This window comes from Nelusetta ayraudi, unplaced genomic scaffold, assembly GCF_046127955.1.
Source record: "Nelusetta ayraudi isolate G7.1 ecotype Tasmania unplaced genomic scaffold, CSIRO-AGI_Nayr_v1 ptg000006l, whole genome shotgun sequence".
Lineage (NCBI taxonomy): Eukaryota > Metazoa > Chordata > Actinopteri > Tetraodontiformes > Monacanthidae > Nelusetta > Nelusetta ayraudi.
Genome location: NW_027466056.1, coordinates 5,382,676 through 5,436,318, shown reverse-complemented (window position 1 = coordinate 5,436,318; position 53,643 = coordinate 5,382,676). Strand labels below are relative to the sequence as shown.

Sequence of the window (53,643 nt, the reverse complement as noted above, 5' to 3'; positions counted from 1 at the left end):
TGGATTAGTGTTGTGACAATACTGGATTTCAATCTTCGATACAATATTGAGAAAAATATTGATATTCAGGACTATTTTTGATACTAGCAACCACAGAGATTTAGACTTATATCTTGAGGTAGAGCACTTTTTCAAGTAATTCTTTTCACAGGAACAGAATGCATTTTTTCATTTTTATGAACTTATTAAAAGGCCTCAGATATGATCTTTATTAATTAATCCGCTACTTTTGTCGGCACAGTTCTGTAGCATCGCTTGCACATCGACTAGCTACTGTCCTTTGGCTTTCCTGGTTCCTCCCACTCAAATCCAAAGAACCTCCAAAACAGCACTTCGGCTGGCGAGGGACTGCTGCTCATTGGCTCGCTCCGTAAGGCAGCGCTCTGAGTGTTTGTGTGTGTGTTGGCGGTAACGCACGTCTCAACCGAGGAGGTAGGTCGAGTATCTATATTCCGATACTATGGAAAATGTATATTGAACCGTTTTTAATTTTCAAATATCGATATTTAATCGATATATCAATATTTTTGACAACACTAATCCAGCTGCAATATTCTACTTGGTATGTCCATAGAGAGACGCTAGGGCTAATGTGCTAAATGCATTATGTTCATGTATTCTGTTTGTTGTTGTTTCATACTGTGACGAAGGCCCGTCACTGAGGACAGACTCATGTCAGGAACTCAGCACACACACACACTCAGCACACATTCATTGTTCCCTGTGTCTCTGTGGCGAGTGCACGCATCACAGTTTCTCCACATTCAACAGTTTATACTACTCATACTTTTCTGTACATTCTGTAGCTGTTTGCTGAGGGTCCAGTTAACTACTGTCGCTCTCTTCTCCGGTCACTACGTCTGAACAAGAGCTGCTCTGTAGCAGCGTCTTTTATAGTAGCAGGAAGTAGCCATCTGCACAGGTGTGCTAATTAGTGGAAGGTACCATGTGCGGTCCAATCATTGTCCAATTAACTGTGTGGTGGGTTAATTCTGGGGTTATTTTTCAGGAGGAGGAAGTAGCTTCCATTTGCATGTTGTTATTGAATGTGAGAGCTATGAACAGAGCCTCTGTTTTTCTTTAATACTCTTTAATTTGTCATTTTGTTGTTGACCTCTTTCTTGTGGGTGGGTCCAGGAGGAGGGGCTTGGCAGATAAAAGCCACTGGCCCACCGGAGTATGGAGAGAGAGGCTGCAGTGCAGGAGACAACCATGTGCTGCATAACTTTCCCCCCGGTGTTTCTTTTGGACGGTTGAGTTTTCGTTCATCATTTTTGTGTTAATAAATCACCTCGACCTGCTTGCGACTCCAGCCAACCTTTTGTTCTTGGAAGCTGTAAACCCACTTTGTGACACATACACTTGGCATTTACACAGTGTGACATTAGCCTATAAAGTCTGTTTACAACCAGCTTTTCGACGGATTCAGTAATTATATATGCCATATTCAAGGACGTATTGGTCTTTAATGACCGAACGAGGCAGGTTGAGTTGGCTGGGACGGGTCAAATTATTGATAACTGCGGGACACGCGGGTCGGCGCAACAACTAACGAACGGGACATGAGAGAGGGTGGGTCACATGACCTGCAGTACCGCTGTGTTGCGATAAAATGTCGGCCAAAGCCCCCCAGGGCACCAAAAGATGATTTTTGAGGATGCGTTCGGAAAGCTGTTTGCAACACGACGCGGCTTTTGAGAGCCAGCAGAATTCACACCCACATGCACACACACACACACACACACACAGACACCTGTCCGCCATTATATACTCCCACCGTCCATGGGGCAGCGCTCCAGCTTGACAGCAGCTGTACGCAGAGCAGCACCACAATTAGAACACATCGGCACCTCCCGCTCAGGCCGCAGCTGCAGCAGGGCGGGGGAGTCGGGGGTTGAGGGAGGGAGTCCGACTTTTATTCGGCGCCGGATGGGAACCGACGAGACGGTAGATGGAAGACCACCGCGAGGGTTGCGGGCCAAGCTCCTCCCGTCGTGTAGTGTTGCAGTCTAGACCGCACCAACCGAGAGCAAGACATGATCAAGACCAGAGAGTATTGAGACCAAGACGGTATACATCAAAGAAAAATAGCAAGCAGACACAAAAAATGACCAGTATCTTTTTTCAAGTTTTCAAGTTTGCTTGTAAATCTCTTTTCAGCAAGGTATCTTTTAATCATTTTCTGCATTTCTCCATTTTGCTGCTTTGCCAACTATTTTGAACCCTTTTCGAAACAACTTTGCCTCATAAAATTAAAAAATGAACTCACTAGTAATAAGGGGGCAGGGTGTCACTCTGAGTGTCACACGGCAGCAGCTGGATTCTTTTCCATTATCGTATCGTTGTAGTGTTGGCTGAGTCTTGATCAAAAATCCCCGTCAAGACCCAGAAAAATCTCCATTAATCTCAAGATCTCAAGTACGACAGCGCTACTTTGGGGGGTGAAGACCTCTTCCCTCCACCGCCGGCACCTGGTAATCAGCGCGTCAATAAACGGGTCGCTGGAGCGCCATCTCAAAAATATTGGAGTTGCTGACAGAAATGCTAAAAATACAGAGGCTGGTTGAGGTGGAGGGTGTTTTGCAGAATCAATTTTCGGGGCGATTGCTGCTGTAGCCGAACCTTTTCACCTGCTTCCACTGCGGCGGAGCACTTGGAATTTTGGGGGGGGAAATTAAATGTGTGTGACAAAGAAATATTCTGCAAGCACATGCAAAGGCGTCACGTGACCCTGTGACAGGAAGTGAAGGAAGTGCTGTTTGCCCTCGCCCCCCGCACAGCTGCAGCCCCCCCCCATCCCTCCTTCTTTGTTGTTGCAGCAGAGTTTGTAATTGATGTGATTGAAAAATACAAAATAAAAGATGGAGGGCAGACTCCATCCGATGTTTGAATGGAGAAAGGAGTGATTTCCTGTCTCATTGTGACACTCGTGCGCACACTTGTGCACACACACACAGGACAGAATTTTGAGAGACAGCTGACTCTCTGACTTCACTTCCTGCCAATCGGCGGTGGCATTCACGGAGATCCGCCGCTTCCCGAGCCCTCCGTCAAAAGCGCGGAACCCATCTGGGGTCTGTGTGGAGTGAGAGGTCACGTGACCTCTCACTCTGGCTAAACTCCCGATATCTTTTCTGGACTTTTTCAGTCCTCCGGTGACGGCGTTTCACTATTTTTTGGTTTGATGAAGCCGTCACGTTCCAGCGGATGAGAAACCTTTGCTTTCTTTTACTTTATGCATTTGATTATTATTATTATTATTCCGAGCAGTTCCTGATCAGTGCGCGTTTGTGCGTCTGCGTGTGTCTGTCTTTCAACACACTTTCAACGCACCACCTACGGAACACGACACAGGAAAAAAAAAAATGGTCTGACAGCTTCGCCTCCAGCGTCTCCGTATCACCAGCCCACTTCCCCTCCGCGCACGTACGCACACACATACACACAAACGCGCATTGATCGCACAACTCGACACTGATCTCCTCATCCTCAGCTAATCCCGCTCCATCTAAAATCAGAGAAAAACAGCCCCGCCGGGGACGCGGCGCCGTTTGTTTTTTTCAGGGGTTCGCCCGTCTAAATCCTTCCCCTCCATCACTCTCATCTCCTCCTCGCGTCGAAACAAGGAGCCTCTCCGTCAACAAAAGGCAAAAAAAAGAAAAGGGAGGAAAAATTGGAAGGAGGGAAGGAAGGAGGAGAGCGACAATCCAAAGGAGATTTAGACGCCGTCTCTCGGGGGCCTATTTCCGTGTCGCATGTCAAGACTCAAAATCCCGTCTGGCTGGACAGTCGAGAAAAAAACAAGAAAGGAAAAAAAAATTGGGAGCGCGGATCTCTGGGATAAATTCCACTTCCTGGCAGCAGCTGGATGGGGTGTCAGAGGAAGAGGAGGGGGAGGCACAAAGCGAGATGCAGAGTGGGGAAGGAGCGGAGAGATTAGAGGATATGGTGGCGATTAGAGCGAGGAGAACTAGAGGAGGCCGAGGTCGGAGAGGAGAGAAGGTTTAAGGCGAGAGATGTGTTTCAGGGGAAATAAAAAACAAACAGAAAAACAACTGAGGCTCTTGAGACGAGTGAGACCGAGTCGCTTTTCTAATTACCTGAGAACTTTGAGCTTTCAAGGACAGAGGAGACATGGGGGATAAGAAACCCAAGGACTCGCAAATTCCTCGCATCCGGATGCTCGTTTTTTAATTCGCAGACGTTCTCGAGACCAACGAGAGCACTCGAGACCGAACCAAGGACTTTTCCTCCTCCTCCTCCTCCTCCTCCTCCTCCTCCTCCTCCTCCTCCTCCTCCTCCTCGGAGGAGGAGGAGGAGGAGGCCTCCAGGTCAATTAGCCCTGTGTTTACAGCAATTTGACTTCCTGTTAAAACCGCAGCTTTGAAATCGACTCAACGAAAGAGTGACAGCATCCAGGACTTGAGCGAGTTAATAAAAAAAGAAGAGGGAATATAGTTGCTTTATTTTGAAAGAGACTCCCATGCGCTAGTAATTTTATCCTTTTTATTTCCTTTTGCATTTGCTTGTGTCAGTTCGGATGTTGCAACAAATGCAACAAAAATTCAGGTAGAGTGGGGGTGCAGAGCCAACACCTGATAAAGAGGGCGTCGCTCTTCCTCGACGCCGCAACATCACAAAAAGTTCATTACTTTTTTTTGTATGTGGACGCAATTTTTTATTATTTTTTTTAATTATTTTTTTTATTTTTTAATTGGGCGGACGTGGGCAAAGCGAATGGCGGGGGTGGGGGAGGGGACGGGGGGGAAGACGTGTGGAGGTGAAGAGAGAAAGAGGGGAGAGGGAAAACGCTTACATCCTGTCTCTCTTGCTCTCCGTTGCGCGCGCGCGCGCACACACACACACACACACACACACACACACACACACACGCGCGCACACACACGCATACGCACACTGACAGTTGCCACTTTGCTACAGCAGCATTTTAAGCCGTAATGACAGGCCAGAGAGTGATAAGAGACTCTGAGTGGAGAGGCCACTATAGCTGCTCTCCTCTCCCTGCTAACAACTGTAATTATCCAAACTCCACACTCACTACTATTGATCCCCTCGCCTCCCCCTCCACCCTTGCCTGCCTGCCTGCCTGCCTGAGTGTGCGTGCGTGTGTGTGAGTGTGAGTCAGGGTGGCGTTGGAGTGACTCCCCTCCAAAGCGCGAGAGCTGTTCACACCTGCCGCCGGCCCGGCGTGGAGAGCACAGACGAGAGGGATGTCGGGACAAATAAAACGCGAGCGAAACGCAAATATTGGTGCTCCGCTGTCCCCGCGCTGTGCGTGCGCGTGTGCGTGTGTGTTCGCAGAGCACACACCTGGTCTTTGGAGAATGCAGCCCCGGCCGGCTCAGCGACGTGGATGGTGTTTTTTTTCCATCAAGTGTCCTGACTGGCAGAGACGGGAAAGTAAAGAAGACACAAATCAGTTCAGAAAAAATGCAGAAAACTCACTCCAAAGAACAATATTGCCATCTTTAGTCAAGGTTAAGTGCACAAAGTCAGACTGTATTTTTCTTTTTCTCGATTCATTTTCATTTTTGCTTATTATTTCAATCCTTGCGATCAACGTTTTGCGCAAAAGATACATACAGTAGCTGCCTGACATCAGGCTAAATCAGGGGTGGGCAAACTTTTCGACTGGTGGGGCCACAATGGGTTCTAAAATTTGACAAGAGGGGGCTGGAGCAGCAGCAGATGGATGGAGTGTTTTGGTGACCCACCTCATAAGAGGCAAAATGTATCATGGGATACGTAGAAAACATGTGATTGAATGTCAATTGAAAAAAAAAAACAAAATCAAAGTTACAACAAAATCAGTGTCTGTGAAGCTCCAGGGCATTTCGCTCTTTATTGAAATTACTCTTAAAACAGTGAGAAAATGGATGAAATACAGATTTTTTGACTTTTTGGCAATTAATATTTATTATTAAGTTCAAAAAGCTTAACGGGCCACATATGGCCCCCAGACTGTAGTTTGCCTAAATCATCACGTCTGCTGAAACCCGCCAACGGACCCGATGCGGATGATTCGATTTCTGCCACTAGAAAACTGTTCATGAACGGATTCAGTTTTTTTTAGGCTCCTGCATTGCGGAGAAACCTCACTTTAAAACGATGCTGTGAAACGTGTCCTCAAAACTCTTGGCACTCTTCAAGGTTTGAGCTGCGACGGACGACAGCGAGTCCACCCTCTTGGTTCTCCCCACTTGAGAAAAGACTAACCTCAGGTCAAGTTAGCGCAAGCTAATTTGCCCCAGTCGAGTGGTGCGACCGCCGACCGAACGTCTCAGGAGGCGAAAAGAAAGTTTCACTCAAAAAAACCCGACTGATTGGAACGAAACGTGGCATAGAGGAGGAGACCGGCTATGAATGAAATGAACTTTTTCACGTTCTTTTTCTTGCCTGAGAGGGTGCAACGAGAAAACACGCAGCCCAATTGAAATATCAGGCGGGCCAATGCTGTAAATAGCGGTTAATAGCGGCCGACAGAATCACCTTCAGCAGACGTCAAGATAATAAAACTCTTTATTTCACTCCTGCTGCACAACACACACAAGCTGCATTTCCATTACAGTTTTTTGCAAAATAAAAGCTTTTTATTAAATATTTCAAAAAATTTAAACAAAGTACAACTGCAATTTTTAGGTGTTTCCATTGAATGGTGTGAAGCGCCTAAGCCGTAATTCTCCTAAATCTCGTCCCGCGAGGAAATTATTCCGTCTCCTCCCCCGTCCAAACATAGCGCGCCATTTTCACTGGTCACGTGACACCGCACGTCACATCCGGTGACGCGTAAATGCGAAAAAAGTGTTTCCATAACACTTTTGCAATATATCTACAGCATATCTATATCGATATGTCTTAAAAAAAAACAAACACCTCACGACAGCGTCAAAACCTTTCAGCTGTATTTGAGGGGTTTTCCGAAGTTTAGGTGTTTCCAGAACAAGTTTTTTTTTATTTGCAATATTTAGGTTTTGTGCAATTCTAGGTGTAATGGAAATGCAGCTAAAGACACACTCACACACACAAGCTATTTGGCAACACACAAGGCAAGCAGGGGATCGATGCAGAGGCCGTCTGCGTGGGACCATCTGATTAGCGCCCTTTCGCTTGTGAGGAGGTGGCGGAAGGATTTACAAGTCGCGCCCTGTAAAAGCACCGACACCCAAACAAAACCGCCCATTGTCGTCGCCGTCACACCCCGGACCCCTGATTTACGTCGTCCAATAATGAGCCGCGAGGACCGCTAACGGCATTCCCCATTAGCCTATCAAAACAAGGGTTATCTCGGCCTCTTAGCGGCTAGCGTTAGCGACTCAGAGGGGCCGGCCCAGAGAAAACCCCGTCGTTGGCAGCGAGACAATGTGAACAAAGACCTCCCTTGATTTGCTTTTTTTGTTTTTACACACCCCTCCCTCCCCCGCGCTGCTTCGTCAAGACAGGTAATTAACGGGGAAGGAGTTTGCGGTTAATTTGCGAGATAATTATCTAAATTAAACTGCCTTTTCGTTGCAGCGTCGGGGCGAGGGGGGGGGGCTCTATCTCTCTCTGTTACTTGTCTGCATTGGCCACAATATCTCTCTATCGTTTGACAAGGCGGAACGGGTGGGCCGGGGTGTGGAGAGGAGGAGGAGGAGGGTGGGGTGGGTGGGTGGGGGTAGGGGGGGTGTCAGTGTATTGTAGCGGCGGAGAAACAAAACCCGCTAATGATACGTTCTTCTTTCTTTCCCCCTTTTTGTGTCGGTCGCCGCCTTTTGTTTTTTTGTTGTTTTTTTCATCGTGTGCTTTGTTTTCATTAGCGGGGGGAGTAAATGAGGGAGGCTAAAGGAGCAGCGGGCGAGGAGATAACCATGTGTGTGTGTGTGTGTGTTTAAACCGGTGGTTCTCAAACTTTTCCCTAGACATTTTTTTCCATTCGTGGCACCACTCTAAATTGCACTCTTAATTTCACTCTCCACAGTTTATATTTATGACATTTCCTTTTCACTATCACATTTGGTCTTTTATGTAGACACCTCCCCACTATCCTACAGTGATGATTGAATTTGACTTCTATTGAGACACAGATTTTAATTGAGTAATTCCATACCATACAAATACATTCATCTCTGTCTTTTGTTGTATCTTTTAGATTTACGTTATTTTCTTTGGTAGACAATAATAATAGATTTTTAAAGAACCAGCGACAGGACAGGACAGGTGAACTCAGCCAGCAGTTTCATGGCGGGGGGGGGGGGGGGGAGGGCTCACCAATAAAAAGAAAAATTGCAGGGGTTAAAAAAAAAAACGTGATTAAAAACAAAGTTCCACGCCAAAATGGCATCCATTTGCATGAAAATGCCTGGATGGAAAACACCATCGAGAGACCCCCCTCTCCTCCTCCTCCTCACCCTATCACCCCCCTACCCCCTCGCTATAGCACCCGCATGACGGAGGGATGATTCCCTCCCCGTCACATCTGTTGGCGCGCTGCCACGAAGCCCTGACAGGAAAATAACACTCTTCGCAGGGGGAAAATAATACACTCGCTCCGCTGCCGGCGCTCGCAGACAACACGGCCCGGCGCGCGCCCGTGCGACTGAAAAGCCCCCTCGACACACAACACCGCCCCCCCCCACCACCACCACCCCTTCGTCGCCGCTGTCAACCCGAGCACAAAGGATCACTTTATATGATTAGTATGCATCTCTGAAAAACATACTGAAGAGGGGGAGAAAAAAAAATAGCCCTGCCCTGAACGCCGCTCCACACCAATTAATGGATTAAGAAATGAATTCGAGTGGCGGCTGCTCGTCTCCAGACAGCCAATGATACGCCGTTCGGCTGTTGAGGGTTGGCTATTGCAATGCATTTTGTGGTCCGGAGGTGCAAGGTACCCAACCCCTCTTTTCCTCCCTCCCGCCGCAGAACATCATCCGAAGTCCTTTGGAGGTCGGGGAGGGGGGGGGGGGGGGTGGGGGGCGGGGCGGGGCGGGGGGGCGCGTCAAGAGCCTTTATCGAAACGGGATCGCGTTGGATTCAAACTAGCAACCTCCGGAGGCCCATCAACCCATCAAGCCGCTGGGAGGACAAAAGGCGCTTTTTGACACGGCAGTTAACCCCGAGACCTTCGCCCGCCCCCCCCTCGCCTTCCCCTGGCTCTCCGCCCGCCGCGTTAAGAGTCGTTGCCTTTTATGGATTTTCAGGGGCCCGAAAAATTGAAAATCGACTCGGGGCGCCGACAATGTGCATTTGATTCCTTACTTAAGTGGCTCCTTCAATTTTAAGCGCAAGCACGCACATCAGCTGTCATGCAGGTGCGTGGCTACGGCTACACGCTAGTTAGTAAGCTCGCAGCCGAATTTGAAAATTTTCTAAAAAGTGGTTGCTTTTGATTAATTCAGTTATAAAAAACTTGCACTACGGTTCGTTAAAGGTAGGTTGTAGTGGTTTTAAATTCAACTCTGGGCCCCTGTGTTGGTGCTAGATGTAACAGATGCGTAGCTACGGCTACATGCTAGCTAATTAGCTAGCAGCTGAATCTGAAAATTTTTAAGTGGTTGGTTTGGGTTAATTGAGTGTGTTGCGGTAAGGTTAGTTACAGGTGGGTTACAGTAGTTTGAACTGTAGATCAGGGCCTTTGTGTTGGTGCTAGATGCAACATTGAGGGGGGATTGGAGGGAATTGGTGATCCCTCTGGTGGAGGCATGTCATAACACAAAGAAAGATTTCCATGCAATTGGCCTTAGCATTATTAGCCGCTATCAACTCACAAAGTAGCGACGTGTGCAAGCACAAAACTGTGTGGGACAAATTTAATGGCACAATGTTAATTTATCCAACAAATTTTGACAGCAGCACTACAAAGAATAAATAAACGGCCAGATAACGGACCTCCCACCCTAAATAAGAACACTGCATTCACCCTGGAAAACTGGGATACCCCTCCTTCTTCTTCTGTGGTTAAGCACTGACCAAAAACAAACAAAAAAAGTGATTTTCTCCCACTCCTGCCCGAGAGCCAAAAGCCCAGTCGTGCTGACTGTCGCCCTTGCGCGGAAAAAAGAAAATAAAGAGGAGCTGAGCCGCTTAAGAAATTGCAAAAATTGGGTAAAAAAAAAAACAAACACACACACAGGCAAGTGAGTCGCCTTGTGTGCGTGTGTGCGCGCGTTTGCGCGAGTGAGTGCGTTTGACATGAAATGTACTTGAACCCGTGGCTATATTTGTCGGCGCTTGAGTCGCCGAGTGTGTGTGGCTGGAGGCCCTCTCGCCCGCCAATCTGTTTGTCGGCTCCCACGTTTACGGCGTGAAGAATGAGAAGCAGAACGCCGCACATCCGTCACGTTAATGCGGTTTGATCGCCGCCTGGCACTCGGGAGGCAGTCAGCGAGTCCGCGGGGAAGGCGCCGATCCCAGCTGGTCCCCCCGCTTGCCTCTGCTGCTAGTAGTGCTCGGGAGCAACACAATGGTTTGCCGATTGTGTTTAATGCGTGTTTGTGTGTCGTATCTCTACGACTGTTTGCTTGATTCGTCTTCGCTCTGGGTTTTTGTTCAACTTTGGGGCCCACTTCCAATTCTCAAGTTTGACTACTCACAGAGGCCCAGCCGACCCCCATCAGAATGTAAATGATCTATCTTGTGATATCTGGACATGCCGTGATTAAAGTTTTGTGTTCGCCGTCTTTGGGTTTTAAAGTTTGAGGGGAATATTAACAAATATACAACATTTGCAATGAAACCTTAACACTTTTCAGTGTCAGAGGCCGTTGATGCTACAAGTTTTTCCATCTGACGGTTTGGAAAACGTTGTTCGTTAATCTTAAATTCCGCTTTTCCTCAGAAAAGCAACAAAAGCTATTTTACTACTAAATTAAAAAAAAAAAAAGAAAAAAAAAGAAAACCGCTCACTCAAACCTGAAACCAGGGCTGGGGAAACTTTTTGACCGGTGGGCCACTATGGGTTATAAAATTTGACAAAGGGTCCAAAGCAGGAGCAGATGAATGGAGTGTTTGAGTGACCCGCCTCATCGGAGAAAAAAAATACATCTAGGGATATGTAGAAAACATGTTGCTTTAATGTCAATTGAAAATGATCAAAAGCGTTACAACCACATATTCATCTTTGAAGCCCCATGGTATTTAGCTATTGATTGAAATGACTCTTAAAACACAGTTAAAATTATGAAAAACAGCTTTTCTATGACTTACTTACTATAATGATTTCTTCAAGTTTGGTGAGCCGGATAAAAATGCTTTTAACGGGCCACATATGTCCCGTGTTTTATTATATCCATTTTTGTTTCCTTGGATGGAAATAACATAAATAAAAAAATAAAAAAATAAAAATGCTGGAAGCTTATTCTTCTACAACGCATTGTCAAAGGACCTCTGCCAGAATCTGCAATTTTCGCTGCCCTTTTCGCCTCTCGATCATAAAACACATTTATTTCACACTCCTCCTCCTCCTCCTCCTCCTCTCCGGTTATTGAAAGTCTCTGCTCGGTGTGAAAAGCACGGCCTGAACCGATCAGTTTGAGGGGGAGAAGCTAATGGAGCATCAACAGGTCGAGACTCGGCGCTTGCATAATGGCAGTCTTTATAGCACTCTGGCTTGTTTGGCAATCAAGGCCTGCTTCGTCTAAATAACAGAGAGGGAAGTGGCATCGCCACTTTAGACCCGCTCAGGATTTTCTTTTTACATACCTTATGTACGGAACAGAATTTGGTTATTGTTTTGATAATGGAAATTGGGTGAATTGTCTAAAATGAAGAAAAAAAAAATAACAAGAATTTCCTTCTGTAAAAAAAAAAAAAAATTGTCAGAGTACATTTCACAAAATGTTTGTATGGTAGGAGGCACGTAATTGTAGGGTTATGCAGCTGTGACTGAAAGCAAAAGAAGCTAAAGGCTCGTAGCTCTAGATGGCAAACAGGCTGTTTGGCGGGTTGCTCCAGGAAACTTGGGACATTTTAGACAGTTTTAGTATTAAGTCTACATTGGTGGTCCTTATGGGGTCTATGTTGAGTGTTTTGCGGCAGTTTTACAGCTCCCTCCAGTGGACAGTTTAAAGATGCCTCAAGGTTTCTTTTTTTCCAGGACGATGGGGAAAAGTACCGGAGGGCCTTGATATTATATACATAAATTATGGTCAGTTAAGTGGTCAGATTTGGGGTTTTCGGCTTATTTTGACTAGCTAAAGCATATAAAGGCAATGGGAAAGAAACATACTACAGCGTATGTTTGCGTAACGGGACAAAACTCTCTGCCATAGGCTCCCTTGAGCGGGTAAAGCGGAATTAAAATGCTCGTCATCCGTTTCGCGGCCTGTGCTACCATCTAGTGGTAATTCATAGGAACTACAGCGCTGGAGCTCTTTTATTTCCCTTCTCCTGTTATCGTCACCGTGACATCACTGTGTATTTTGTTGCAACGACGAAGTGAAATGAACGTTTAATCTATGTTTTGTTTCACGGCCTGGAAAAGTGGAGGTCTGCACAGTGGAACTGCTCCGCTGCACAAAGTGGGGAGCTGGATTTTACTGCAAGAAAATTATGCAAAAGGTCAGCGGAACGTGGATTTGACCGACCACCACTTAGGTACATTGTGTTTTTGTTTTGTTTTGTTTTTTCAAAATCAAATTACGGAGAATACAAAACTAAAGATTAGAATTAGGAGCATTTTTTCATGCCACAGCTGCGCTCACTTTTCTCATCGGAACGTGAGCACCATCTAGTGGTATGAAGAGCATGCAACGCATACCAGGTGGCGAGCCTGCAAGTCCTACGAAGTGCCTTCAAAAGTTACTTGTCAAGTCTCTCGGGTCACACTATACGTACGCGCATTGCTGCCACCCTAGAAAGAAGAAGAAGAAAAAAAAACAGGGCTCAGTATAACGTGATATTTTCACGTTATAACGTGATACTTTCACGTTTTTACGTGATAATTTTCACGTTATAACGTTAAAATTAGGATGCAGTTGAGATGGTGGAACTTGTACCCATGGAGCCTTCCGTGCCGCTCCAGCTGATCAATGAGAAAACGACGCAAACTTCAATCGGGTCGGATTCATCTTCCTACGATACAATCCCATACTGTTGGATTTTGTATGTTCTCATATTATTTTGTTTTATGATTTTATTTTGAAGTTAATCAGCCAGTGGGGGTCACACGATCCATTAACGCCAATAAGGTGTATGAGCGCGTTTTGTTGTTCTCTGTTGTATTATGTGATGTTTCGATACCGTGAAAGAAGAGCTCCGTCCATGAAAGTTTCCATGTGATGTATATAATAAAGAAAAGTTATTAAAGAAAGAAACGACATTAAGTATTTCCCTCCAACTATGGACGAGCTGCGAATTCCAACACATGCATCTCAAAATCCTCTTCAAAGTACGCAAACTTATGTTAATTTCATCGATGGTGCTTAATAAATTGAAGATCTCTCCATGCCTCAAACCAAGTTTAAAATACAGTTTAATCAACTCATGCAAGACGAGACATGGTGCCTCCGTTTGACTCACTCCATTTAGTTTAGATTCATTATGAAATTATGTGAACATTATCACGTAAAAACGCAAAACTTATCACGTAAAAACGCGAAACTTATCACGTAATAACGTGAATGTATGTAGTAATGTGATACTTTTCCCTAGGGTGGGAGCAATGTGCTTCCGTAACACTAGATGCAAGAGCTTCTATTTTTCTTGCAAATATCTGATCTACATTTAAAGAACGAATGTGGTGAATTTTAACTGCCATTATGAGTTTTTACCAAAGTAACAGGTTATAAATAATACAGCAAGGAGGATTACAAAATTTGCAGGCCCGCTTAAACCCGATTAAGGCTTAATCCTGGCTTAGCTAATCAATTATCCCGTCAGTGACCTGATGTGAAGGCCTCAGCTTGTCGGTTGCGCCATGTGCTAAAGTGTCAAGTCTGTAAGCGAGTACATCATTTTTAACAACAAACAGCCACTACCGGTACGACAAGCTGGCTGAGCTAACTAGCTCACTTAGGTTCCACACGCTGAGGATTGTGGGTGAGATTCCACACTGCTCTATCGACCAACTGGTTTAAAGTTGGAGCAATCAGCTGAACATGGCAGTGATGCATCCAATCAACCAAACAACATTAGTTTGGTAACGTTAGTGAGGCCGTAAGTCCGGGGTGAAGAGGACTCTGGCTGTTGGAGCCGCTCAGCAGACTTCAAGAAAAGTTGGGAGTCCAAGCAGCCCGATGTGGTTGCGGAAGTGCAAAGCAATGCACTGAAATAAACAAGTGCCGTAATTCTGCAGCGTGAGTGGTTTGAACTCTTACTATACAGAGCTGCAAAAGAAAGTGGAAATATACCCACAGCGAGACGCTCACACAAGGTTGCGTTGATCCAAGAACATATTTCTGACAGTATCCAGCTTGCAGTTCTTCTCCAGAAAGTTGCAAAAGTCCGGTCCGGAGGGCAGAAACAAAAGCAGAAGACCATCCTGTTTAAAAGGGCCGGCTGAAGTACACGTATTTGGGGTTTACAGCCCTTTGCAAATCCACCCATTCCAAACTTTCCATCTTGTTTTTGCGTCTCCTCCTCCTTCCCAAGTTCCAAAATTCCAATTTAAAAAAAAAACAAACAACCAAAACAGCAAGAGATGGAAGCTACTCGCTCCCCCCTGAACAAAGTCCGAACATTTTCCCCAGGTGGAGTCAATGTCACACAATCCACCTGTTGGAAAGGCCGCTCCCACCCCATCAAAGTTTTTCCTTTTTCTTTTTTTTAAATAAAATCAAAACATCCTGCTGTGTCTCAGCCAGGAGAACGAATGGAGACTCTGCCTCTCTGCCTCCTTTTATACTCTCGCTTCGAGTTGCCTTTTACCCTGCACCGACGTGTGTGTGTGTGTGCCTGCCTGCCTGCCTGCCTGCCAGTCTGTGTGTGCGCACGCACAGAGAAAGACCTCTTTCAGAGCTGCAGGAATATATTATAACCCAAACAAAAGAGCCGGCGTATTGTTTATGAATTACTAGCCTTCCAAAGGCAACAAAGGCCTGTATTTTCATAGAAAACTCCACTTTCATTTCAGCTCCATTTGATTACCAGCAAAGACAATGAACAAAAAGAAAAAAAAAAAAACACTCCCTCCCTCCCCAAAGGGATTCATTCCTCCTTCGCTCGTCCATTCAGAGCCCCCCAACCCATTGAACAGGTTCCTTTTATTGCTTTCTTCTGAGGGCCGACGTCAAACGGGGCTTTTAGGCAGTAAACTGAACGGCGGAGAAATTATTGCAGTCTATTTGCTACAATAACGGTGGCGAGGAGGAGAAGAAGAGGAGCCCGCGTGCTGTCTTTCTCCTCTTTCTTCTCCCTTTTCTCTCCAGCTTCCTTTCTCTGCCGCCGCAGAGGGAAATTGCAGAGGGATGGAAAATTAACGGGGGAGGCTTTGAAGCAGCGGCGGCGGCGGTGGTGGTGGAGGGGCGACAATGGGTGTCAAAAATGATCGAAATTATCGCTCGCAGTGCAGCTGAGCGAGGAGACAGTCGGGCCCAGGAGGAGTTTTGGTGTGTGTGCGTGTGCGTGGGTGTGGAAGTACTTTTCACAACACAAAAGGACCTGTTGGTTCCTGTCGGGGTCACAAAAAAAAGAATACAAAAAAGACAAAACCTTGGTGACTGGGCTGTCGTCCGCTGCACAATGGAGTGTGTGCGAGCGCCTTTGTGCGTGCGGGTCTGTGCCGCACACCTCCAGGTGCGATGGGGACGACACCGTGTCATCGCATCCCCCCCAATAAAGAGGATTAGCCCTCTGTTTGCAGCCTCCTGCTAAGGTTCAGTGGACTCTAGGCTTTTTGCGCGATAGGTGTCGCTTCCCTCTGTGATGTCACAGAAGGTTGAGGCCATTTAAGGGTTTGAGTGTATCGGAGCCGATTCTACGTCTCGAAAAGGGATTCGATCTGATCTGATCGGCTAAAGCAGGGGTGGGCAAACTTTTTGACTGGTGGGGCCACAGTGGGTTGTAAAATGTGACACAGGGGGTCGGAGCAGCAGCAGATGGATGGAGTGTTTTGGTGAGCCACCTCATAGGAGGAAAATTATATCATGAGATATGTGGAAAACGTGTGCCTTAATGTCAATTGAAAATGAACCAAAGTGTTCCAACAAAATCAGTGTCTGTGAAGGCCCGTGGTATTCGGCTCTTTATTGAAATGACTCTTAAAACACTGGAAAGATTGATGAAACGAGGCTATTTTATGACTATAAATATGATTTCTTCAAGTTCGGCGGGGCCGGATTAGAAAGCTTAACGGGCCGCATATGGCCCCTGGGCCGTAGTTTCCCCATGCCTGGGCTAAACCCTGAGGAAACTTTATTTCCGGCACACGGACGGCACAGGAAGATGCCCTTTCGTCTTTCGTCCTCACTGCGTTTTTGTTTTGTTGGGGGTTTTTTTCCTCCCCGACGGATGAACACCGCGGCCCGAGACAAAAGGCGAGCTGATCAATTATTCCTCCGGCGGTGGCTGCTGCTGCTGCTGCTGCTGCTCTCACAGGGGGGAAAAAAAAAGAAAGCATTGACATTTGAGCTTTTCTCTGGACGACATCTGCAAAACTCGCGCTGCCGCTGCCGTCCATTGTACAGCAAATGGGGCCGTTAAAAGGGCCTTGTCAATTCGCCAAGGAGAACTCCACAAAAGACGGCTATTCTTCTCTGTTCTTCGGGTTGTGGGGGTGGGGGCGATAATGAATTTCGTCAGTGTTGTCCTGCCGATTTCCTCTAGTGGCCACTCGAGGTACTGCAGCAAAAAAGAATCCCATGGGCTGTGTCTCCGCTCGTTCCGATTGGCTGCATCCTGACGTGTCTGTAAGTGACGTTCTCCAGGATCATTCTGATTGGCCACATAGATCAAGTGAGTCGCAGAGGCTCGATGGAAAGGGACACTACAAAGGCGAGACGTCGCAGACGACTCGGACGTTCAGGTCGACTACGATCCAGAAGAAACGACGGCGAGCGACTGAGAGATCTCCAAAGAGCGGACACATCTGAGTCGTTTTGGTGATTCCACGTTTTTTTTTAATTCACAGACAAAGAGGTGAAATAAATAGGGAGGTGATGGTTGTGCTGGGGGCGTGCACACGCGCGCTCAAACACACACAGAAGCACGCACGCACACTTTGTGTGGATTGGATTGACATCGGTTGCACGGGTTCAAGGCCCAAGAGGCGCTTCTGCACCGGGGTAAAGAAAGGACTCGGCTTTCCTGGAAGTGTTGGAGGAAACTTCCAAATTTTAAATTATTGTTTATTCATTTATTTATTTATTTATTTATTCATCAATCATCATCATGGGGAAGAGGAGGACAAATGGAGCTTGTGGCAAAAGAAACAAGCAATTTGGTCTTCAAGGAAGTCTCACACTGGTCCGGCTGATCTGGCTGAGGAAATTCCTTTTTTATTATTATCATTATTATTATTATTATTATTATTATTGTTATCAATTGTAGGTACATTTTGCTTCTCGCCACCACTTTTACATGCTCTTTTTTTTTAAAAAAGGAAAAGGTTACGTGAGTTCAACATTGGGGGGAGGTGGGGCACTTTAAACCCTCCACATTCAAACATAACAGTTTTGTGTGTCAGTTCATTTAAAATTCTTGGAGCTGCCCGGTGCAAAAGCGCCTTTTTGCGGCCACAGTATGAAGGAAAAGGTTTGTCCGGCGAAGGCACGTCAGCTGACGCCCAAAGAAAACAAGCTGCTGCTGTTCGCAATGGAATCTTGCCATTGAGACCGAGTGGTTTATGGTTTAAAAAAAAAAAAAAAAAAAAAAAAAAAATGAAATAAATAAGATAAAACAGGAAAAACACAGGCAGAAATATAAAAGTAGGAAAGCACTTTACAGTCAGTTGAACATAGTGTAAAAAGTATATTATAAAAAAAAATGCATTTTCTGAATTTAGTGTTTATTGCTTGGACTTCGGTCTTGCTTCAATCAGAAAGTGCAGTGAGCTCAGTGACTGTGAGCATTCCAGCTGTTAACCTGCAGCCACTCACCCCTGGCTGGACAGCATTGCTGGTTTCTGTTAATCATTTGCTGTCATCTTCCAGCTTTTGCATCCATATTTAATTTTTTTTTTTTCTTTAGATTTTAGCATGCATATGTTAGGTACTTATGGCTACAAGGAACTCCTGACTTTAGGTTTCGTAAACGATTAATGTTCACCTTTATCAAAGCAACGTCTTGCCAATCAATCAATTTGAATTGTTTTGATTCATATTGATATTGTGATTGTGATTTTTTTTTTTTTTTTTTTAAGAATATATTTTTGTATGGAATAAACAGGACGGCGGGGCTCAAAACGTGTTCATACTGCAGAGGTTTTGTTAAAATCCTGAATTTGTCATAACTATCGGGAACAAAGTGGAGCAAAAAAAAGTTGCCGATTGCTTCTGTCAAGTAATTCCTGCCTTTTCACATATGTTTCTTCTGCAATGCAAAAGTCCAGTTAATTAAAGACTTTGTTGTCCCGAGTGGAATGTACAATATTGAGTTAATATTTGGTCACTGTTTTTGAAAAGAAGCGATATAAAGTCGGCAGCAAGTGTTTTTCTTTTTGTTTTTCTGTCCTGCCTGGCAGCTGAGTGGCCTCACAAGCCGCGGCTGCGAGCTGGGACGGCTTCCTGTCTCGCTCCGGAGCGCCAAGGCTCCGCTCAGCTGCCCTTGTCCAAAAGGTCGACGCATGAGTCTGTGGACCGGGCGCGCACGTGCAGGCGCACGCTCGCTGATCTCAGAGGTTGGTCTCGTCCCAGGTGGGGTCGTTCATGTTCTTCAGGACCCTCCTGACCGCCCGCTCCAGCTCCTTCCTCGCCCGCTGCTCCTCCTCCAGCGTCTTGCGCATCCTCTTGTTGTCCTGTTGTGCAAAAAGATGCTCGTTCATCAGTACATTCAAAAGTCACGTCCAGAGTCACGTTACGACACGACAGGCGTTGGGTTTCCATGAATGCAATCTGCACAATCAGAAGAACCTGATGGCCGACGGTGTGATTTTCTTTTTCTTCACACTCGGGAGCATTTTGAAATCACGCAGACACGCCCGCCAGCCCAGACAGGAAGCTGACGACACCAAGAGGCTCGACTTGCAAAATCAAGTCAGTCAGTAGAATTTCTTACCAATTACCAAAGGAAGCATCAAGGGGAGACGTAACGTAGACGGGAAATAATTATGTTCTTTGCTGCTGCTGCTGACTTTTCACTCTTTACTTTTTACTGAGAGGTTAATTATGCTTGGACTGTGTTGGAGTAAAGCAGGCGTGCCCAAAGTCCGGCCCGCGGGCCAAATCCAGCCCGCCAACTGATTTTAAGTGGCCTGCAACTTTACTCGGAATTCTTCAAAAATACAACGATTGCGATCTCCACCGCTGGATCTTCGCGGTGTCGGCCCACGGGTCTTTTCAGATGACCTTTTTTGGCCCACAAAGAAAAACGTTTGGGCACCCCTGGAGTAAAGTATATAAAGTGTTTCTAAGCTCTGAGAACTTGATTTGGTTTTTGCACTGTATGTACACTACCAGTCAGAAGTTTGGACAAACCTTCTCATACAATGGTTCTTCTTTATCTTGACTCCTTTCTACATTGTAGATACATACTGAAGACATCAAACATTATTGCAAAGAAAACATTGTTACATAACTCTAAATGTTTATATGAAGGGCGGCTGCTTTGAGGAAATTAAAATATGAGATGTTTTGGAGTTATGTCACTTTTTTTGTTTACAACATAATACCACATACGCTTTGTTCATTCATTCATTGTTACAATCCCTTCATTGACAATCTATGTAAATAGTCGTTAAAATGAAAGGAAAACCATTGCATGAGAAGGTGTCTCCAAACTTCTGACAGGTTGTCTGTATGTTGACACGAGCCCACGAAGATTAGCGACCGCAACTGTGGAAGCTAATGAATGAAGAATAAAGTCGGGGAAGCGGCGACTCACCTGTTTGAGTTCATGTACCTCATCTTTCAGGCTGTACACAGTGTCAACCAGACTCCTGCAGGGGGCAGAAGAACAACGTAGATGTCGCCGTTTTCGTTTTTTGTTCTTTTTTTTAAGTGTGAATATAATGTGTGACCTCACCTCTCCTCCACCACAGTCTGCCCGTTGCTCCTGATCTCCTCCACGATGATCTTCTCCTCCTCGGGGAACAGCATGTGCACGTCCCTCCTGTTGTTGGGGCCTGTCAGAGAAGAGCAGCGGCGGTTAGTGACGCAGCCAGAGGCAGCCAGACTCTCGGGACAGCGCGACCATTACTGGGGAGGGGGGGGTGGAGGGTTGCACACGATCACAGAGACACGCAGGACGGAGGGAAAGTTTCTCAAATCCCGTCGGGTTCCAGCCACTCGCCAGTGCTGCCATTCTTACGGGAAAACGAGCCGGTCCTGTAACTAGTGGCCGTCCAGATACTGTCATAGTCCGAGTCTTCTGATTGGTCAGAGCAGGGCGGGTTGCCGGGCGGGACGGCGGGGGCCAGGCCCGTGTCGGCGAGCACGTGGTTGTGCATGAGGTCGGTCCCTTGCCAGGCTGGACCGTTACGCAAACAACAACAAGGGGCCGGCGATGGATGGGCGGGACGATGGAAGTGAGGGTGGGCGGGGTTTTGAGGGTGGGCGGGGTTTAGCCGGGACAAAATGAAAATATGGTTTCAACCAAAAACAGGGGGGGAGGGTTTTTTTTTTTTGGTGGAAGCAGAATTAAAACAGGATGAAGATGTGATGGATGCAGTAAATAATAATAATAATGATGATGATAACGATAATAAGGAAACAAGGTGGTGGAGGAGGTGGACAGGAGAAGGAAGGGAAGTATCGAGAGAGAAGAAGAAGAAAGTTGTTAGTGGCAGCAGAGTGAACAACACTGGTTAGCAGTCGGAGAACGTGTGTGTGTGTGTGTGTGTGTGTGTGTGTGTGTGTGTGTGTGTGTGTGTGTGTGTGTGTGTGTGTGTGTGTGTGTGTGTGTGTGTGTGTGTGTGTGTGTGTGTGTTATATCGAGTGTGCTCTCACTGGAGTTGAGGGTCTGCCGCGTCTTGGCACTGGTGCAGTAGGCCTCGATCACTTTCAGGATCTGGGCGTCCTCCTCCAGAGCCGCTGTGCCTGCGGGAGAAGCCAGAGCAGGTGAGACCATGCAGGCGGGGGAAGGGGAGTAGGGTGGCGGTGTGTGTGTGTGGGTGGTGGGGGGGTCACGGTTACTTTTTCTGCTGGTGAAGTCCTCCTCGGAGGGCTTCCTCTCCGGCTTCCTCTTGGGCAGCAGCTTCTTCATGTTCTTTGGACTTTTGCTCAAGTCCTGCAAGCAAGAGGCTGCCGTTACCTCACGTGAATAAAAACATGGAGGAGTTGACGAGGAGTTGAAGAAAAAGTGGATTAAATCATCTTCATACACACAGTCAGCCAAAATAATGTGTACACACATCAGGAAAAGAAAAACTTACAGAAATATTTCAATACCAAAAACCTAACCCTAACGTCACCAGATCAAGACAAGTTGCTTTTGGCCTCTAACAATTACAAGAGGTGCTCAAAGTGCTGACCACACGGCAAACTAATCCTCAGGTTCCGGGAAGGGTGACACTCTGGGTGACACTCTGGGTGTCACTCTGGGTGACACTCTGGGTGACACTCTGGGTGTCACTCTGGGTGTCACAAGCAGAGCGCAAAACGGCAGCAGCTGGAAACTTTTCTGTTATTATCGAGTCATTACAGTGTTGAGTCTCAACTGGTCTTGGTCAAAGATTTCCAACACCACCCAGTCCGAGTCCGAGACCAGATCCTTAATAAGCGGTCTTGAGTACTACAACACCATCATGAGGGCAATGCCACCTGTTGGGGAGAATGTCGTGCAACAGCACAGTGTTTTCGTAATTTGTGCAAACTTTAAAAGAGGCTTCTATGTGTCTAGAAGTACTTCTACAAATGAAATATTTATGCTATTGCTACATGCTCTTCTAATATTTATGTTTTTCTATATCTCGATGTGTGTATACATTATTTTGGCTGACAGTATATCGGCATGAATCATGAGTCTGCAGTTTGAACATTTATTGGAAACCATTAAAAATGTAAAACAATGGCAGCAAAGAGAGAGGCGGGTCTTTCTTCTTTACTCCACAGCACCTCCTTCTGGCCGAGAGCAGCCGAGGGTCGGAGGGGCGGCGCCGGGCGGAGGCAGCTCAGGCTCCAGGGTTTGGGCGTGCTGGGTGGCTCCAGGGGGCCCCACATGGGGCTGCTGCCGCCGCCGCCGTAGGAGGGGAGGTGAGGTAGCGTGTGGTAGCCGTGGCCGGCGCTCCCCCCGTGCGACTCCGAGTGCCTGGAGGGGGTGGCGGGGTGGGAGGGTAGCTGAGGGGAGGGGGGGGGGTGGTGAAGGGGAGGAGTTAGGAGAGGCGGCAACGAATGCACGGAGGGGGAAAAGTGTGTGCGTGTGTGTGTGTGTGTGTGTGTGTGTGTGTGCGTGCTCACCGTGTGGCAGACGGACAGGTGCTTGTGCGCGGGCGTCGCCGGAGTGTGCGTGTGCATGGTGAGGAGGTCGAGCCAGTCCTGGAGGTCGTGCTGGCTGCCGCACGCCACCTGCATGCGCTCGCACTGGGTGCCTGGCAGGCGGCGGGACAAGCAGAGCAGGTACGTTTAAAAAAAAAAGAAGAAGAAAAAAAAGCAGAATATCTATTTAGTATCTTGATCTCTGATCCATCTACAATACTGGAGTGGATCGTGACGTCGACCTTATGGAAAAGACGACCTCCATGCGCCTTCACTTTATTAAACGCTGGACCAAGTGGAGCTGACAGGTCGACTCTGCCCGTTTTGTTTTCTATTGTTAAATGTCTTGGTGAGTCTGACCATTTGGTGTAGTGCTCATATTTTATGTTCAAACTCACTGACTCACCTCTCTTCTTTCTTTTCAATCCCTCTACATGCCTGTCTTTCCCATTGTGTTAAAGCTTTTTTAAAAATAACATACCTGATTTTGTTGAGTTTTTTAAAAAGAGAAAAAAAATGAGTGGCAAAAATTGACTGTATAATGTTTGAAAGCAAACACTGTATTTAAATGCCATCTGGAAATAAAAAATGTTAAAAAAACAAAATAAATAAATAAAAAAAAAAGAGGAGAAAAACAGCAGCTTTGCAGAGAGACGGGAGAGTGGGGCTCTGACCTGAAATCTCGAAAGCGTTCCTCAGGTTTTCACCGTCTTCGATGCGGGAGATGAGCATTCCTGAGAGCGGGACCCTCCCCTGTGGAGACACACGGCAGGGAAAGGTTGGAAAGGCACCTGTCATTCGAACCCAATTTACTTCACTGTAGTTGCAGTTCACCAAATAATCCTCTAGAGGGAAGATGCGAGCTAGTAAAAAAAAAATTAAAAAGAAGCCTTAATTATCAAAATTACAAGAAATAAAAGCTTAAAATATTTCACTCCATGTGTAATGAATCTATATAAAATAACAGTTTAACTTTCTGAAACGACTGACAAAAAATACTGCACTTTTTCAAGACTTTTTCTAATTTTTTTGAGATGTACCTGCGTACACCACCATGATGTGATTGCAGCTCACCTGATAGATGAATCCACTCATCCTGGGGCTGGCAGACAGCAGGAGCAGAGTGTGAGGGAAGAGGATGAGGTAGCGCTCAGTGAGCTCCTGAGAAATAACAGGAAGTAGGAGGTGATTTTATTATACGTCATCAGTTCTACATGCTCAGATTCGGCCAGCAAGCGAGCGTTTTTTTTTTTACCACCGTCTGGGTTTCTCACCTGACAGTTCTGCGTGTTGACTGCAGCCTGGGACATGTGCAGAACGGGGCCCAGGGTTTTGATGTCGTCGCCCTCCCAGTTCCTGATGGGCTCGGTCAGGATCTGCAGCTCCAGGTCCTTCTTCTTCCGCACGTCCTGGCACTGGGCCTGGAAGAACAGCAGGGGGCGTCTCAGAGAGGGCTCGCCACCACAAGCGCAAGCCGAGAGTTGTTGTTGCGTCTTACGCCGAGGTTCTTGAAGGCGTTCATGCAGGCGTGCAGGTCGGCTCTGTCGGGGTGCTGGTCCTGAGGCGAAGCCACCAAGAAAAGGGACAAAAGGAATTCCATGAACCCAAGCGTCCTGACTTGCTCGACACGTTTGCTTTGAAAAGGTTTGCGTGCTGACCTCCATGTGTCGGTCCAGCTCCTTGAGCAGCGCCGGGTAGCGCGCCAGCCTAGTGAAGGGTTTGCTCAGGCTGGTGGTGAGAGCCAGGATGCCCGGCGACGACGCCCCCTTCGACTCCATGTACCCGCCCAGCTCCTCACTGACAAAGGCAAACAAAGGCTCCTCAGGTACAAATCTCAGGGCTGTGCGACTTTAAAGGTCCAGTGTGTGAAATCTGGCTTGATGTATGATTTGTATATTGGTAAAAGCTGAACATACTGCCCATAAATGCATTCATAAAAGTGTATGGTCGCAGTGCAGTCAAAGTAATTTGGTTTTGCAACCCTTAAAACGGTTCTCATATATGTATGTGTAAAAATATACATAGAGCAAGGGTCCTGTGCCTGCCTGACAGTGCACTGCAAAAACCAAATGTGCTGTCAGGTGGGCTTCCTCATAGATTTTACACACTGGACCTTTAAAGGTTCAGTGATTAATATTTGAGGATTTTTTAAGAGCAAACAGCGACACCCAGCGGCTACATTTCAGACTGCACCCTCTTTCACTCCCCCTCCCCCTCCTGCGCTTGCCAGTGAGCTACATTGGCCTGCGCACCCAAACTTGGATACCGACAAACACGACACACGCTGTCAGGTGGGCTGGATTGTCCACACCAGGCTTCCTTAGAAAAATGGTGGTGCAAGATCCTTGCTGTATGTATCTTCTTATACATACAGTATATATGACAACAGTTCTATGGCTAAGAGAAACCAAATAACTTTTATTGCACGGTGATGATACACTTTTATTAATGCATTTGTGGACAGCATTTAAGCTTTTAACAATATAAAATCATGAATCAAGGCAAATATTAAACAATGGACCTTTAATTAAATCCAAAGTCTCTTCTTACCTGTGCTGGGTGAGTACGTGGACGGCTGACGGGTGGTTGGAGCAATAAGCCACGTAGATGATCCTGATCTGGTCCATCTGGCTGAGGAAGAAGCCCCCAATCCGCTGCTGGATGTCCGGGAGCCTGAGCACACGGGTCATGAAAACTGCTCACTCGCGCCGCTGTCCTTGCCGCTTGTCAGTTCTCTGCATCGACCACTAGGTGTCTCAGTTGCTTTGATAGCTGCAGCCACCGAGCTGTCGGACTTGTAGGTTTGAAACCTTCACGATTAATTTATTCATTAAAAACGACAGATAATTAAATGGCTGTTTTTACAAAAATAAGTGACGTACAGGATAAAGCATAGGAGTCCAACTCTGGCCAGGTTAATAATTTTTTTTTTTTTTAAAAGGCAATTTTTATTTACATTTGATTTATTTAAATGTATTTTTATTATAATTTGAAATTCAATTTTGCATGCGTGCAATACAAAGCTATTAATTGAAGGCTACCGTACTAAGCTTCGCTTGTTGCAAATTCAGTGTTGAAGCAAAACTTGTGTGTGTGAGTTTGACACGCCTGGGATACAGGATTGATTGAGCATTATTGGAAAACACCTCTTGGAGCTGTACTGACTTTGTGTGCTCCTCCAGGGACTGAACCAGCAGCTGCTGGAAGGTGGAGATCTCCTCCAGGTTCCCCTGAATGTGGCCGATGTCGGCAGGGCTGAGGCTGTGCGACGGGCGAGAGGAGGAAGAAAAAGCAACATCATCATCACTCGCTACGCAAGCTCGAAGTGCGTGTTTGCACAATATATTGGATGTGCGAGTCTGCGCAACACAAAGCGAGGCGGCGACACCTGTCTGTGGGGTGAAGAGAGCGCAGGTAGGAGGCCAGCAGGCTCTGCAGCTCCCGGGAGAACTCGCTCTCTGCCTCCAGGATGTTCTGCAGGACCTGCGCAAGACGCACACAACACACAAACACACAAAGAATTTAATATTTATGAAGGCGGCTAATGCAAGACATCACAGGAGATGATAGAAGAGCAGCGCTTCATCAGTTAGTCTTCATCAATCCATTCTTTCTCACAGCAAACACCCTGCAGGTAGAACACGCAATGTGTCAACACTGTGATAATTCGCTGAATCTTTGCAGTTAAAATTACAATAATTGCGATATAATAAATGAACAAAAATGCCACGTTTTTCTGAATCATCCACAAAAGGAAAAAACACACTTTGACTGTAAGTGAGACGCCCTGAGTGTCTGACTGGCTCAGGCGCTTCAGCCGGAGCTGGAGTGACTGCTGAAGCTTGTTGCATTATTGAAACGGCAGCTCTCACACACAGACACAGACACAGACACACACACACACAGACACACACACACACAGATACTGTTAGAAGCAAACCCGGGGGCAAGGCTGCCCCAGAAACCACTGGTATGGAAGAAATAACCTAGATTACATCTGCTGCACCAACTCCCACACACACACACACACACACACACACACACACACACACACACACACACACACACACCAAATGATGCATGGCCAGTGTTGCACGGCCAACTGGGCGGATCAGACGAGGAGGCGCGATTGATCACAAAGAGCCGGCAAGGCTTTCATCACAGTCCAAATTAAAAATACGTCGGTGTCGACGATTAAAATGTGTGAACACACACACACACACACACACACACACACACACACACACACACACACACACACACACACACACACACACACACACACACACACACAGGTGCACGCTCACCACATTGTAGTAGGTCTTGCTGATGACGGACGTGTCGAAGCCTTTCGGGGGGCTTTTCAGCGTGGCTGACTTGGGCTTGTCTGACACTTTGTCTGCAAAAAGACAGTGGAGCACAAAGGGGAATGAAATTTCTGCAGGTGTGCAGCTGGGGAAAAAATGAGAGGCGGGGCCAAATGAGACGCCGCTGAAAGAAAGCAATGGCACCGCGGCAGCAGGACGGAGACATTTCATGCTGGTTGTGTTTTAAGATGAAGTACACATCAGGTGGAATTCTGTTTGCCCAGGAGGTTACCAGAGCCTCAACGTGATTTTAAAATATACATTATTGCAGGAACTTTCCCTTAAAATTGAGCTAACGGGTGGAATTCTGTTTGCCCATGAAGTAACCAGATACTGACTTGGGGGGAAAAATGAATTTCTGAACAAAGAAGCTATGGTCTAAAAATAGCCTCTCAGTTTTAGCCGTATCGAGAATAGAATAGGTAGAGCCTTTACTGTCATCACAATACAGTACAAGCGCAATGAAATTGCGGTTTTGAGCTACACTGCACCTGACAAAAAAAGAAAGCTCTAAGGAGATAAACAAGTCATAAGCTGTGTTTCCAGTGGAAATATCGCTTATTTTGTGAAAAACTGTCATAGAAACACAGCTATAGTCAGTTAAAACAATAGAATAACAACTGAGAAAAAAGTGAATGACACAGTGTGACCCAGTGCTGCCTTCACTTGACTCTGACACCAACATGTTTTCTGCTGCGAGAGCTCCAAGGCAGGAAGTTCCGCTCCGAACTTCCTGCCTTTGTGGGCACATGGAAACTTCCTTCCTCCGCTGCCTCATGCCTCAGAGAGAGCAGCACAGTCGCTCGCCTCTCGCTGGAGGTTGGGCCCACGACTGTTCCTCCACCCCCACTGAACCCTGCTGCTGCAATATGAGGTGGGGGAGTATGGGTGGGTGGGGGGGGGCAGATACCCACCGCCTCCTTTCAGCTCGCGCACGTAGTTGCTGGGGAACCAGCCGCTCTTCCCGTTGAGCGAGCCCTCCCACCAGCCCCCCTCCTCCTGGCGGCTCACGCTGATGATGTCACCCTTGGCGAAGGAGAGCTCGTCCTCGTTGGTCTGCTGGAAGGCGAAGCGCGCCTTCGCCAGCGCGCACCCGCCGCCCTCGGACATGTCCTGCAGAGCGCAGAGGCACGTTTTCAAATATCATCTCTGCTGCTGCTGCTGCTGCTGCTGCTGCTGCTCTCATCACTCACCAGGCTGCGGTACTGGGGCTGCAGCAGCTTGGAGGAGCGAGCGTTGTGCGCGTTCAGGGAGTCGAACGACTTGATCCGGAGCGTCGAGGGGTGCGGCGCGCACACGCCGTCGTCGGAAGCGCCTGCACGTGCACACACACGACAGCCACGTCCATCATCAGACCATCAGGCTGGACTCAAGAAACCCTCACTGACATTCAATGCAACAAATCACTTATCTGTATTTCAATATAATGTGAATAATTTGTAAAAACAACAGAACTCTCCATATAGCTGGAAATAGTTGAATTACTTTAGTTTCTTACTCTATAAATAGTTTATTTTATCTTATTTCCTTATTTATTTTTACTCTTACATTTTTTTCTTCTCTAAATTTGTAAATGTCCGCAATGTGGGATAAATAAAGGTATTCTATTCTAAAGTGCGCTCATTTTGGAGTTTGGGTTGGGGAGTTTGTGCATGCTGCAGGATATTTTTTGTGTTTGTACGTGGGTTTCTCTAAAAACAAAAAAAACAAAACAGAAATAAACACGAAATTCCATTTTTGTGCGCAGTATCGTCTAGAAATCAATAAAGCAGGATTTGCAAACCAAGAATAGAAATCAATTGAACATAAACTGCAGCAAACTTGATTTAAGGGTGTGGGATTCTAGAAAAACCAAGCAGGATGTATTTCAAAAGGAACTCAACAGAAATCAACATTGAATTTGGCATCGATGGGCATCAATAAAGCAGCTTTTGCAAAGCTTTCAGGAAATTACAAAAACGTAAAAAAAACAAAAACAAACAAACAAACCAAACAAATCAATTAAAAACAAACTTTGCACTTGGACAAATGCTAAAAAAAAATCAAGTATGACTGGACAGTCATCCTACTTTCAGTGGCTTTGTTGAGGGCCACCAGGGAGTTGAGGACCTTGGAGAAGTTGAGTCCCTGAAGGAGGTCGGCCACTTCAAAAGGCTGCGGGGCAGAAAATCAATTGGAGGGGATAAACCGCATGAAAGGAGAGCGGCCGGCGTGCTCGGACAGCAGGGAAAAAGGAGAAGAAGAAGTGAACGTGATGACATTGTCATATCCTTGTGCATGGCAGCTCTGTGTTGTGCAAACACACCGAAGCCTCAAAGTTGAAGAAAAGCTGCATTTTTTTATTTTTTTTTTTAGCAGCGTTTTACGTCCCTCCTCCGGCTGCAGCCTGGAGGAGGATTACTCCAAGTCTGAGCTTCCCCTTGTAATCTCCCCATCTAACACACACACACACACACACACACACAATCAAAATACCCCTGAAGCCCCTAAGCTTGTGTACACCACTGCACACAGCCTGGACTTGCACATTCTCTGAGGGGTGAGGGGCGGCCCCTCCCTCAACAGGTCCTGCCTCACCACCAGCCCCTCAGTGCTGGGGGGGGCAGGGGAGGCAGTGGGGTGGGGGGAAGGGGGAGAGGGGGTCTGATTGGTAGTCAGAGCAGCAAGGAACCAAAGCGTTGATACACTCTCATCCCCCGGCTGCTGGCGGCCCGCCACGGTTGCAGAGAGAGGCTGCCCGTCCCGCCTCGCACACTCTAGCCTCTATAGTTTTGCTTCTCGTGCATCGACTCAAAGAGACGCAACACAGTGTGTTTTTTTTGTTTGTTTTTTTTGGGGGGAGGGGGGCACATTATCTTTTCCAGCTTGACGGTGGATCATGTGCCATGTTGAACTCTGGCCCTCCCAAACACCGACAAACACATTCTACATGGACGGCAATGACACCAGCCCACTACTAACATGAAACCCTATTCAAATGTAATAATAATTTGATGTATATGACACAACAACATCCATTTATGTACATCTACGTTTATATTGATATACCTAATATACTTATGTGTGCCTTTCTGTATTTCTATATTTGAATTAGTGTTGTCAAAAATATCAATACTGACAATGAAAAACAATACGCGATGACTTCTCCATAGTATCAATATGTCGGTACTACACTGAGGCAACGTGCGGCGCCGCCAGCACACACACACAAAACCTCTGAGCGCTGCCTCCGCTACGTCCCTGCGGGGCAAGAGTGGAAGAGATCGCGTCGCAAAGACATTTCAGAACCGTCTCCACGCCGCCCCCCTCCGAAACCTCCGCGGTTGCTAATATCGAAAATCAATACTTTACCAAATATCGTATCGAAGTCGGAAACCCAGTATCATGACAACACTAATTTGAATTATTTACTTTTATATATATCTATATCTTTATTGTGAGAGCTTTGTTGTTCACCCTGCAACTCTCTCTCTCTCTCTCTCTCCCACCCCAGCTGGTCCATGCAGATGACCTCTGACCCCCTGGAGTCTGGATCTGCTCTAGGTTTCTTCCCACTGGGGAGTTTTTCCTGGCCACTGTTGCACCTTGCTTGCTCTAGGGGCCCAGTTGGTTTCTCCTCTGATTGTATGAAGAGCTTTGAGACGCCTTTGGTTGATTGAAGACAATCTTCCATCACCTATCACCGCTTCTCCTGTGTTTTGTGGATGAGATGGTCGAGCCCACCCACCCACCCCGCCCCCCAAACAACCGTCCGCATTCACACCTGACCCCCCCCCCCCCCCAAGAGGATTTAGCCAGTTAGCCTTAATGTGGACGGTCGGGGGGGCCTCCACCTTTTTACGCCACATCCACACTCTGCTTCTCTCCGGTGTCGGGTTTACGTTAATGGACGTGATCAATGTGATGAAATGCGACACGGCGAAGCCACACATGACACAGCGGTGGCCGACAAACCCTCTAACCCACCCACCCCCACCCCCAACCACCCACCAACCAACAAATCAAATCATCTCTCTGCCGACGTGCTGCTGTATTTCTTCTGAGGAGGGTGAAAATGACGAGAGCAGCCCATGAAGACACACTGATCTGTTCTCACTGGCTTATTTCTCTTTTTCAACCCCCACTGTATATTTTCTATACCGGTCTAATGATTGAATATAGCTACGCAGATATTTACTTCTTTGGATAGTCATCAGTGTCCTCAACAAGACTAATAAAAATCCCATTCATGTCTCCTCCGCTGCGCATGAATTTCAATGAAGGGATCTGCTGCTCTGCTCCTCCAAAAACCACAACCCACTCGTCTTAACTTTGTTGGCGAACTGACTCAACTGACTCGCTGCGCTCAAAGCCGCAACACCAACCTGGGGGGCGGGGGGTTTCTCTCCACTCCGGGAGGCTGAATTATCCCAGCACGCTTTAACACTAAAGCTGGTGCAAAAAGCTCACCTGCTAAGAGGAGGGACCTGACTGGAGATCCTGGCGCCCTGGGGGGACAAATATACACCTATATTTTTTGGCACTGACTAATTGCGCGGCACCAGTTAATCACCGAGTCGGACCTCGTCCACATCACTCCCATAATCCTCCTCCTCCTCCTGTACTGCACAGACAGACAACCCCCCCCCCCCCCCCCCACACACACACACACACACACACACACACACACACACACACACGACCACCACCCACCCACCCGACGGTCAGACGACTGTCTGGGAGAATTACGGCGCTGATGTCAGCCCGGGGGGGTGGGGGAGGGGGAGGTGGCTGCCGCTAATGGAGGCCTTGGCTTCCAGCAACATGGATGACATGCCTCTAATCAACCTGATTGGGGGGGCGGGGGGGGAAGAGTCCACTGGCTGCCAAGCGCGTTGTGTTACATCAGCCCCCCCCCCTGTCACACACACACTTTCATCATCTTGGACTGGTTATGTCACAAATCATTTTTCCACGTCTGGAGCGCAAACCTTGTTGCAAGCGAGCGCCATCTTGTAGCCTTTTTTCCTTTCCAGCAAGGAGCCGAAGTAAAATCAATGACGTGGGTGTGCTTGTCAGATGTTTTTGTGGAGTTTGTTTTTGAACGCGCACGATTCACTGGTCCGCTATTTGAAAACGCAGCAGCCACCAAACGACGTTAATCGATGTATCTTTGGAACTTTTCGCACAGTAGCTGAAGGTTTTTGTGCACGCAAAAAAAAAATCCCCACCAGGGACCAGTCGCATCAAGCACCTCTCAGAATAGAACACGGCGTTTATTGCATTATATAACTTTACTGCAGAGGTTTGATCAGCAAAAATAACAGTGTGCTTTTTTTTGTGGGGGGGCCTTTTCGTTAAATCTGTGTAGAACGTTGGCCACCACAAGCAAGATTTGAAGCAAACGGATTCCAGTCAGTAAGGTTCAAGAAGACCCAGGGGGCGGTAGAGTGGCAGAAATGCAACCACAGAAGAAGTCGGGCCAGATGTCCAATCCACACGCGCAAAAAACACAAGTAACATGTAAACAAGCTAATGCGACGAGATCACTATCTGGGCAGCCTGGGCCCAGACCATGGACTCCTGACTCCGCCCACCCACTGACTGGACTTCCTACTCTGGCACTGCACTGTCTCAAAGCGAAAGCAATAACGCAATAAATGCAAGGGGTGTGCCAGGGCCACGTGCAGGACTTCAGGAGACGAAAGAGGAACCATCCCGATCCAGAATATGATGACTTGCAAATACACGCAATAGAGGTTTTCAACCATAAGAATCTGTCAAAATGTTACGACTACACGTGCTGTAACCCTTTCATGACTGATCTAATAACAAGTCAATAAGATTGCTTTCGTTTTATGTAGAGCCATGAGCTGAATGACGACACATTGATTTCAAATAGCAAAACATACATACTAATGTTCCAAGCCACAATAATTACACATTAGTTTAATTAATATGAATCTTATTATGATGATTAATGTTTGTTGTTTTTTGATATTGAAAAGGACAAAGAAATTAAGAATGTATTAGTCATTTCCACAAAGAGAGGACAGTGTCAACCTGGAAAATTGATCTTATTAATCATGACTGACCCAAGGTAAGTAATGATGTATTATTTTAGTAACGTCTATTACCCATTCACATTAACTGACAAAAAAATTGGGGTGGCTATGGAGTGTTTTTGGAGGTTTCATTGTGTCAGAAGTAGTTTTTCTGTGTTTAGTTTAACCTACATTAAATTATGTTACATTGTATCAGAGTCTAAAAAAATAATAATAATTTGAAACATCATATTTCAGTAATTATTCTTTGTTTAATATCTAATTTAATTAGCATGAATAACAATAACATAACTCCGACCAAAGCCGCTACACCGCTGACCCAGGACTTCCCAGGTGTCTCCTGACGTCACAATTGTTGCAGTCTCGTCGTGCCATAATTAGGAGTAACGGCTAAAATGGCCAACAAAAGGCGCCACTAATGGAACATTGACCAACGTCCCAGCTGTAATTGGGGCTGTTTTCGTTTTTGCTCGTCTTCTCCTGGTTGACAAGTGCAATGAGTGGACGCGTCGTGTGTTACTGTTTACTCACCTCCACGCCGAAAGCCCCGCAGCCTTTAATAAACTCGGAAATGTTCCTCTGGCGCTCGCTGTCGCTTCTCGGCTCCTGGAAATACTGAACACGACGTCAAAGTCGAGTTAGCGAGACAGAAAACCGACACTCGATGGGCTTATATCTCGACGAGGTTGCGTTCAGGTGTTTTCTTCCGAGAAAACAATCTTATATTGCGGGCGCCACCGGCCGCAGCGACCGCTGCACTTGCCACTTGCTGCTGAGCAGCATCAAGCTAGCTAATATCTCGCCCTTCCGGTTTTTACCTTTCACGTTAAGACAGTTAAAGACGAAAATTAAACTTTGGCAACCTGTCAAGTGGATGATAGTCTTTCAAAAATAACTGAAGCTAGGAGTTAAATTGTTACAATTTGTAGTCTTGCTTGATCACATATGATTTTTTTTTTTTTAATGTAACATTGTTTTAGCCAACTCTAAGGATAAGCCGACTCAGCATCTGTCTATCGATCTTCACAGAACTTCTAGATTACAAAAAATGTATAGAAGATAAGATACAGTATGTCACTCATAAATAATAAACGGAGAGAGTATGGACAATTTTTGGTGGGTGAGACTGGGGGGGGGCAACAAAACTTTAGTTAAGTGACCAGCTGCCTTTAATTTGAAAGACGCGCTGCCTCACCTACCACAGTGCTTTGTAGCTAACAAAGGCTAATTTGATAGAAACCTGCTGCCTCGGCAGGATGTGACGTCACGGACGGCTCACGGACGGCGCAGCGGGCGCGTGAGTGTACGCGAGGGCGTATTCTTAAAAGTTACGTCTTGCGAAGAAAGCCGGTTCATTTTTACATATAACTTATTAATACTATTAATTATTACCATGGTAACAATTGCCGGAAAATGCCTGATTATTTTTAACATTGCCCTTTTTTATACAACAAATAACCTAAATCAACTAAATAAATCCGGCTAAATGGGACAATGGGTAGGTGGTGATAATTTAGCTATTTCATTATAATTATTCATTTAAAATAATAATAATAATCATACGTTCACATCCATCTAAGGTACTTACTTTGTCCACCGTCCCGGGTCGCAGCCGCTCCAGCAGCCTGCACAGCACCGCTCCATCCTGCAGGGATGTCTGGAGGAACGACTCCGGGTCCGAGATGCTCTTCTTGGGGGACTCCAGGACCCCCAGCGTGATGAGCCACGTTACCGTCTGCTCGGCCGAGTTCATGTCCGACGACTAAGCAGCAGAGGCGGCGGTGGCAGTGGCAGTGGCGTCACTATCCTACTGGAGCTCCGTCCTGAATGAGACAGGACGCGCAGCCCCGCCTCGTCCCCACATCACAATAACAAACACGCACTGGGATGGGGGCGCGTAGGATGTAGTGGCAAACTAAAAAACAAAGATACGGAAGCAGGAAGTACTGTGGTTAGCGTCCGAAAACAATGACACTGCCTCTCTCTCCCTCTCTAGTCACCCCCGCCTGTATTTTAACTCTTTCTCCCTGACCCGCACCAGTTCTCCCCTCCTCAGCGGATGTTGGCATCACCTTTGCCCAGCTGCCCCACAAAGGTACAACTTCCTGCTAGTTTTCACACTAAAAGCACGACCAATAAAAGATATTTGCACTATCCTGCTACTCCTACTCCCATCTTTTCCACAACTATGAAATCAACGTCAATAGTTCAAGCACATTACCCTTGGGTGACTTCACAATTATGTTCTGAAAAAAGATAATGTTAAACATTGACATCTAAGTGTGTGTGTGTGTATTTTTAAAATCATAACAAGACAGGCGATACTATTTTGAATGTCTGGTTTGCTGTGAAAGCAGAACTCCGTTTTTTCCTTTGTGAGATGAAAAATTTCTGCGTCGTATGGTGATGCAGATCCGGGCAAAACAGTAAGTCAAACTGGCAACAGTTTGTTTTGCTGCGTTAGCTGGCGTAAATCTGGCAGCTGCGCTGAAGCAGTCGGTGGGCCAAGAAATATTCCCCGGAGAAGAGTCGAGTTCTTGCTTGCAAACGACAGGGACACGAGAAAATCCATAATTTTGCCTGACAGCAGCGCGTCACCAGTTTGAGTTTTGTCGCCCTCCTGCGGATCCGTTAGGTTATTGCAGAAGGCAGAGTTTCACATTCACACTGGCCCTCAGTTGCAGTTCCTGCTATGGTTCAATCAGAGTAATATAAAGGCAGATTGTGATGAGTAAACTTTAATTTAACTTCTGGTACATTAATTGCGACAATAATGAGGAAATACAGACTGTCGAGGGCCATGATGACCCAGTTCTATACGGCCATCATCGAGTCCATCATCACCTGGTTCCCCGCTGCAGCTGCTAAAGATCTTGTCAAGCTGCAGCGGGTGATTCGCTCTGCAGAGAGGGTGATTGGCCGTCCCCTGCCCTCACTAAAGTCCCTGCACGACTCCAGGGCACTGAGGAGGGCGAGGAAGATCATGGCCGACCCCTCCCACCCTGGCCACGGACTCCTCACCTTGCTCCCCTCTGGGAGAAGGATGCGGCTGCTGAAAGCCACTACAGCTCGCCATAAACTGAGCTTCTTCCCCTCAGCCACCAGGCTGCTCAATGTCTCTGGCTTCCCTCCCTCTATGAAATGTAGGAGGGGCCTGCTGGAGGGGCCTCCAGTGACACCAGCACTCATCACCAGCACTATATAAATACCTTGCACTAACTGATCCCAACATGCACTTTATATATATATGGTATTTGTTTATTTCCTCACTGCACTGTGTTGTATTTCGGTCAGTTGATATATATGTGAAAAAAGAACTGAAATGCACACACGCCATCGCCAAAACAAATTCCTATGTGTTTTACACAATGGAAAATAAAAGAAATCTGAATCTGAATCTAATGTGTAAGTAAAAAAAAAAAGAAGCTGTTCCCTTTTGCATAATTTTGACAACCACAGATTCTGTGGGACTGTAATTCAATTGGCAAACTTCACATGTAGTCGCATCATGTCTTCACCAAGACTGAAAACCTACTGCAGGATAATTGTCTCACTTTTTGCAGTGATGGTTTCCTGTGCGCAGATTGTGGGCACTATTTCTCCCACACACACACACACCCACACCCACACACACACACACAATATTGTCTGAACAACACAGACTTGCAGAAATGTTTTATTATTATTGATTTATTTATTACAAATAAACACTGAGATATCACATGGCCATAAGTATTCATATCCTTTGCTGTGACACTTGTATATTTAACTCAGGTGCTGTGCAATTCTTCTGATCATCTTAGAGATGGGCCTCCACCTTCATTTGAGTCCAGCAGTGCTTATTTATAATGATTGGACTTGATTGGGAAAAGCACACACCTGTCAATATAAGACCTTACCGCTCACAGTGTAAAGTCAGAGCAAATGAGAATGATGAGGTCAAAGGAACTGACTGAAGAGCTGAAGGATGGAATTGTGGCAAGGCACAGATCTGGCCAAGGGTACAGAAACATTTCTGTTGCACTCAAGATTAATGCCATAATCCTTCAATAGAAGAAGTTTGGGATGACCAGGACTCTTCGTTGAACTGGCCGTCCAGCCAAACTGAGCATCCGGGGGAGAAGAGCCTTGGTGAGAGAGGAGGAAGAACCCAAAGATCACTCTGGCTGAGCTCCAGAGAGGCAGCGGGGAGATGGGAAACGGAGGAATGGCAAAAGATCCCCAAATCCAGGCGTGAAAAACTTGTTGGATCATTCCCGAGAAGACTCATGGCTGTATTGGCTCATAAAGGTGCTTCTACTCGATACTGAGCAAAGGGTCTGAATACTTATGGCCGTGTCATATTTCAGCGTCTATTTTGTAATAAACCTGCAACAATTTCTGCAATTCTGTGTTTTTCTGAAAATATTGTGTGCTGTGTGTGCTTGAACGAGGGGGGGAAAAATGAAATTAATTGATTTTAGAGTGAAACATCTAAGGGCATCTGAAAACTTTCCAAACCCGCAGTATATTGCTCCCTGTGAAGGGATAAGTGGGAAAAAAAAAATCATGCCTGGGCCAACAGGACATCACACCCAGGTCTTTTTTTGACCAAAAAAAACAGAAGAACATCCCGTCAACGATCTCATTGCCTCAGCAGTTGTCACCTCTGCTTCAGAGCGAGAGCAATAGCTCTGAACAGCCTGCATTTGTCACCCTGTGGCTGCTATCTTAAGGAGGGCAAATTTGAGTACAGGAAGAAATTGTTTGCGGGTTGAATGACCTGCAGTGACCTTTTCGAGTGAAGTGTCACAGAGTCTCCGTAATTTAGTCAGTGGATAATCCCCTTTCTCTACGCAAACGTTGGGAATATTTTATTCTAACATTGGGGACTTTTAGTCTCAAAAGCGAAAAAAAAAACAAAATTGCATGCTGGCCTATTGTTGATGGTGCACTGAATGTCAAAGGGATCTATCCAGACCACAAATGAGGGTGTCAATCAAAAAGTCAGTGAGCTTGTTCCAGCCTCAAGCATGCAGATAAAGTTGAACGTCAGCTACTGCGGCCGAGGCGGTGGTTTCACACCGCCGTTGCATGAGACACATTGTGACGCGTTGGTTTCACCAGTCCTCCACTTGTTCTGCTTGTTTGCTGCTCTCAAACTTCCTCATTCGCCCTAAAGAACCATTTCCTTTTTCTGCCATGCTCCCGAGTGCGTTCAGCGCGTCGGGCTTCAAAAATCAGCCTCTCTGCTGAAAAAACTCTTTACGTTCTTTGCTGAAAGAACGTACGACTGGAAACTACACTTGGTTTCTCACTTGTTTTTGTTTTTGAAGGACTATTTGTCGCTCTCGGCCCCGCATCTGGTGAGACTGGTGAGTACCTGAGGGAGACGAGCGGGTGAGGTTTCATTTGACAAGAAAGTGAATCAAGCCTGTCGCCTCACCTCCCCCGTACCACAGGAAATTGCGAACCCAACTTCGATGGCCTCCTAGAAGAAGAAGAAGAAGAAGAAGAAGAGGCAGGCGTGCTCAGGGTGTCGTTCACACAGACGTGTTTTCGCGCGATGTCCGGGGACACCGGCGCCCCGACCTGGAGGAGCAGGGCTCCCGGCAGCCCCACGAGCCCCATGGACGCCCCCCACCACACAGCTAGCGCTCCCCGCCAAAGCCAGACCTTCGCCGTCAAGATCATCAAGGTGTGTTTCCTGAGCAACAGCTCTAACCTGGGCAAGAACTTCAAGCTGGTCCGCTGCGAGAAGGAATGGACTGTCAAGGTACACTACCACTGCTGCTACTGCTACTACTACTACTACTACTACTAAAGAGTCCAGATGAGCAGAGTTCTACTAGTAATGTAAATGTTAATGTAGTTCATTTATATAGCCCTTCACAACATCCTTTTGGAGAACTAAAGTGCTTTACAACAGATAAAAAGTAAATAAAAGGAATAAATAAAAGCAACCAATAAAACAGTATAAAAACAGAACAGCAGACGCAATAACATAGAGCAAAATCAATTAAGATAGAAGGATACAAAGTGTCAACATGCTAATGGGTATTAAAAGCCTCCCTAACTAGATGAGTCTTCAGCCTCGATTTGAAGAGGCCCATGTCAGCAATAAGGCGCAATCCAGCTGGGGGCTTGTTCCAGAGCCTGGGTGAAGCAACAGAAATACTAGAAATGTAGTAGCACCTAGTTGGTGTTGTTGTTGATACAGTACTGGTACTCTGATCTACTCCATCGCTTGTACAAGTACCAGTGGTGGTCTACTCTAACTACCAGAAGTAAAGTAAAGTTCACATATTACGAGACTGAGCGGAATACCACTTGTGTACTTCAAATACTGGAGACACTCTACGTGTACTGAACGTCACCGTAGTATCCCTCACAGTCCTTTTCAGTCATGTGCACTTCTGCCTATTTCACAATCTGCACTCTTTGCGTACTTGGGGGTTAGAAATGTCGCAGTGTTTTAGTCCTCTTGTTTTTGTCGATGGTGCGCACGAAACTCACATCCAGCCACACTTCCTGTTGTCAAATTGTCACACGTGCAACCCACTTCTGCTCCCCTTCGCACTCCTCCCAGGACATCATCGACATGGTGCTGTCCAGCGGCTGCGTGGGGCCCTGCATCAAGTACCACCTTTGCTACGGCCTCCTCCTCAAGCACCTCAAGTCCTCGGAGGTGCACTGGCTGCACCCGGACCTGTCCGTGTGTGAGCTCACGCAGCGCTATGAGCAGCAGCACCTGGAGGCCGAGTGGAGGTTGGTACTCGTGAGCGTGTGGATGCACTAGTTAAACAAAATACATTTTGTTTACTTAAAGGAGATGAGGTGCATCAGATTTAAAGTACTGGGTTCAGGGTACTGGGTTTTGCAACAGCATCAGTAGCTGCGTTTCCATGACCCCTTATGGAAACCATGGAGACACCTAAACTTGGAAAATATGGCAAAAGTTTCATGGAAACACTTTTTTTGCATTTACACGTCACCGGACGTACGAGGTCACGTGACCAGTTCACTTCAAGTGAAAATGGCGCGTTATGTTTGGACAGAGGAGGAGACGGAATATTTTTTACGTAGTAATAAAAGACAAAAATACAACAACCATTCTTGACAGCAAACAAATGTAAACAAACAAAAGCAAACGTAATTCTTGTAAAAATTCATGGGACGAGGTTTTCCGAGAATTACGGCTTATGCGCTTCACATCATTCAATGGAAACACCTGCAAATCGCAATTGTACTTTGTGTAAATTTTAGAAGTATCACTTTTATGTTGCGGAAAACTGTCATGGAAACACAGCTAGTGTCAACATCAAGGCAGAAAACTTATCACAACTGCCTGTAAATACCTACTAGAGTATCTGTAATTGCCTACTGGACTTTTGTGACATCACAAAGGGTCCCCAATACCTCCTTGTTTACATCCAACTTTCAAGCACTCTCGGGTGGAAGGTAGAACAAAGCTAGCATCAGTTTTAGCAGGGAGGTATAAACTGAGGGCCTAGCCGAGTCCAGGAAATCAGCCGTTTGTGATGTCATGAAGAGAAAAGAAAAGACTGACTTCTGCATTTTGTCCGTCCAGGTATGATCTGAGGGTTCGATACATCCCCTCAGACTTCTTAGACAAGTTTCAAGAAGACAGAACTACGCTGCTCTACTTCTACCTGCAGGTCTGTTGCACACAAGTTACAAGTCTTAAAGCAGCTAAAACCACAAACTTTATTGACATGAGTAAAACACTAATCTGTTACTCGCAGGTGCGTTGCGACTACATGCACCAGTACGCCTCAAAGGTCAGCGACGGGATGGCCCTGCAGCTGGGTTGCCTCGAAATAAGGTAGCGTCTCTTTTCCGAAAGCGAGGCAATGTCGTGGAGGTGGAGATGCATTCATCTGTCTTCATCTCCATCTAATCTGTCTTTGCCGGCAGGAGATTCTACAAAGACATGAACCCAAACGGACTGGAGAAAAAGTCCAACTTTGAGCTGCTAGAGTAAGTTCCTTTTTCTAGGAAATGCACATGCAGAGCAAAAATTTAAATTTTTCCGAGGGAAACTTTGTTGTTGACCTAAGTCACAGTCAGGCTGAGCTTCCTGTTCGTTTGTCTGCCTTCGTTTGACTGATGTGGTCTCAACTAGGAAGGATGTGGGTCTGGACCTGTTCTTCCCCAGAGAGCTCATCAACAGCATGAAGGTGGGCACCCCAACCCCCACTCTGCAACCTCACGCGACGCTCAGTTCGCCCCAGCTAATCACCTCTTTGCCCCCCTCCGCTCTCCGACAGCCGAAGCAGCTGCGGCGGCTGATCCAGCAGACCTTCCAGGGCTACTCCACCCTGAGGCAGGACGAGTGCATGAGCCGCTTCTTCAGCACGCTGGCCCAGTGCTACACCTTCACGCAGGAGAGCTTTGAGTGCCAGCTAGTGGTGAGACGCAGAGTGGTGTGGGTGGAGTGGAGAGTGGTGGTGTTGGGGTACACTGGTACCAATCTGTCAAACGTTTCCTGCCCGTCTTGTCCCCCACAGCACGGATGGAACCTGAAAATACACCTGGTCATCGGCGCCGAGGGCATCAGCCAACAAACGGACAACTCCTCAGTGAGCGACTTTGGTTTTCAACTTTTGTACTCCCTCCCCCCGCCGCCCCCACAAACTAAAAAAGAAAAGTGGGTCAAGACCAAGACCACTCATGTGTGATTTTATTTGCATGTATCTAAAAAAGAAAAAAAAAACAGCCGGCCACAAAGTTTCCAGAACACAACGTGAGACAGAGTGTAATTTTTTCACCTTGCGCATCCAGGCTAAGCCAGTTCACTAGCATCAAAATGCTACTTAAATGTTAAATGCATTCAACGTACAAAAAATGAAAGTAAAAATAGCCGCGTCAGGCTCCATTGCTGTATCTGTTTATCGGCCGACCGTGAATAGCTGGTCTTGACGCTTTGGTCACAATTTTAGCATTAACTCAGATTAACTTTTGCCGTCACTTTCGGGCTGCGTGCCGAGAAAGTGACTTGTTAACTAACGGTAGTGAGCGGAAGAAAAGAAAAAAAAAGAAGTTAAAAACAGGCTTACAAAAAACACGGTGAGGTGTCAAACACAGTGCGTTGTGTTTTCTGTCTTGATGACATCCACAATTGTCGCTCTGTTCTCGCAGCCCATCTGTTTGGCCACGCCCTCCCAGGTGCGCAGCATCTCCTGCGCCGCAGAGAGCGACGGCCATGCTCTGCTGACCGTACACATAGAGGGCGCCAAACAGGTAAACATCACAAAAAAGGAATAGTACCACTACTTATGGACAACGGCCTAGTCCAGGCATGGGCAAACTTTTTGACTGGTGGGGCCACAGTGGGTTCTCAAATGTGACAGAGGGCCTGGAGCAGGAGCACATGGATGAAGAGTTTTGGTGAGCCACTTCATGGGAGAAAATACTAGACCATGGGGGATATGTAGAAAGCAGGTGGTTTAATGTCAATTGAAAATTAACCAAAGCAAAGTTACAACAAAAGGTGTCTTTGAAGCCCTCACTGCATTTATCTCTTCATTGAAATGACTCAAAAAACGATGAAAAGATGGCTAAGATACAGCTATTTTATGACTTACTAATCATATTATTTGTTCAAGTTTGGCAAGCCGGATTAAAAAGCTTCACGGCCCAGATGGCCCTCGGGCCGGAGCTTGCCCACACCTGGCCTAGTCGCTGAATGTACCGTGAAACCAGCCAACAAACATCATCATCATCATCATCATCATCGGCATCATTTCTGTGTTTGTACTTCCCAAAATTTTTGGAACGTTTTAGCCACTTATGGTGAGCACCTCCTCGCTGGCCGTGGCAGAAAACATGGCCGACCTGATTGACGGCTTCTGCCGGCTGGAGGGCAACAGCAAGAAATCGCTCATCGTCGGAGCCAACAGAGGTTCGACCGATTGTTAAACATGAGATGAGACGTGAGATCTCGATCTAACAAACTGTCTTTCAGGAAGAGACAAGAGGATGGACCTACCCGAAATCCCAAAACAGTAAGTGTCACAGCAGCTGGGAGGTAAAAGCTTCTCAGACACAAGTTTTGAAAGTGATTGATTCAAAACAAAATTCCTCTCTTCCTCTTTCAGCGGCTCCCTCCGTCTTCCCGAAAAAGGTTTGAGCAACTGTGCCAAATGAGCGTTTTCTGACTCGTGTCCCATTTGGCTTTCAGTACAATGTGTCGCTTCATCCCTGAATTTCAGGTTCAGATATTTACGCCGAGATCCCAGACGGCCCAGACGACACAGAGGGTGAGCAATAACTCTCAGAGATTACCAAGTTCCACAATTCTCATCAATAAATAAGTTCCTTTTCAAAGTCTTTAGCCGTGGAGGAATAAAAATCTAAATCAGTTGCTTTATTTTCTGCTCCAGTAGTTTTAGTTCTGCCTTGCAAAAAGTTTCACTTTCAACCAAAACCAAGAAAAGTGCTCTCAAGAGAAGTTGCACCTGAAACTGTTCCAAACACTTCCTTTAGCAGGCCGAGGCAACAAGCAACGACGAGATAGGATTTCAAGCACCAAACTCTTGTTGCAAGGTTCATCTTGACGAGCTCCAATCTGGGCCGTTTTCAGATGAACACAACTAATCATGGGGAAAATACATTTCTCTCGTTCGTGATCAGATAAACACAGAATTTCCAGAAGTGACATCACGGTGGGCAAGATCCTGGGCGAGGGTTTCTTCGGAGAGGTGCACAACGGCGTTTACAACAGCCTGGTGAGTTGGAACATTGCACCCAGAGGGTGAAAAGTTCAAAATTGGTCCTCTAGAGTTCAGGGTGAAATTGTCGTGCTTTTGCAGACGGGAGAGAGGATACCTGTGGCCATCAAAACATGCAAGGACCCCTCGGCCGACGTGAAGGAGAAGTTCCTCAGCGAGGCCGGTGAGTTTTGCGGGGAACAAGGAGAGTGAATGTAAGAAAGTCCGCCCCCTCAACCTCCATTGTGGGCCACATGAGATCCAAAAAGTCGACCTTGGTGGAGGCTCCCAAGGGTGGAAAATTCATTTCACCAGCTTTCAGATTGCCACAGTCCACATCCTGTTGCCTGCTTGTGGTTTTTGCAAAGGGGCGCCGATATGATTTAAGGAGGAAGCTGCACCTAATTTTTGTCCGTCCACGTTGACAAAGACAAGACCTGCAGCATATTTTGGGTCTTACTTTTTAATTACTAGTTACTAATTAATTGAGAGGAGTCAAAGAATCTCTCCAGATTGCGCTTCTGCGGTTCTCCCGTCAAAACAAAGCCAGCCAATAGTCCCTGATTGCCTGAGAACCCTTCTGTGTGGTTCCCCCAAGGCCTGATGAAAAACCTGGACCACCACCACATTGTGCGCCTAATCGGGGTCATTGAGGTCGACCCCATCTGGATAGTCATGGAGCTCTACAAGCACGGAGAGGTGAGCGAGTTTGTCGGAAAACCATTTGTCGTTGCAACTCAAAGATGAAGACTGTTTTTTCGAGGATCCCTCCTGAAGCACTTACCAAAGAGCCGGTTTTGCCGCCCCCTCCCACACCTCTCCTGACAGCTGGGGAGCTACCTGGTGGAGCAGCAGCACGTCATGACCACGGCAACGTTGCTCCTGTACTGCCTCCAGATCTGCAAAGCCCTGGCTTACCTGGAGGGACTCAACATGGTTCACAGGTAACAGCCTCGTGATTACCAAACCGATCCTCTGGGTTTGAGGGGTGTGCCTACATTCATTTGACTCTTAGAGTTCATTTGCTCCCTGAATGGTACCAGTTTTCCCCATTTTTTTGCCTTTGCGCTGCAGAGACATTGCAGTGAGGAACGTCCTGGTGGCGTCTCACGAATGTGTCAAGCTCGGCGACTTCGGCCTTTCTCGCTTCGTGGAGGAGGAGGAGTACTACAAAGGTGCTCACGCGCACACACGCGCACGCACAGTCTTCGCTCAGATATCATTGTAAACGTTCTATCCCACGTGTCGCAGCCTCGATCAGTCGGCTGCCAATCAAATGGATGGCGCCCGAGTCCATCAACTTCAGACGCTTCACCTCGGCGAGTGACGTGTGGATGTTTGGTGAGAGACCGAATCGCACAATCGGTCGAGAACGCATTCAGCGCTTGCCTTCCAGACTAGTTGAAGGGTTTTCTCGATGCTTTCTGTGTGTCTGTGTGTGTTTAAGCCGTTTGCGCGTGGGAGATCTTCTCGCTGGGCCAGCAGCCCTTCTTCTGGATGGAGAACGGGCAGGTGATTAACCACCTGGAGTCGGGGGTCCGGCTCCCCAAGCCCCAGCGCTGCCCCCCTACCATGTACTCCCTGCTCAGCAACTGCTGGGCCTACGAGCCACAGGGCCGGCCTGCCTTTAACCAGCTGGTCTGCAACCTGAGGCACGAACCGATTGTGTGTTTGTCTGTCCCCTCGCCCATCACACACTTACGACGGACGACAGATCTAACAGCCAAGTACCTCCCGTGTGTGTGTGTTTGTGCGTCACAGTGAGATCCACAATATGGAGCAAGAGGCGAGCACACGGCAAGAGAGAAGCAGATCCTTCTCCAACGTGTTGGAACCGCAACCAATGGACCCCCCGGCCAAGGTAACACTTGGAAGCCAGTTGGCGGGCAGCAAGAGGGTTGTGCGTTTGATTCCCAGGTCCCCAGGGGTCTTTCTGTGTGGAATTTACACACTCTGCCTGTGATTGCTTTTTGATACACTACCAGTCAATACACACCCTATGAATTTAATGTCTTTTCTTTCATTCTCATGATAATTGACATTGCAGTTTCTTACTGAAGGCATCAAAACTACTTATGAACAAACATGGAATTATGCTGGAAACAATAAAAGCATTTTATATCAAAATTCTTCAAAATAGCCACATTTCATTCAAAGCATATTTAAAGCTATTTGACGTGTTTTTCTTTGCTGCATAATTAGATATATCTTGCTCATGTATTTGATGTCCTCAGTATCTATCTGCAGTGTATAAAGTTTTAAAGTAAAAAAAAAAAATTGCAACTTAAACTTTTGACTGGTATGTAATGTATAGAAAAGTGTAAAGTAGAAAGTAGAAGACTATGTGTGAGTGTGTGTGTGTATACATATATAGTGTGTGTGTATATATATATATATATATATATGTGTGTGTGTTTTTCTTTCCCAGCCGTCCCGACTCGGTGGCACGCTCCCCCGCATCGCACACACACAGGTGTTACACACACACCCAAACACCTAGCGCATGCAGTCAAAAAAAAAAGGTGTCAAACAAAACCCGATTGGCTGAACGCACGGGTGTGTGGGTGTGTCCGCACAGGGCCTGGGGCACGACAGCAGGCCGCCGTGGGAACATGAGCGAGCGCACGTGGAGGACACGCTGCAGAAGCAGAGGAGGGAGATGCAGATGGACGAGGAGTGGCTGGAGCAGGAGGAGAGGCAACTGGTGGGGACGCACAAACACACACTTACTTGTGTTACGTGTTCAAAATAAAGAGAAATGGGCATTCATTTTTCCTCTGCATTGCTATAGAATCCTATGGTGCGACAAAACTCACTTCTCAAGGTACGTTGGCCATTCTCTTTTTTCTTTCTGCATTCTCAAAAGGCACGTCAGTGGACGTCTTTGACCTTTCTGCCCCCCTGGACTGTCAATCCCACTTGCACTTTTGTTTGCAGAACCCGCTCGTGCGACAGGGCTCCTATGTCAAGGTACGTTAAAACGGCTGTGTTTACACTGTCACAAGACAAACTCTGACTCTGTGCTTTCCTCTTCATCTGTTCCTCTGATTTTCTTTTTTATTGATTTTTTTACTCCTCCAGCCTTACGAAAAGCCTCCTGAGAACGGTGAGTGTCGCACAGTGCACGTAAAACGAAACAAGCTCTGAGAGTGCAGAGTAAAAATGAGATCAGTTAGAAAGTGCAACCAGTCTATAGTTATACATTTTTATTCATGATACTCATCTATGTAAAGGCACTCATCACACTAATGATTGCTCACAATAATTAACAACAATGACTTAACAAGGTAACATCAATATTCAGTACTTCATTTCCATTAATCTATTAATCTAATGATCACTTCAACAACATTTAATAGGAAAAATGTCCCATTTTCACTTGCCACTGACAAACCTCTTCAATCCATCATGAACTATGTTGCACGTTTCCACACATTTGTGTGTGCAAATCTGCTTTTTTTTTTTTTAACAAAATTATCTCTGTTACACTTCATGAACACACTTTTAAATTGAACACAGTTTTTAAATGTTCAGCCAAACTTCTCTAAACTTCAAATAAAATATTTTTTTATTAGTTTGTTATTTTGAATCTATTTAAATGTGATATGAAAAGATCAGCAACAGAAGGAAAAAATATATATTTTAGACCGAGTTGTGCTTTTTTTTAGAACAGACCTGTGGGCAACTCATGTTGGTGAACCCTGCTCTATGGAATGTCCGCGCACAGGTTGGGGAAAAGCTCCAGCAAAACCCCAGGACCCCGACATAGAAAATGAATAAAGATATACTTCATTACTACATGTCCAGGGGATGGATGAATGTCGCACATGTGGTTAATTGTGTCATATGTGTGAATAAACAAGCAATGTGCACCATTTCCACTCTGACAGGGCCTCCAGAGAAACCCCCGATGCCAACTGTGGTCACCAAGGTAAACCAAAAACGCACTTCCGACACCACATACTGTATGTGGTCCGAAAGGTCAAAAATGAGAAAGTGATGGACTGACAATTGGGGTTGTTTGCAGCCCACGGCTGAGCTGGACCGCTCGGGCGACCAGGTGTACACCAGCGTCATGGCCATCGTCAAGCAAGTGGTGCAGATGAAGAACGACGTCAACACAATTCCCGCCTCCGAGTATCCCGCCTGCGTCAGAGTAGGCTTAGCTTAGCTTAGCTTTTGATTCTTGCTACTTTTTTCCCAAATGACGTCGCCCTCACGTGACCAACTTTGACTGCTCCAGGCTGTGGGCGTGACCCTGCGGAGCCTGATCCAAAACGTGGATGAGATCCTCCCTTCGCTGCACAGCTCCATCGTGACGGAGGTACGATGTATCTCACTCCAGCCGAGACAAGTCGGACAAGTTTAAGAGTGATAAAGTATTTAAAGGTCCAGTGTGTAATATTTGGCTTGATTCCTGATTTTTATGTTCGTAAAAGCTTAATATACTGCCCATAAATACATAAATAAAAGTGTATACTCGCAGTACAATAAAAGTAATTTGGTTGTCCTACCCATAAGAATGGTAATCATATGAATATATATATATGCTATAGGAATATATATACATATATATACATATATATAGAGATATAGCGAGGGTCTCCACCACCATATTTCTAAGGAAGCCTAATGTGGGCAATCAAGCTCGCCTGACAGCGCGTTTTGTAATTAGTATGACTGCTCGTATCTTCAAATTAACCAGAGAAGAAAGTGTCCATGCTTGGGAGCACAGGCCACCATAGTTTACTGACAAGCTCAGGAGGGGGTGGGTGAGTGAAAGATGCTGCAATCTAAAACGTAACCACTTGATGTTGCTGTTTCTTCTTGAAAATCTCCAAATATTACACACTTGACCTTTAAAAGCGTCATGAGCTGCGTTTCCATGACAGTTTTTCGCAAAATAAAAGCGATATTTCGGAAATTTCAACAAAGCACAATTGCGATGTGCAGGTGTTTTCATTGAATGGTGTGAAGCGCAAAAGCCGTAATTCCTAGAATTACGTTTGCTTTTGTTTGTTTGCTGTCAAGAATGGTTGTTATATTACGCGACCCCGTACGTCACATTTGCTAATATGTAAATGCGACAAAAGTGTTTCCATGACACTTTTGCGATACACCTTCGATCCATCTGGAAAAACCACCACATGAGGGCATCAAAACCCTTTAGCCATATTTGCGAGGTTTTGCACAAGTCTAGGGGTCATGGAAGCGCAGCTACAGTCGATGACTGAAATATACTGCAAATGCGGAGAAAAAAACCCAAACCGTAAAAATTCAAAACCTTGAATTTCATTCCTTCTTCCGTCCCAGATCGAGGGCACCAAGAAGCTGCTGAACAAAGACCTTGGCGAGCTGATCAGCAAGATGCGCCTGGCCCAGCAGAACGCCGTCACCTCCCTGAAGGAGGAGTGTAGGCGGCAGATGTTGGCCGCCGCCCACACGTTGGCGCTGGACTCTAAGAACCTGTTGGACGCCGTGGACCAGGCGCGGGTGCGGGCCAACCTGGCCAAGCCCAGGCGCGCCTCACAAGACAAGGAGGAAGAGGGGGGCGGGGAGGAGGGGGAGGAGGAGGAGGAGGAGCAGCAGTGTGACGTTTGATTGGCGTTCTGATGCATGATAAAGGAAGAAGCAGTTTTTCAAATCAACAACTGCAGTGTATAAAAGATTTTTGCTATTTTTTTTCTTTCCATGTTGTGATTGTAGTTACTATTAAAGAATGATGCACATTTCCGCCCTGTTTTCATTGACTTGCACAGTTGTATTATGTGTGTGCATGTACGTGTGCATTATAGGGCTACTTTTCAAAGCATGAGTAAAGATTTTATAACCCACATAAAAGTGTGATCGGCCTCAGGTTTCCAATAATTATTCTTTTGTCCTTGTTTGGGTTTGGTGTAAATCAAATTCATTTTAAGTGGTGTATTATTATTATTTATTTATTATAAATTCCCAGAAAGAGCCCAGAAAAATTAGTTGTCAGACCATCATGGCCTGGTGATTTCCCTAAAGCAATTTTCCTCACAGCAGCATCAATCCCTGCAATTTTTAAATCAGTCACATGTCATTTTGGCATGTGAGTCACTTTGAATAATTGTTTGTACTTTGCTGAAGGATTTAAGATTTCTCTCAGAAAAGGCTGATGAATATTCAGTATCAATATTTCATTTCATTTTATTCTGCTATTCTTTTGTTTTGAATTGGTAACAATTATCAACATTTAGAAAGATTGCATTTCTCCATTGTGTTGGTCTCTCTTAGCTACTGCAATATGGACTATTATTCAAACACAACTAGTCTAGTTTAGAGTACAGCCTAATCAGTCTTTTTTATTTGTATTCGATAACAGTCATTTTACAGCACTCAACTCGTTTTTTTGTCCAACATATTCTTTTATCAATGGAACTGCTCACCTGGAAGGAAGCCCAAAAAAAAGTCCAACCTCTTGGATTGACTTCCGAGTCATGGGGCCTGTCAGACATTCACAGTAGTATCACTTCCCGTCATACCACCGTCACTCACATGATGCAACAGAACGAATCAGCCAATCAGAATGTGTGCATATATTGAAAGTTGTTTTTTAAAAGTTAACTTGTAAACTTGTAAAAAGCACCTTCAATCGACATCCCTCCAAGTTCTCCACACATGCTTAATCATCAATCATCAATCAATACTTAATGCATTCATTTAAATACATAAATTGTTGATTTTCTCCATTTTGCCATTTCAGCCAAAGCCTGTTCACTTAAATCAAATCACTTATGTTCGCATCGTTTTAAGAAATGACATCAGTGCACTGAAGTTTTCGTCTTATTTCACATACATACCCTACCAGTCAAACATTTGGACGTTTGCACCTTCTCATGCAATTTTCTTTTCTTTACTTTACAACTTTCTAGCCTGCAGATAGATACTGAAAACATCAAATATATGAGAAAGATATATGTAATTATGCAGCAAAGAAAAACAAGTTAAATGTAGTGCCACATCTGGACCTAATGTTGTTCACCAGGACAATTGGAATTTATTGCAGCATGGCCTTCCGGGGGAACCACGTTTGGAGGAATTAAAGGTGGTACCTGATTGGCTGTGATGCTACTCTCTCTGCGACTATCTCTACTTAAAATCTTAAAACCGTAAAACACAGGAAGCCTGGAGGCTTTCAAGCTTCAGGTGGAGCAAGACTGTCCCCTAAGGGGGGGTTACGAAAGTGATTCCTAAGTAATCAATTAAAAGTTGAATAAACTTTGCACGTCGGTTTTTCCTCATATCAATGTTACATGCTTTGCAGTAATCCCTATCATTACCATCACCAGTTTTCCATCACACTTAGGCGACTGTTACCTCAATCCATACATACACCTTTTAAATATTGACAACCACAGATACATATATCTACTCATATATATAAATATATTTGTATATGTGCCCATATAAGTGCCTGAATGCGAAATCTATTAAATCTTTCAGTTGTCTTTTAAATATAAATAAACTTACTCCTGCTTTTGTATGCATGCTTAGATAGGTTGATTTAGATATTTAGATATAAAATATATGTTGAAGGTTTAATGTGCTTTGAACGCTATGTCTTCCTCAACTGTTTCCTAACCTTCGCACGGTATCCACCATACGAAGGATCACACGGTTTTTATTTCTTCATGTTGTTCTTCTATTTCATTTTCGGTTGTTGTTTGATTTCTTTATCAGCAACGAACCCGACACCACATACATATTCATCAGATGCATATAGCGTAAGACGACCCATCAGTTTTAGTGTTGGAACAGCCTTTTCATTGGTTCTTGGAGTTCAAAAGACCGCCCTCTTCTCCAAGTTATACCAGTGAACTCAGTTCCTTTGTCTCAGTTGGTGTTTTGACTTTCCCTGAGTGTTGTCTAGTCTTTCTTAGTGTCGTCTTGTCTAGTGTTTTTGTCTTTTTTTTTCCTAATTTCTGGCAAAAGGCCAATTTAAGACCGTAGCAGAAACAACTCAGCCTCGTCCAGTGACCCTTATTTTTCATTTTAACTTTTGCCGAATCTCAGCTGGCTAATCCTCAGCCCCGAGCTTGTGATTTTTGTGATTTTTCTTTTTGGACCAGCCAAGCAGTTTTTCCTTCCCCGTAACCGTGTAATTCGTTTGATCACCAAAATTACAACTGGTTACGAAGAAAGACTTTACTCTGATGCCAAAATGCCAGTGAAGCCACCTGCAGGACGGAGCAGAACGGACAGTTCCACCTCGACGGTCGGTGTTGCTAATCCAAGCTCCCTGCGCGGTACCGGACCCGAACGGTACAGTACAAACTCCCAGGACCACCTTGGAAGAAGCTCATCCAACGTAAGCCCTCATCACTTGCTCACTGTCAACAGTCTGGTTGTCGCATCAGTGTAACCAATAACTGCCAAATTATTTTTGCTCGACTTAGCCACAACAAGTCTAGTAGACAAACGAAACTATTTTATATTTCTTCTTTTATTTTCTTACTTTTAGCTGAAAGGTGACCTATTATACTAATTTTCGGGCTTTTGTATTTGATGTCTGGCCCCTCCAGAGCAGCAACGCCAATTTTCCTGGCTGAAAGCTTTTTAGATTTGCGTATCTCGCGGCTCATTTCCTCGTATTTACTGCATCCCGCGAAAAAACGCTCTGTTTCACTTCACTCCACCCCAGCCTTGCCGGTGTACCCCCCCCCCCCTCCCCCTCCCCCCCGCTGCTGAGCCTCACTGCCTCAGTTAGAAGTGAAGACGAAACGGCAAACTTTATGAAACAGGCACAATTTAAACACTGACCGTCGTGAAGGCTTCACCCTTTAGCAGCTGTTTAGCGGCTAATCCAGCTTCGTACGGACCCAGCGCGGGTTGAGTTACGGCCACTATAAGGAGTGAAACTTGCGAGTCAAAATCGCTGCCTCTTCAGTTTCGCTGCCAGCGAACACAACACACATAACAAGCAGAGCACGGAGTTAGCGGTGGTGGCTAACAGTTCATCAACACGATTCAGCGGTTGTACGTTGCAAGTAGTCTTAAAACTAATGTTGCTTGAGGTCACAATACACTCACAGTCCTAATACATGTTTTCAAATGTTGCCGTGGCTGACTATTCTCTCGTCGTCCACCAGGGGGCCGAGTCGAGCCCGTCTCACTCCCGTTGCCGACCGGACGAGAGGGGTCTGGCTGCAGACCGGTGTTCGATCGCATCCGCGTTAGGCTGAACAAACCTCCAACTTTTTCTCTGTTCGTTCCACTCCGACGGTTGTGGTCCTTGGTGCTTCGGTAGTCGCTCGGTATTTTTTATTTAATATTTTTTAATTTCCCTGACACCGAAAAAACATTTTCTTGGAGCAGCGCATTGCGACATCACTTCCGGGGCAGAGCGGGGGAGGGCGGAACCAGTCCGAGAGTGCGCCGGAGCTTGGCCACGAAAGGAGCTCCGGCACACAATGACGTCATTGCGTGCCCAGTGTTGAAAAAATCTCCGTGAACAGAGCGTTTAGAACCATGCCCAACAATTTGCTGGGCTCACGTCCAAACGCATGAACGTCATTATTTGACGATATCGAGATCGTTTGACGATAGAGTTCAACATTGTAACAGTTGTTAAAGCTCAGAAAAGTGGAAAAGCATCGTAGGTGCCCTTTAAGTTTAGGTTTTCTTTACTTACACTCTCTCTCTCTCACACACACACACACGCACGCACGCACGCACACACACACAACACTCACACAGTTCGTTGCTGATTGTGTCTTTATGTTCACACTCATGTCATACTGTTCTGTGTGAACCATCTACTGTTAAACAAATAAATGCACATTAGGCCTGATGTCATTGTCTGACTGACTTATTAAAGTGTGGTTCAAATCCCTGCGTGTCGTCAAGAACTCCCCGTTAAGGAGACGGTATTGAGACTGATTCTGGCATTTCCTGCTGACGTCAACAACCAAAAAGCAGGTTGGTGCCCCGATCAAATCATATTAAATATTATAAACATTAAAATGATTAATTTATTTTTTTTATG

At 46.1% G+C, this 53,643-nt stretch overlaps 2 protein-coding genes across 4 annotated transcripts; one reads left to right on the top strand and one right to left on the bottom strand.

The window, feature by feature from the left end:
- Positions 1-17,796: 17,796 nt before the first annotated feature.
- Positions 17,797-34,955, bottom strand: LOC142882461 (rho guanine nucleotide exchange factor 7-like). 3 transcript variants are annotated; one of them, XM_076017215.1, is made up of 22 exons: positions 34,508-34,953; positions 33,451-33,534; positions 28,945-29,029; positions 28,069-28,190; positions 27,790-27,988; positions 26,816-26,907; positions 25,897-25,991; positions 25,674-25,769; positions 25,059-25,181; positions 24,167-24,305; positions 24,007-24,066; positions 23,783-23,929; positions 23,583-23,669; positions 23,183-23,261; positions 22,491-22,621; positions 22,149-22,370; positions 21,228-21,321; positions 21,042-21,131; positions 20,404-20,562; positions 20,119-20,218; positions 19,978-20,032; positions 17,797-18,892 (listed from the first exon to the last, which is right to left on the bottom strand). In XM_076017215.1, the coding sequence occupies exons 1-22, from the start codon at positions 34,670-34,672 to the stop codon at positions 18,770-18,772; spliced, it is 2,547 nt and encodes an 848-aa protein (XP_075873330.1). In that variant the 5' UTR covers positions 34,673-34,953; the 3' UTR covers positions 17,797-18,769. The 3 variants fall into 3 exon arrangements, with proteins under 3 accessions (XP_075873330.1, XP_075873346.1, XP_075873336.1); XM_076017231.1 differs by lacking the exon at positions 22,149-22,370 and having other exon boundaries at positions 34,508-34,955; XM_076017221.1 differs by lacking the exon at positions 20,404-20,562 and having other exon boundaries at positions 34,508-34,950.
- A 3,092-nt stretch (positions 34,956-38,047) lies between these two features.
- Positions 38,048-49,478, top strand: LOC142882238 (protein-tyrosine kinase 2-beta-like). The gene is made up of 31 exons (XM_076016846.1): positions 38,048-38,273; positions 38,361-38,674; positions 39,488-39,666; positions 40,490-40,577; positions 40,665-40,744; positions 40,837-40,899; positions 41,045-41,099; positions 41,190-41,330; positions 41,430-41,501; positions 42,061-42,162; positions 42,706-42,823; positions 42,887-42,926; positions 43,020-43,045; positions 43,134-43,181; positions 43,555-43,649; positions 43,734-43,815; positions 44,230-44,330; positions 44,460-44,575; positions 44,706-44,806; positions 44,883-44,972; positions 45,079-45,283; positions 45,393-45,492; positions 46,060-46,104; positions 46,210-46,335; positions 46,423-46,455; positions 46,569-46,601; positions 46,713-46,737; positions 47,522-47,562; positions 47,659-47,787; positions 47,875-47,955; positions 48,945-49,478. Exons 2-31 carry the CDS (start codon positions 38,465-38,467, stop codon positions 49,230-49,232), a joined length of 2,913 nt encoding a protein of 970 aa, XP_075872961.1. The 5' UTR covers positions 38,048-38,273; positions 38,361-38,464; the 3' UTR covers positions 49,233-49,478.
- The last annotated feature ends 4,165 nt before the right edge of the window (positions 49,479-53,643 follow it).

Excerpts from the sequence above, each read along its gene's own strand:
- LOC142882238 (XM_076016846.1), top strand. The coding sequence starts at position 38,465 with ATGTCCGGGGACACCGGCGCCCCGACCTGGAGGAGCAGGGCTCCCGGC. Across the intron at positions 42,824-42,886 it reads CATCGTCGGAGCCAACAGAG|GAAGAGACAAGAGGATGGAC; the intron begins GTTCGACCGATT and ends ACTGTCTTTCAG. Across the intron at positions 45,493-46,059 it reads CAATGGACCCCCCGGCCAAG|CCGTCCCGACTCGGTGGCAC; the intron begins GTAACACTTGGA and ends TTTCTTTCCCAG.
- LOC142882461 (XM_076017215.1), bottom strand. The coding sequence starts at position 34,672 with ATGAACTCGGCCGAGCAGACGGTAACGTGGCTCATCACGCTGGGGGTC. Across the intron at positions 29,030-33,450 it reads GCGGGGCTTTCGGCGTGGAG|CCTTTTGAAGTGGCCGACCT; the intron begins GTGAGTAAACAG and ends TCTGCCCCGCAG. Across the intron at positions 25,182-25,673 it reads TCCCTGGAGGAGCACACAAA|GCTCCCGGACATCCAGCAGC; the intron begins GTCAGTACAGCT and ends CCGTGTGCTCAG.